The sequence below is a fragment of the Sturnus vulgaris genome, chromosome 10 (assembly GCF_052056855.1).
Source record: "Sturnus vulgaris isolate bStuVul1 chromosome 10, bStuVul1.hap1, whole genome shotgun sequence".
Taxonomy (NCBI): domain Eukaryota; kingdom Metazoa; phylum Chordata; class Aves; order Passeriformes; family Sturnidae; genus Sturnus; species Sturnus vulgaris.
This window is the reverse complement of record NC_142252.1, coordinates 22,617,850-22,689,938: the sequence shown is the minus strand read 5'-3', so window position 1 is coordinate 22,689,938 and position 72,089 is coordinate 22,617,850. Positions and strand designations below refer to the sequence as shown.

General features: G+C 39.3%; 1 long non-coding RNA gene across 1 annotated transcript; it reads right to left on the bottom strand.

Annotated features, from left to right (window-relative positions):
* Nucleotides 1-13,701: 13,701 nt before the first annotated feature.
* On the bottom strand, nucleotides 13,702-63,777 carry LOC148222707 (uncharacterized). The gene is made up of 7 exons (XR_015805789.1): nucleotides 63,509-63,777; nucleotides 56,500-56,593; nucleotides 56,037-56,225; nucleotides 51,720-51,839; nucleotides 47,288-47,368; nucleotides 45,009-45,085; nucleotides 13,702-15,814 (listed from the first exon to the last, which is right to left on the bottom strand). It is a non-coding gene; the product is annotated as an uncharacterized LOC148222707 (long non-coding RNA).
* Between the last annotated feature and the right edge of the window lie 8,312 nt (nucleotides 63,778-72,089).

The window sequence follows — 72,089 nt, the reverse complement described above, 5'->3', positions numbered from 1 at the left end:
TCCCATGTGTAACCCCAGCTCTGCTCCCCTGAAACCCTCACACTGCTGCACACCTGGCTGGAAGCCTCCCACCACAGCAAGACACAACCATGCTGATGTATTTCCAGAATTAAATCATGTTTGAGATGCTGACGGTGGCCAGAGCACTTGAACCTCTGACAATCACCCGCAGATAACAGGAGAGTTGTGCGATTTCATGGCAGTGATTTATTAAGTAGCAAAAAGACGAGCACTGGACTTCATCCTTTTTATGAAGCAGTCTGCAGCTGCTGGAGTTTGAACTGAAGGATGGTTCCCTGGTAATTTGTAATGGCTTGGGAGATAGGGCTGCCTGAGCTGGGCAGGGCTGCAGATGAATCAGCAGCAGCAGCAGCTTCCCCAGGTGAAAATAGCTGCGTGTCTTTTACATTTTTAATGGAGATTAACACTTTGTCACTGCAGTGCATCACTCAGTGCAGCGTGTGGAGAAATGCTCTGTGCTGGGGAAGGAGAGGAAACTCTGAACAGATACAATGACAAATCCCTGACATAAAGCCTGTCCTTGTTTGAACCAGCATTTGCCTTTCCAAAAGAAAGGCAGACACATTCCCATGACGGAGGACATGGGATGGCTTTCCATTTATTTGTTAGTGGATGTATAAATCCAAAGGAGAAAGTTAATTAGACTCCCTGTGTGCAAGGCAGTGGAGTACACTCTGATTGCTAATTATTTTAATATAGGTAAACAGCTATTGACAGTACAAGTAATTTTCCCCCATCTCCAGTTAAGAGGCTGCCAGGTATCAGTCTAACAGCTCCGAGCGAACCTGAGGCAATTTAAATTATGGGTTTTAATCAATATGTAAATTGTTATTGTAGAACCCATCCATGATAGTTTGCTGCAGCTGCCCCAGCACTGCTCAGAGCTGGCAGCTGCTGGCTCAGGCCAGGCTGTGATTGCTGTTCCTCACCCCCAGTTCCAGAGCTGACTCTCCTTTATCTACTCATCCTCTACTCAGAGGATCTCTTTCTCAATGCATTACTCAATGCAAGGCTCTCCCTCCTGCTCCTCAAGCTCAGCCCCCCTCGTTTCTGGGTTTGAGGAGGGGATTTTGGGGAGACCAATGCTCAAAAGTGTCCCATCACATTTTTTTTGCTTTTGGCATTGTCACCCAGAGGCAGTTCTGCCTCAGAGCTTTTGAAAAGTCTTTCAGCTCATCTCTCCCAGCAGCCAACTCACCTTGTGTTGACCTCTAACTTTCAATTTACTCATTACCTTAGCAATAATAACAAAAATTAATAACCCCCCAAACTTATTATCTTGTAATTTCCCATGCTACAGCCTTTAAGGCATAACCTAATTTAAAACTGTCCAGTTCTCTGTGTTTTGTACTTAATATTTGAGATGTAGCAAATGATGGCTCATTTGTTCTTGCAATTCTATCAAAAAAGCTGTGCAATATCTTCACTTTTAGTGAGCAAGCTTCTCTTCCAATTTAATTACCATGTTGTACATTTTCCTTTAGTGAAATTAGATTTAACGCTGATTTGGTGAAGGATTACTGAGATTCTTTTCTTTTTTATTTTGTTGTAAATGTTCCTTGGGAGCCATTTCTGATACCCTCTGATATCCTCAGAGGTGGAAAACAGAGAGGTTCTTCAGCATTGCTCCTTCCAGCTGGCCTCAAAAACATATTTCTCTAAACCACGACCAAAAATTTATGGTTTGGATCAACTTTGGATTAAGCAAGGCCAAAAAAAATATGGTTTGCTTGCAGCAATTAATATTTTCCCTCCTTCTAGAGACCTGCAGAGAGCAGCACAAAGTAATTGGTCATATTTTTCAGCCCCAGAGGTGTCCAAACTGCTCGGTAAACAAAACCACTTCAGAAGAGGGTAAGAGGCAGAGAAATTAGCAAAGAATTAGTCTGAGAAGAAATACAGAACAAGAACAGCCCAGTGGGCAGGGGATGAGCCTCTCCATCAGCCTGAAGGCCCCTGATTTATTGTGGAGAGCTGCCCTGGGGCAGCAGCAGGGAGAAATCTGGGTGAATTCATGTCTTGGCACCCACCACTGGCCCTGGGCACAGCCAAGTGGCCACTCAGGGACCTGCCCAAGAGGCCACCTTGACCCAACCTGGAAGATTCTGGAATCCCTCCATCAACCCCCACCCCACTTTTAGAACATCTGGTGAATGGCTGTGTTTTATTAGCCAGCCCTTGCCTGTCTCAGCCCATGGTTTGTGCTGGGCTCTGCTGGGTTTGCCAGCATGGCCAGCACTGGGGCCACCTCCCTGCAGGGCTGGGAGTCCCTCACCTCCCCTTCCACTTGAAGCAGGAGCTGGTTGTACTCCTGAGCATTCAGCACATCTTCTGGCCTTTTTTGGGGGGAAAAAAATTTACTTGAAACCACCAAAAAAATATCTCCTTAAAATGAATTTTCCATAACGCCATGCTCTAGTGGCCTCCTGTTCTTCTGCAACCTTGAAACTGCACTAAATTCATCACAAACAGAGAAATTGGCTCTTCTTTACCACTGAAACACCCAGAATGCTTTGGGCAGGAAAAAATAAGAATAACATTGTGAAAAGTTGCAGTTCTTTGGCTTAGTTTCGAGAGGCCGATTCCGGCGGGATCTGTGGACAGTTATTTTTGTGCATTCATTGCTCATTGACCAGGATAATCAAATAGAATATTCCATTTGCTTCCTGCTGGTTAAGTGCCTAATTCAGAGCTAATTGAAGTCAATGGGCAGATATTCACAGACTTTAATGGACCAGCCATAATCTTATGTCTACCCTTGTTGTGTAAGTTATTTTATTTATCCTAATTATTTTCATCTTCCCATGCATGCACGACCAATTATTTATTTTATGTGCATAATCATCATCTGTAAGTGGAAGTATTTTAAAGTAGTTATTAAAAGGTATTTCAAGGCCCATATTTGCACAGACCTGTGGCTATGATAATGGCACAGAGAGAGATTTTAACACAGTATTGCTTTGGTATCCACCATAACAGTTATTACTATAAAAATGTGTTTAAATTACAAGGTTTTTTTGTTACTGCAGCTCCATGGGTAGAACTTGAGGCACTAATGTGATTATACTAACAACCTATACATATTTATGCCCTAATGGCACTACTTTTCAGCTGCTGGGAGCAGAATATACCCTGAACAAGAGCCAAAGTTTGAGATCCCTGAAAAAACCCCAAAACGTTAGACTATCTCATTAGTGTTTCCCAGGAAAAACAAACAAAAAAACCCAAAAGAAAGCAACATAAGCAACCCACACACACACAAAAGCCCTAACCACACAATGACAAACAAATGAACAAAACAAAGCAAAACAAATACAAAAGAAAAAAACAAAACAAGCACAACAGAACAATCCTCCAAAAGCACAAAAGAAAATCCCATATGTCAAAATCTATGGTTGTTTTTGTGCATATTAAAGCATTTGCATTTTAAAATAAAATTTTAAAACCTCCACACATATTTTTCAGCGTTTCATGAATCTCAAGCTGAGATAAGGATTGAAATCAATACATTCTGTTAGTGCTGATGGCTCTGAAGTTGGAATAATTCTGGAAACACCATGTGAGCCAGGAAAACCAATGACATGCACTAATAATTCATATTCCCTTCTGTTTTCTCAGCTTTTGAGCATTCCTGAAGTCCTCAGAGTGCTGCAAACTCTCATGTCACTTGTTGTGAAGGTCTGGGTCTTGTGTGAGAAATTACAATCTGCCTTTCCACCTTCCTCACATGTTTCTTTTGTGGAGTTACCTTTTCAGGAACATCTGCATGTGCTGTAAAAATTCCTGTTATGATCCATGTTAACCAGGACAAAACAAAATCCTGCTCAGTTCTATTTTGTCATTGAGTCCCGCCAGGGTAAAGACAGGTCAGCCTCCAATGTTTGGGAAAATCTTCTTTTCTCTTGCCACATAATTAGTACAGAATCCAAGCACATAATTACAATTCCGTACACAAAATATTTGGATGCTTAATAGTGCATTTAGCAAGTTACATTGAATGTTTTGATATAATTTAATCTCACCGTGTGTCAATATTTAGCTCCTAATTAATAGCATATTTATTTCTCTGCCATACATTGGTGTGCCAATTATGAGCTCAAACACCCTTCCCCAGCTCAACACTTGCCATGGAAATGAAACACACTGAGCTGAACCTGTCTGTGGTGGAACTTCATCAAAAGCAAGGAATTTACTCCCAGAAAACCTTTGATCCAGGGCAGTGTTAATGCAGTCTGAAGGTGTTGTGTGGGTTATATTTTCCCTCTGTGATCAGTGTTGTACATTCCCAAGAAACACAGACCTGCATTGAGAGGACTTTAATTGTCACCTCTTGTTTCCTACACGTGGATTATTTCCAGGTCATCTCCCTCCCAGGTTTATTTGGGCAATAAATTTACAATTAACTCAAGCCCATCAAGTACTGCAAAATCTGAAATTGTGCCTGACACGCTATTTTTTTGTTCCAGAACTGATTAATTAAGAGGTTTAGGCAGTCATTTTTCATCCAACATTTGAGGAAGAATTTTGACAGACCTACATTCAATTAAAGTGTCTTCCATCTCTTTTCACCTTTCTCCATTTAGCCCTTGGTCTCTGCAGAATAACTCTGTTATGTAGTGTCTGTGAAGAATTTATAAATATTCCAGCCTATCTTTTTTACTGCAATCAGAATAGTGGAGCTTTACCCTACAGACATTTTCTTTTTTTTTGGGTTTTCAGTTTTGAAGAAATTCCTATGCATTTTTGTCATATCTGTATATATAAACATAGATATATGTGCAATAAGATTATACATTTATAACTGTAAAGTAGAAGATTTAGCAAAATACAAAACTTACATGTTTTTTATACAGAATCATCTATAATTATGTATTATTACATTTGCTTATATATTATTCTTATATTAAAAGACGATAAAGATGATTTTCTAGGAGTTTGGAGATTCTTCAGGCAATGAAATCCAATTCCATTGCTACCTGGGACAAACCATAATAGAAATTGGTTAAATGAGCTACAGAAGAGCTAAAAGAGGGTTGATGTAGGCAGAGGAATTAAGCATGCTGCTCTCACTCTGGTTTCTCAGACAGCCCCAGCTGATGGAAACCTTTCCCAAGCATTGTCTGTACATAGAGCAATGTCCAGCCAGGGAATGGAAGAGCTGGAGACAACAGCATCAAACCTTTTACAAGGCACCATTTATTTCACAGCATCTGATAAACCTAAGTTGTGATATCAGCAGAGAATTCAGCTGGGCACAGGTTGACCAGAATTCAACTAAATCCTAAGTGAAAGATAAAACTGAATTATTTTTGGCATAGAATTTTAAATGTTAGCACTGGATAATAAAATAGAATGTTAGGACTCTGAGAACTATTTCTGTTAGGACTGAGCAAAGCCTGACCACAGAAGCAGGTGCCAAGGGAGGTGATTTCAACACAACCACACTACCACAAGTAAACATTGTCAGAGCAGCACTTCACTTTTGCTATTCTAAAAGAATATTTGGGATAGCAGATGGGGGAAAAAAAAAATCTTCCTAACTCACAAAGTCCTGGATTTCTTTAATAAACTTTTCTCCTCTTGACACCACCTTCCAGCTCACCCCTGTGAGACCTGCCCAGAAGGAAGCACTCAGCAAAAGCTTTTCACCACAAATTAACACCCCTCAAACGCTAAATATCCAGGATCAGGCATGCAGTTAATTGCTGACAGTTAATCCACAAAGGAAAACAACTCACCATAGTTCAGCCTAATGGTGAGTACTTTCAGGGAAATTATAATCTACTGATGATGGTTCCAATTGAGGAACAGCCTCTGGGATCACCAAGTGAATTATCCACAGTGGATTTTTTTGCCACAAATTTCAGCCATAGATTTTTCCTGGCAGGCCACCGAAAGAAATGCAATTGCATTTCCCTGCAAATGCAAATGGCAATGCAAATCCAAATGCAAATGCAATTGTAGGAATGAGATTAGAATCAGCCATTGCTGTTATTAAAGTGCAATTGATCTTCAGCTTAAAAACAAAGTGCTTGTCTACAGAACATCAGGAAATGCACTGGGAGACTTCAGCCTGTGGCTAAATGTTCATCTTCAATGGAAAATATTGTCCCAGTGGTCAGAAAGTCAGCCCAAAACAGCAGCTCCTCACTGGCCTATTAATCACAGACAAATGGGATCAATGGTTTCCATTTCCCAGGCTCTCCCAGAAGGTTTCCCCATGTCCAAAAGGATGTACTACATTGCCTTCTCTTTCCTCTCAAACTCTCAGCAGCCATCCTGATATTAAATTCTGTACTATAAAACTACCTATCAATATTAAACCAAAGAGGAGTTCATATCCTTTTAGGAAACCCAGCTAACCCAACTCCAAAGAAAGTAGGCTTATTTAAAAAAAAAAAAAAAATAGACTCTATCCTTGGGATTCTAAGCTCAGAAAAAGAAATCCTTCTGAACCCGAACTTCTTGAAACTTGTAGTGTTTGCTGAATGTGTGAACAACCTAAAGGAAAATATTCAGGGAGGAAAACACAAAACAGGGAAGGAAGCAGCTCTGCTTCTCCAGCAGCTCCCACTGTTTTTCCAGGAGGTGGATGGGGGTTAAAGCATTGAAGGAGCTGTTTGAAAATCAGAATAATGCTCAGCCACCCCCACCAAGGCTCAAATAGTTCCTTTCCTTATTCCCACAGGAAAAGGAGGCTGATGTCCCTTGTCTGATGGAAACCATTTCCCCTCTGATTATCACAAACATGACTTGGGATCACAAGCCAGCCCAATTTAAAAACAAACCTAAAACCCCCTGAAACCACACATCAGTGGTTGAACTGCAAGGCTTCAAAATATATTCATGTGAAACATTTTCCAGTACCTCCCCTGGGGCTTTTTGTCATAACTTTGAACAAAAGCCAAGTTCTCATCCAATGTATATTTTTTTCCAGATTAATTTAATTTCCACCAGCTCCTTCATCAAGCACCCATAGCAGTGTCAATCCGTTTTTTCCTGGCTATATCTTAGAGAACTTTAGACACAAATATGTAAAATAATCTTAATTAAAGTAAACACATTTCAATATTTCTTTATCTTAAATATTTATTTTTTCTTAAATATTTCTTTCTATACCTGCGTGGGACTGTTCAGCAAAACAAACTTGGGGAAAGGGAATCTGGTGTTGAGCTTAGCCATAAATTAATTAAGATTTCGTGAAAAATGCAGAATGTTTTTTTAAGCATGTGTTGTGAGAGAATTTCCAGACCTCTGAGCTCAAGGTCTGGCCCATTTCTAGCTGGAAATATGGGATTTCTCTGGCCCACTTCTCCTGGCCTCTCACTAACTGCTTTTTAAATCAGTTTATTCGTGGAGCCACTCAGGGCCTTTTCTGTCCCACTTACTCAGAGGCAGCATTTATCTGCTCATGTGGAATGCTCCTGCTGGCTGGAATGGGCTGATTTGTCAGAAAAAGGGAGCAGAATTGGACCATCAGTGTTTCCCACCAGACTCACACAAAATTGTATCACTTAGAATGCAAAATAAATTTGATATTCACACTCTGGATTTTTTCAGGCTTTTAGAACTGCCTTCCCAGGCAATTTGGCTTTCCAGAACAGATTTTCTCTTCTTCCTAGAATTAATTAAAATGGTTCAAATCCAAGCTGGGCCAATCCATTCCTAGAAATAGAGTTTAAAAATCAGCCCTAAGAAGAAAAAAATGTCCTGTAAACTGTATTTTTCAGCCAACTGTCCATGTGAGTATCAGGAGATAAAAGGAAATAGATATTCCTTGAGCTTCAATGTGGTCTGTGGTATAAAAGCTCTCCCAAGCCTTTCCAAAATATGGAATATATAGAATATATTCCTGGGCAGGGGAACTATTCATGTAAATAGTTTATTTTCTTTCTATAGTTGTTTATTCTATAATTCTTTCTATAATAGTTTATTTTCATTCTATACTATGGGGCTTATATATATGTATTTATTTATATAAATATAGAAACATACATTTATATTTATATTTTCCAGTTTCACACTGTAATAAATATAATACAATATTGGACACATTATAAGATAATTTATAACGAGCATCTAATTTAAGGATAATAAATTATATTATGAAAGTATTAAATCAATTTACATATATGCATTACATGAAATTCTGGTTATATGTGAAATAACTGCCATACAAACCTTCCTCAGTATCTCTGGCACCTTTTAATGTAACACACTCTGTATTTAGACAGACATGAAGTATTTTAAGACAGCAGATGACAAAAATCCCCTGTTCAAAACTGTTAAATCTAAGACAAAAGTGCCTATGGGACTATGTGCAAGGAAGAATTTTAATTTCAAGAACAAATGTGCCTCTCCTGCTCTGAAAATTTTCCTCAGAATGTTCAAACTTACAGTTCCATGTTCAGTTTTTTCACCGCTTGCCTTGTTGGACATGATCAGCAAATGAAGCAGAAAACTAAGAAAAAGGGAATATTATTCTTTTGTGATGAAGCCATTAGATAGAGAGTGAGAGAAGCTACACAAGGCATCTCTGAAGGGAATACTCACGAGTCTGAAAAACATTAATTTTCTACTTGATTTTTGCCTGTTTAGTATTGAACTTTTGCCTCTTCTTTTTTTTTTTCCCCCCAGAACATCAGATTCACTCACCCTGTTTTCAGTTTGAATGGAGTTACATGTCATGACTGTTTGCAGGTTTTAATTAATTTTCCATTCTACTTAACAAAGCTATTTAAATGCCTAGAAACTTGAATTAATAAAGCTTTGTCTCTGTTAGTTACTCCCTACCCATCACCTCTCATTCACCTGGTTGACTCATTGTTTTACTGCTGTTGATATTTGCTTCACATACAAAGAGATCAGTAATTTTTTGCCATTTTTTTCACTATCAAATATAAATCTGATATTCACCCCTACAGTTTTTCAGACTCTCTCCCAAAACATTTATTTATATATATATATAAATTTAAATATATATAAATATATAAAAATTTATATCTTTATATATAAATTCATTTAAATATTTAATTGAGTCACACTCCTGGTATTTTACCCATTTAGGCTGGGATTTACTGACTCTGTTTGGAATCATGGGCAAATTTTGCTTTGAGGAAAGTAGAAGATCCTTGTTACTAAAAAGGGCAGTTGAAATGAAGGCTGGAAGATAGAAGAGAGCAGAAATGAGCTGGAGCTCTCTCCTCTCACTGCTCTGTCTGGTTGGTGTTATCCTTGCAGGATAAATAATGAACCAGGGCTAAACTGAGTCATAACCAGGCTGAGTTTAACAACCCACGTGTGATTAAAGGGTGACATGAAACTCTCAGGCTCATGCCATGACTCATAGTTATTATTAATCTGGTTAAAACAATTTGTTGCTCAGAGCTCAGGGGTGAAACTTGGACTTTTTCTGTTGCTCCATGCAGTGATTAATTTCTTCCTATATGCAACAAAATGATAAATAACCCAGAATGTTTATTTTACAATGCAGGCATTAAGGCTGTCAGTCATTGACCATTTTTATGTCAGAACTTGAAATCAAGTTCATTCTTATGTTTGTTGTCTAATGAGAAAATTGATCAAGGTGATAAACGGGGATAAAAATGATAAAAAGCAGATGTTTCCAAGCTGTACTTCACTAGTAACAAATGTTGTCTCTTAAAATTTTATATTGAATCTCCCAGAAACACAAGATAAATCATGCAACTTGCTCCTTAGTGCTTTGAAACAAATCAAGAATGAAATTAATTATAAAATACTCATCTCGAATTGATACAGCTGGTCCAGAGAGGCATTTTTTGAGGTTGGATATTTAGAAATAGTACTGAAAAATATTGCAGGAGTAAAGAGAGGATCTGCCCAAGTGTCTGCTGTGGGGGAATCTGACAACATTCTGAATTTACACAAAATTACATTCAAAACCAAGGAACTTCTGCACAGAACACAGATAACAACACCACTTTATTTAATATAGTTTCCATTAATATCATTAAAACCACTTATGCTAATCAGCTTGAAATTTCCATGAGAATACCAGCGTTCATTCTTCTACACGGAGTGCTATTCCAAATTTTGTTATTGAAGTTTGGCATCAATGGAACTTGAAAGACACACAGAATCTTATGAATCTTCTCTCAAGGTTTATTTGTCTGTAAATTCAGATGGTTCTCATGCAAACAAGATTAAATTACTTGGGAAGAAGGGAACTGATAAAATGCCTCGCTTTGTCTGCTGTAAAAGATATCCAAAGAGTGAGCTGAGTTGTGCAAACTGGACTTGAGCAGAGCTGGGTGAGAAGAGGCACCAGGTGCTTTTATAAAGCCAAGATCCCAGAATCCCGGGGTCATGGGATGGTTTGGGTTGGAAGAGAAGAGGCACCAGGTGTTTTTATAAAGCCAAGATCCCAGAATCCCGGGGTCATGGGATGGTTTGGGTTGGAAGGAACCTCAAAGTTCATCCCATCCCACCCCTGCCATGGGCAGGAACACCTTCCACTGTCCCAGGCTGCTCCAAACCCCATCCAGCCTGGCCCTGGGCACTTCCAGGGAGTTGTCTTTATATTCTGGCTTCTTTCTGCCTCTCTGGTTGTACAAAACAGCCACAGACTTAATTGATCAATTAAGGGAAAATAATGAGATGCTCTTTCGCCTGCTCGGGGCAGCAGCGCCAGGTGGGTCCAGGCAGCAGCACATCCCAAAATCTGAGAGGTGACACCCCCACAAAGAGTTTTATCATCTTCCTCATGTCCTAGAGATGTCTCATCTGCCTCCCACTGGAATGCAAGCAGGGTTATATTGTTGGAAAAAGCAAAGCTGGAATTCTGTAGAAATCAAGGAAGGGCTGAATCTTCTCCTCTGTCTCCCAAGCACAGGCACCACATTTGTTGGTGGTACAAAGGGAACAGCATTAAAACTTCTCCTTTTTCTTGTTGAAAAGACTTTTCAACACTTTATTTCAAACTTCTTTGCAGAACTTACTTTTATTTCAGCCAGGTACTGGATGCTTTGGGAAACCTGCTAATTCAAGGAAACACTCAGGAGTGCGAGTCCCATTATAAATCCTTATCGTAATAAAGATCAAATTGACAGCCTTTTCTGTCTCGTTGCTCTGTTTGAAAAACTGCAAAGGGCTCTTGAGCTGCTGCTGCTCGTGATTAAATTTGCTTTCTGTCACGCAATTACATTTTTAAAATTCTGTTCAGTAAAATATTTCTAACTCCATTACAATAAATTGAACCTGGTGTCACACGGACACACGAGTCACATTAACAACTGCTGCTGCTGCTGCTGCTGCTGCTGCTGCTGCCTGTTGATGAGGTTTTCAGCAGCAAACGGGCACTTGGATGGAGCTTTTTTCCTTCTCCTTCAGGGTTACCTCCATCCCCACACTGTGAAAATAAAACTGCTACAAAATAGTTTAACAAATTAAGCTGTTGCAGGTAATCTGCTAAGCCTTGGCTCATTGCTGGTGCCAGAGCACAGATTTGCTCTTTAGCTGTCACTGATACGTTGACATCTGTCACAAAGGACCCAGTGGCTCCTCAAAGATCTCTTGGGCTGCTCTTTTTTCCTTACAAGCTGCTCCTACCAGAAACATGCTTCTAACCGTGAGGAGAAGGTGAAAAACGAGGGGAAATACCCCAAATGTACACAATGAACCATCTGACAAAATCTACTGGTGGGTGTTAAAATCAAGAATATCAAAACAGAGCCCGAGCACCTGCTCTGTGTGGTTAAGTGACAAAGATCACACTCAACCCCTCCCTCATCTGCTTCAGCTGACATTTTTCTTTGGAAAAGCCAGATGCTCAATTAGAAAAATAAAGTCTTTTATTAATAATCAAGAAAATGTCTGCCTAATGGTTTGAATTAATTTTCATTCTTCCTTTATCTGGTTGAGCTCTTTAAACTGTTAATGTGCTGAACTTAACCAGCTTCTAATTTTTCTTCATTTACAGTAATTTGGCTTATCAGAGTCAATATAAAGATAGCAAATATAACATATAGGTAAAATATATAAGGCTAGCAGATGGAAAAAGGTTCAGGCCATGTATAAACCCAAGTGGTTCTTAGAAAAAACTCACCAGGAAATAATTTAGCACCAAGGTTTGCAGAAGTTCAGGCAATCATGAACTATTATAATTATATATATATTTTCCGACCACAGTTGTATTCTGCAAAGATCTTTACAAAAGTTATCAGCTTCTTATTCATCCCTTTCTGCATTTAGTGGGTCTCTTCCAGAAGATTCAACCTGAAATTTCTGTTCTTGCAGATTTTCATTCAGAATGAAAGTTTAAAATTTAGGCTGAAGTTTATAAATGAAATTTACGTCATTTTCTGACTACAGTTGTCAGAAGGGAAGTAAATTTAAAAAAAACAGTAATACTTGTCCTAAATTATACAAATTTACACCAGCAAATGGATTTTTTTCCATAGTATGACTGTTCAGATATTGTATTCCTTTATCATAATCAAAAGAAAGGTAGGCTTTTAATTTCTTCAGTGAGATAAACCTTTGCAGGGAAAAATGGGATAAAGCAACAGAGTTGAATTAAAAAGGAAAAAAAAAATCACTTTTCCTTCAAACCAAACCCATCTGGAAACACAATTTTTTTCTACTCTTTACATTGCTTTTCCTTGATAGCACAGAGAGTGGAATTTGTCCTGCAATAAAGGTGAATTTATGCCCCCTGGTCATGCAAAGGAAACAAGAAGTTCTTTCTGGAGCCTGATTGCCCTCAAGGGTCAGGATGTGACCTGCCAGCTGTTCCTGCCCACTGCCTGTGGATCACTTCTCTCTTAATGACCTTTCACAAGTGTAGAACATCTAAAGTTTCTTTATCCAATTATTACTTGCAATATTCAAGTCGTTTCTGTGTGAACAGTATTAAATCCTTCGAGCATCTGCCCTTTTGTGTTAAATGAATTTAATCAACCCTACTTCGACTAAAATGGATTTTTTGATTAGAGGCAAGATTGCTGAAAGCAGTTATTTATTTATTTTTATAGTCACAAATTATTTACTCTGCAATCCTAACATTTATTTTTTATGGGCCTGAATAATGAAAGATTAGAGGGGGTGTTTGAGGGGAGAGAGACAGCTCATGTCTGCAAATCAAGGCATGGTCTAAGATGTCAGAGATTGATCAAGTATAAATATTGAACAAATGGGAAACTTCTGAATAAAAAACCTGAAGTGAATAAGAGATATATACACAACATCAATGAGTTAACTCCAGGAGAAATTCCGTTTTTTCCTTTTTCAGTGGTCTGATGGATGATGACATGACTGGTACCTGAATCAGAAAAAGTGAGCAAATCATTGTTGTTGTCACAACCTAACTCTGAGTGTGATGTACAGAGATTTTAAAGGAAAGAGATTGCACACACAGATAATTGAAATTAGTCAAATGGAGGCAGCCTGGTTTTAAAAGCACAGATTTCCACAGAATTCCCCACAAGAACTTCATGACAAAACTGAAAACTTTATTAGCATGTCCTTGCTACCAACACGTAAATTTGAGAGGAAATTGTCTTTTCTTTTTTGTAACGTGAAAAATGCTGCAAATCTTTACCAGACCAGTGGTCAGACAGGTCAGAAGGGAACAAAGAGCTAAAAATAAATTCATACAAACCCATGAACATTTGGCCACTTCAAAAAAAAAAAAAAAAAAAAAAAAAAAAAAAAAAAAAAAAAGAAGAAAAGGAATTAAAATTCTTTAGCGATTCAAAATTAGCTTTCCATAGACAATTTCCTCAGTTATATAATTCATGACTGAACTCTCTTGAAAACTTTTCACTTCAAAAAATCTGAATAGTCTGTCTTCTGAACAATGCTTTTGAACTGCCAATATGGCAAATAATCCCAGTGTGTGTTCCGTGGGGGAGAGGGAATCGTGGGCTTTGTTCTCCCACTGAACCAGCAGAAGTTTTGCCCTGGACTTCAATGGAAGAGGAGATTTCGTGCCTTTAAAGAGGGAAGGGTATCAAAGTGGGCACCACACAATGCACAGATGCACGAGGAAGGGATTTTGTGTTGAAGAGCACAAAATCTAGGCCAGAGTTGGGGAGTGATTTCCAATTCCGTTTCATTTCTCAGCATCTCCCACTCTCTGCTCCTGCATAATGAGGGGAGGAAGCTGCAGTTGCCTCCATCCCTTCGTGAGCTGACATTCCTCCTAAGATGTATTATGTATACAAATGATGGTACTTAAGGAAACTTTTGTTCTGAGGAAATCTCATCAAAAGGAAGTGCTTTTCAAATGAAATAATTAGCCATGCTATTTGATATAAGAGAAAACACAACCCGGCTTTGGTGGAACCATTGCCATGTCTTTAATGCCTAAGGCCTTTTATACACTGGGGTTTGGAAAAATTTGGCTTGTAAAACTTTTGAAGTTCATTTTTGAAGGCTCTTCAACAAGTTAACAAGGCTTTTTTCCAGTGAAGTAATTGATGAATATGAGTCTGTCTTTCAGATATCAACTGGCAGAGACTTTGCAGAGTGAGGGGGCCTGAAATCCATCAGGAAAAAGAGGAATTTCTGTGGGAATTTCATGGACAAACCACCGAGCAGCCAAGTTTTTTGGATGAGGGTCTCATTTTTTCCTTACTACCACAAATTCCTCAAAGTTTTAGTGCATCCCTAAGAAATTATTAGAGTTTTACTCTGCACCGTGGGTCTGAATTTGAATCTCCAAACCCATGCCAGAGGTTTGTGTGCACCAAGGAACTGGAAACTGTGGGCAGAAGTGGAATCGTTTTTCTAGCTGGGATTCAGGTACACCAAGCCCACATGTGTAGAATGCTTGGGCAAAGGTGAACCAAACAATTTAAAAATGAACCATGTTTATTGGCTTAATTGGTTTAGCAGTTTCTAAAAGGATCATCCTAAAAGCTCTCATTGAGTTCTCAGTACTCCTGAAACCACTTCTTCACTTAAGCTGATAAAACTGTCACATTTTGGGTGTTTTATTCAGCTCCATTTCCAGAGGGGAAGTCAAACACTCAATCCCGACTGCCCTTGGAGCAGGGAATTTACACGCCCTGTTGCTTTGTGATGGCTGTGTTGTCAAAATAAATGACTCCAGCGTTGTGAGTGTATTTCAACACCAGAATGAATTCATTGTGTGTGGTTAATGTCACAGCAATCCAAAATCCTCACAGGAAACAGGGGGGAGAAGCTTTGAGAGGACAAGTAGGTTTTTCCAGGTTGGGTGAGATGTGGAATCATAGATCCCCAGGATGGTGTGGGTTAGAAGGGACATTAAAGATCATCTCATGGCAGGGACACCTCCCACTGTCCCAGGCTGCTCCAAGCCCTGTCCAGCCTGGCCTTGGGCACTGCCAGGGATCCAGGGGCAGCCACAGCAAATCTGGGCACCCTGAGATGTTACTGGTAAGGAAAAACATTTTATCATTTATTTTTTCCTGTTTAGCAGCCACAGATATCTAAACTCAGAATAGACACAGAGTTTATTATTTTCTCTTTTAAAGTATTTAGAGTAAAAACCCACGTGTAGAGGGGTCAGCAGGTGACTGACATCTCCCAAGAGAGGTTCCTCAACCACAGAAGAATCCAGCTGGTCCCAATCTCCATCTTCTGGTCCTGCAGCAGTTACTGCAGCACGTGGGAAGAGCAAGGAAATCAGAACTTCCCAAGGCCACGATTTGCTTCAGGTGTGTCTTGCAAATACACCTCAGCTCTTCTTTTGACTTTTTAGAAGTTCTTTGAACAGTCTTTCCTCTAAAGCCATCAGTTATTAAAAGGTCAAGAAAATGTAGCAGTCCTAGAGAAAGAGATCAATTAGGAATGCGTGCTGGTGAGCTGATTAAGTTTTAAAAGCTCTTCATGCTAAAATAATATCTTTGAGATAATGTATGCTATAGCACCCACCAACCTGCTTTCATTCTGTAGTGCTTCTGTGAACTTTGAAAAAGGTTCTTAAAGAAAAGAAAAGAGTTAAACGCTTTGAATTGCAATAAATTAAAACTCTAATGAAGAAATTAAACTGGAAGAAACAGAGTTTCTTTTGCCAGGCTCTCATCAGTATTTTCCATGCAGATGTTCAGCTAACACCAAGATATTGCTCTTTGGAACACTTTAATTTCTTCTCACATGCTCTCAGGAGTTCCTGCTATCATCTAAGACCTCAGTTTATCAAGGTGATTAAGCTTGTGATTAATTTGAATGATCTATCTCATAATAGATGTTCACATTTTTGAGAGTGGGGATCTAGGCTATTAGCCAAAAAACCCACACCAAACCCAAACCAAAGAAATTAAAATACCCAAAATGAAGTCTGGGTTTGTATTTCTCTCCTTGGATAAAGCCAAAGAAATAAGAGAAATAAAAATCCCACTCAAACCCAGAAGGAAGTCTGGGTCTATATTTCTCTCCTTGGATAAAGCCATGGGCTTTATTCATGGGCTGGATTTCAAACTTACTGAGAAAAGAATTCCCAGAAGTAAGAGCAGGGTTTTTATCTAGACCCTAATCCTTCTCTTAGATTACAGACACTGTGTCCAGGAGATATAAACACAGGACAGCAAAGAACTTGATGCAATAAAATCCATGTCTAATTTTTACTCTAGTTGTTCCATGACTCCATAATATTTTCTTGTTTCTCTCTAAAACCTTTTTGTGCTTTCCCAGCTGAGAGTAAAGATAGAGGAAATCAATGCAAAAGCAGAGTTTCTGCTGATATTTAATGGGGTAAACAATCTATTCTAAACTCTTCCTAACAGACAGCTCCTCTGAGATGCACTTGGCAGATGCTTCTCAATCCAGATAAAATAGATCCCATTATCTTCTTTTCATGTGGTAGTCACTTGGCTCCTCAAAGATTCATATCTCTTCCCGTTTGGAAATTCTTTATTCTACAGGGAAATGGCTTTTCTCAAAGAAGCAGGTACAGAAGAGCAGCTCTAACAAAAGGCTTAGAGAATGGCTCAAAGGGAATTAATACCTTGCAGACCTGAGGGAAGTTTTGTGTCAGCTTCACCAAGTCAGAAACTGAGGATCTCACCTGTAGATTTATTAAAATTCCACATTATTTTTAATTATTCTGTTTCTTTGTTAGGACCAAAGTTTTGCTGCGTGTCAGTGAGATTGGGCATCTGAGTCAACGGTGTGAGAAATGTTATGAGATGACTGAATTAAAGATTTTTTTAAAGAAGAATACAAATTGCAAGCTGTTCAATTGGGATCAAACTGAAATATTAGTGGAGAGTGGAGGTGAAGCTTGTTTCTAGTTTCTTGTTTCTGCTGAAAGAAATTTTTCTGCCTGCCAGTGTTTTTCCTGGCAGCATATTTCCTACTCATCTTTATTTTAGAACTCCAAACACTCCAAACATATTGGTGATAAAAATTATAATTTGTAACTAAAATAGCAGCTCACTGACCATTCTCAAGACTGAGATTTACCTAATCCACATCATCTGCTTCTAAATTTCCAAATCAGCTCTGACCCCAGGCAGTCCCTCAGCAATTCCCTCATTCTGTGGCTTTCAGAGGAACTTTTTCTCTGAGGTTAAGTTCGTGTTTATGTGACTTTTTGAGAACTCAGATGTTTTCCAGACCCATTTGCTGCAGTGTTTGGAATTAGGCATCAGCATCCAGTAACCAACTGGTGATAACTCCTGCAAATGTGCAAATGCAGCCCCAGCTGATGCCAAATGGATTATGGATGCCTATCTTGGATATCTAATCCTGAAAGCCTGTCCTTGGGGAGCTCAGACAAGCATAAAGTCATATTAATAACTTTCTATCATCTTTCAGAGATGAAAACTTGAAGAGGTAAAAAAAAAAAAAAAAGGACCTGAAGCATTCAAGAAACACTTTAAAAGCAAGATTAGGAATGACAGGTTATTCTCACAATTGTCTGTCAGCTCTCTGGAGGATATTCTGTCTTCTGCCTTTCATATCCATAAAAGTTAAAGGACTGTAAATGGAAGGCTGAGAACAAGGTTTCCATCCTTGGGCTGTGTAAACCAGGAGTAACTCCAGTTTATGAACCTCTTAAAAAAAACCAAAACAAACGAAAAACAACCAACCAAACAAAAAACCCAAACAAACAAAAAAGCCAGTCAACCAACCAACCAAAACCAAGAGTAAATCTACAGAAAAGGAAAAAAAACAAAACAAAAAACCAAAAAAACAACAAAAAAAACCCCAAAACAAAAAACCCCACCAAAATTAAAAAAAACAAAGAAACAAAAGAATAAAACAAAAACAAACAAAAAAAAGAATAAAAAATAAATGTTGTTGCTCAGTAGAACTCATATCTAATACAAATATCCCTACAAACCTTGGTTGCTCCTGGGATGCTCCATATATGAGGAGTTTAACTCCAAATCTTGGTGCATTATTTATTGCCAAAATATTAAACGCCATCCCCCAGTATTTGTTCAGGCTCCCAACCTCTGTGTCAGAGCAGCTGTGCCTCTTTAGAAGTTCATCAAGCTGTGCAAATTATGAAGATTTTCATATTTTAATATTAAGCCCCTCATTTCAGGAAATGGAACACAGTTATTTCCTCCGTGCAAAACTTCAGACACAATTACCTTTCAGGAGTGGACACTGCTGCAGATTGAGGCTGTCAGAATTGCCTGTGCAGCCTCTTGCTGTAATAGATGCGATATTCACACCCTAATTTCCATAAAAATAGGTTTTACAGAGTTACTGTTCTGGGATTTATTAGATTTTCCTGCAAAGCATTATAATTATCTCATACATCAACCATAACTAGTGCTTGTTATAAATGCCAGTTGCAATCATTCCCTGATTTTGTTGATGCTCGAAGAATATTGGAGTTATACTTCAGTTTATTGGGAGAAAAAAATTAGTTCATGTGATTACAAACTGCGCATCTACTTCATTGTATTGAAATTAATGACAAACTTCAAACTCTTCATCATTTGAAGTTTCATTGACGTAGAAAGCACCACACGTATTAAATGTATTAATTAAAAAGCTCAGGGCTTTTTTCACACCCATTATTTCAGAAGTGTTCAGGCAGTGCAATCTTGAGTTTGAGAAAAATATAAAGGAAAAATATTCAAATTTTCCCACTTATATACAGAATGATAAGAAAATGTGCAGACTAATTATTCTAAGCAAGAGTTTGGACTAAATATCCTCCTTGGGTCCATCTGAATGTGAATTATCCTGTGATCTGTTTAATGTTCAGCCTCTGAAGGATTAGACAAAAATTCAGCTTGAAGAGCTCAGTGCAGTAAATATCCCTGTGCTTTCAATACAGGTGATGCAGTTGTACAGCCCAGGAGGTCACAGCTGAATTTTTAAAACCCAAACAGGAGAAACAGCTGCTCTATAAAAATGGATGGATTGCTTCCTTCTTCGAATATCCTGAAATTTCAAATTATTTTTCTGTTTGGCAGAGAACTCAGAGATCTTAGCTTTGTTTCTGCCTTTGAAGATTATTTCTCTGAGTTTCTCATAACTGGTGCTCCTGGCTGGGTTTTCACAAGTGTGAGCAGCACCTCAAGACTGAAATGTTGAGTTTGACATTTAATCTGTTCTACTAAAGGCAACGCTTACAGAAAAGTTTATTTTTTTTTTAAATTATATATTTTAATTTTGGTCAAAATAGAAGCATTTCATAAAATACTCTGGGTTGGAAGGGACTTTAAAGATTAATTTCTAACCTCCTTGCCATTTGGGGTTGGAACATTTGCAAATATTCTCTCTCTGATGTAAAAGTGTCTAGAAGTATTAGAGAAAGAAGGAAAAAAAAAAAAGAACAGTTCAAGTACCTGGACCAAACCCAGCATCTTGTTTTTACTGAGGTCTTTGCTCTGCTGGTCTGTGCTGCCCAGCTGCAGAGAGATATTGAGCAGGTAGAGAGAGAGAGAAGGAAAAATCTCCTCACTGGGGCAGTGATCAAGAATTGGAATGGATTGGCAAAGAGAGCCTCGATGTCCCCATTGTAGGACTGAGGTTTGCCCTGCCTGAAGCAGGAAATTGAACTTCCAGAAATCCATTTCTGCTTTTTTCCCTTTTTTCCTCTCCTTTCTTTAACCTTGATTATCTACTATTGTATTTGAAATACCTCCAGGTTAATAAAGAGTGAAAAGAAATTTCAGCTTTAGTCAAGTAACCCTTTTTGCTGTGCATTTCACTGGGTCTGGGTGGCACCAAACCTTTGGGTGACTGGGTGTTCATCAGGTGCATTTCTCAGATTCCCTCCCCCAAATTCTCACAACTGAGATATTCCCATCTCAGGAGATAAATATGTTTTTTTCCAGGAGGAAACAGGGATGGTGATCTCAGACAGAAACGCTGTCAGCAGCTGAGATTCACAACATTAGCACTTCCATTAAGCACAGAGCAGAAGCAAAGCAAGGTGGAGAGGAGAAGAGGCCATAACCTGGTTTGTGCTTCCACAAAGCAATTTATAAATACTACATTTCTCAGAGAAAAGAGTGGAGAGTTTTCGAAAGTCTCAGAGGTAATTAGCCAGACAGGTTTTGGCACTTGATTGATTGCTTTTTGAAAAACATTAAAGCCCCCAGAGCTGCAACAAAGTTAAAAGCTTAGGTCTAGACATGAGGTCATCATTCTTCATTATCACTTTATGTGGAGAAATAAAAAAGCAATGCACTTGTGATTGAAACCGAAGCACTTATTGATAGAACTCTGCACCATAAACCTCCCTTTCCCCTCTCTCTGCCAGGTAACAAATTATCCCATTTACCAGACAGCTCTTCCAGGTGCTTCCTAACGGGTTCCTCCCTCCAGCCTGAAGCTGGCAAATTGAGCAAACACAGAATGGGAGTTTAATACACACTTGTGTGCCCAACCAGAGCTGATGGATTGTTACAAACTTCCACAGTGTCCAAACACTCGTGCCTTACGAGGGGGAGACACTGGGAGCCTGACATATGATTATTGATGTTCCCCAGCACTGAGATCCCACAAAAAGCACAATTTCTGCAAGGAAACCTTGCAAGGCTGCCAGACCCTTGGAGGAAGGAGCAGCAGTGATTCATGAGGTGAGCTCCCATCCCATGGCCCTGTTGGCATCAGTGGCTTCAGCCACATGAAAAGCTTCTGCTGCATTTCAGATGGATGAAAATACACCCATCAGTCATTTTCCACTCATGTATTGCAGGGCTGCAAAAAATGAGTGTAAATGCTCCTGGTGATGGGGAGTATTTATAGAAAATATATTTTGAAGTTTGTATTAGGAGTACTGCGACGTCACCTACATTTCTGGGTGTCTTGTACACCTCCAAAAAGTCAGCTCTGGTAAGAGCTTTGTGCAGCCAGGAGCAGCTGCTCTTTGTTGTACTCTGAGGGAGGTGCTGGATGAGTCTCTCCCCTGTAAAATGCACAGAGATCCCAGTGTAAATATTCAGGGACTGAGATTCAATAAACATTCCTCAGAAATATCTCAGGAGAGCTGATCTTGCCATGGGCCAAGAGGACAAATCACTGACTTCTTGCACTTCCTTTGTGCCCTGCATTTTGTCATCCAAATGAATAAAAGGATTGAAGTGTAGCTTCACAAAGTTTAATTTGTAAGGTAATAAACCCCAAACTATCTACAATGATGTCTGGCTTTGAAACCACTACGTGAAAACCTACATGGAAAACCCTTGCACTGCATCCACAGTTGAAATAAAATAGAAATTAAATCTACAACCTGAACTTGGTGACTGCTCTTCCAAACAAGAGATCATCCTTTCAAGGACTTGGGAAGGAGTTTCCACCCACTGCAGGTTTGGAAAATTGGAATATCTCAGAATGTCAGAGTTCATCTGGAGTGATGTGACATTGATGTGACATTGGTTTGACAATATTGATATTAAAACAATAGTTCTGTGAAATATTGGAGGGGTGCTGCTCTTTAATTGTTTTGTCTCAGGTGGTCTCAGTGCCAAACCCAGGGGGTTTTACTGCTGCTTTCTCTCACAGTCCCCAAAGTTATGGATATGCCAATGAGAGTCAGAGCTAATGATAAATTAACACCCTGATATCCCCCAGCAACACAAAATTCATCCTTTTCACTTTTAAAACATTGCAGCTCCTAAATCAAATCGTGCTGCTGAACAGAACCCCTGCACCACAGCACTGGGTCTCTGCAATGTGGTACAGACACAATTTCAGTTCTATCTCCTTGCTCTGAGAAATCTACAGTAGTGGGTTTGTAAATGATGTGACTATTAAAAATTGCACCATTTTATCCTCATAGAGAATTCATTATTTCCTAATAGTATCTGTTGTTTCTTCACTGAATTCCCTCCTAACCCCCCCTTCAAACCAACCACAATAAAAAAATTAAAAAAAAAAAAGAACAAAACCCCCCCAACTCTCACACAGCCAGACATGATAAACTGAGTAGAAGTTGTTATTAAATATGTATCTGCTGAAATTTTTCTTTCTACAAGAATCTTGGAATACTCACAAGTGGAAGAGCAGGACTGGCCCAGTTCCTCAGGAAGGCAGATATACAGCAGGTTTGATGGAAAGAGGAAGAAGTCTGCTTTTATTACATGAAAAGGAAAAAAAAAAAAAGCACCAAGGACTAAGGGAGAGAAAAATCCATAGCTGTATTTTCTGTGAAAAATTCGAATGACTGTTCCACTTTTAAATGTACTCACTACACCTATCAAAAGAAAATTAAGAATAAAAGTTACCTGGACATCTTGGGACTAGAAGTATTTAATTTCACAGCCGAGCCAGACTGATACTAATTCATATAAATCACAGCCCAGCTTAGCAGAGAAGCCATTTCCAGGGATTGCCAAGATATGTCTCTTTCAAACTTTTGAAAACACTATTTCACTCTTCACATAAAAGTGACTGGAGAACCTGAGTGAGAGTCCACAGGTTCCTTTGGCTGACTAAACCCCATTAATATATTGGGCCATTTACTTTGGTGAAAGCCACGTTCTGGGCTTTGGACAGGAGGCTGATGGCTCTGTGGCTCCTCATATTTCACTTTATCACCTATTTTGTGCAAGTGGCAACAGCTGAGTGCCTGAGATTTGTTTCTGGATAATACTCACCATGAACAATTTCAGCTGCTCCCTGGATTTTCTTTGCTGCAGCCATCACAATAAACTGTACTTGCAGTTCCCACAATTTCACCTTTTCATTTTTTTTGGCCACCTTTCCCTCCAATGGCATGCAGTACATTCAGCTCATCTTGCAGTATTAATAACACTTCTACCTTAATGTTAGCCTGCTTGTCAAATCACAGAAGAAAAATAACTACATGGGCTTTAGGTTGATTAAAGATAGTAAAAGTCCAAGTTACAAAGATGTGAGATCAATACTTTATGTGAAATCTGTGCTCTGTTAAATCCTGCTTCCAGCAAGGCTTTCAAAAGTCCATCTCAAGCCTGGCCCAGTGCAGGCTCTGCCCAGGTAGCTTTTGTCTCTAAATTTTAACACAAATTGGACAAGACATGTCCAATGCCTTGCACATATTTTAGTGTCTGCCTGGAGCCTGCATATGATTTATTACAGGGAAGACAAGGCTTTCCCTTATCCTGAAAAGGGTGAGAGTCTCTTAGCGAGACTCTCTCTAAGAGGAAATGTTCCTGATCTGTTCAGAGGCAGATGTAAATTTGTATTTATTAACAGGAGCCTCAGATCTGGGAAAAACAGGCAAGAAACATCAGCCAGACGAGTTGTTTCAGGAGGAAAGACAAAAAGCTGGAGAATGGTAACCCTTTGGCCATTTTCCTTTTTTTTTTTTAATACCTCTTTTCCTTGTAAAAGGATCCTTCCACTTCAATCTCTCCAGCTCAGTCCCAGCTTTGCTCCCAGAGATTTCTGCATGAGTTACACACGAATGGGGGGAGAGGAGGGAGCCCCTGCCAGCAGAGCAGCTTTTCCAGGTGCTTTTCCCACTGCAGCTGTTTGTGGCAGAGGAACATTAAAGAAATGAGGGATGACCTTCCTGAGAGGAGACACAACATCCCAGTGCACCACAGCTCCTCCTTTGGCTGAAACCCAAATCCTGCCTCTCACCCCATGAGCTGATTGTTCTCCTTCGGGGTAATTATGCAAAAACTTTCTTCTCTCCCCCTCCCCTTCCCCTCATTATGCAATTTTCCTCCTGAAGAGCTTTCCTGCAGGTGCCACCTGCTGTGGCAGGACCTGAGGAGGTCACACACCTCTGCCAGCCCGTGGGCTGAGTATTTATGTCACAGGAGAATTTCTGCCCTCTGGTTCCTGGGAGTCCCCAGGAGCCCTGGAGACGCAGAAGCACAGGATTGTTCTTAAGGTCACAGGGAGAGAATTTCAAAGGCCTTCAGCATCTCCCAGAGATGTTGATGCACAAGATTTTAAATTGATGAGACTGGCACCTCATTATATCAAAATGTGAGGGCTCTGAAGGGGGGGACAAGTCAGGGCTGACTGCAAGGGCTGTTCAGAGGTCACATCTCACTGCAAGAGGGATGGGCAGGCCTGTTAAAATTATAATTCAATTGTTGTCAAACACTTTCAAAACATCGACATTTGCCCTGTGTTGTTATGACACATTCCAAGACCTCCAGCAGGACTTCATTGGGATAAAGTTCAATGGAAATGTCCCTACAGTGAAAGGCAAAGGGGTTGCCAAATTAAATTATTTCTTTATTATTGTTATTGTTATTATTACTACTACTACTTTTATTAATTTTATTATTATTGTCTTTGTTGTCGTTGTTATTACTTTTATGATTTCTTCTTCTTCTTCTTCTTCTTCTTCTTCTTCTTCTTCTTCTTCTTCTTCTTCTTCATTAATCATGATAAATACCCTGAATTCAAATTGTGACTCAGCTTGGTTAGTCTACCCCAATTCAGGTTTATCAGCTCTAAAAGAAGCATAGAAGATAAAGTACTAAAAAAAAGGAGGAAAAAAAAAAATCTTAACTCTTTTGGCAAACTGGTAAAACTGAGCTTTGCCAGGGAGAGGGAGGAAAACAATAAAAATTGCATTTAATTGGTAATAAAAAAAGAATTAAAAGAAATCAACAAGTCGAAAAGTTTCTTGACATTTGGGGAAGAAATCAGAACACTTCTGTGGAAGGAATAAACATTTTTGTGGAAAGAAAAACAAATGATTTCCAGTAAAAGTTGTCTTGCCTTGACCTAGGTGGTGACAGTCTCTGGAGCTCGTAACAACCTGTAAAGTAAGGGAGTTTACAAAACCTTTAACTACAGGATTCATTCAATTTAATGTTCTTATCTCCTTCTCTTATTGCTTTGCTCCCAAGAGATGGCTGGGATAACAGTCAGCATGGTTTCACTGTACAAACACTATTTTTTAAAGATGCAGCATTTAATAAAACACTCTGGTTGCTTTGTGTGTCCTGGCTGTGGGAAAAAAGAAAAAGGGGAAAGAAATCCCAGTTTTTCTTCTTCTGTCACAGAATATCTTGGCTCAGATACACGAAATAATAGCAGTTCCCTGCTATTCACAAATGCATTTTCAAAGTTTAACAATCAGGCATTGAGGTTTTGTTTCTAAATTCGTTTTCTAATGTAATTGCATGATAATAATTTAGTTTCTTCTTTTCATTTAAGCGATTCTCACTTCATGTTACATAATTTTACTCTTATGTATTTGACATTATGCTGGGTCTCAGTCAGAATATTTTTGTCTTAAAAAGTACAAAAGAATCACAGGTAAAATACTCAGATAAAATTAATTCTTCTTATGTAAAAAACCCCCCTATTCTTAATGGGTAAAATTTGAGCTGAAAACCTGTTGAAGTCTGACTTGAAACAGTTGTCAGTTCGAAACATCTGAAACAATTAATTCAGAGCTTAATTTTATTTAACAATATTATGACCTAAAGCAGCTATTATTCCTAATTGTTTTATAATTTAACCATTCCACACTGCTCGTGCTCGGTTCTGTTAGCACCAAATCTGAAGCAAGATTGTAATTGATTGAATTTTAAATGTCAGCTGTCTTTATGGAGCAAACATCTCCTGCATAAGAACAAATATTAATGAGAAGTTCCTTCCAAAAGGGACAGCTGAGGGGTTATTATTTATTTTGATTTAAAAGTGAGTGTCTAAGAGGAGCTCCATTATTAGGGAGATGTTGAGTGAAGGATGTGGATGGAGCCAGTGGGGTGTAACCAAGCCCAGCCTGATCCTGACTCAACACACAAAGGGAAACAGCAAGGAGCTGATTTAATCCCTACCAAAGCCGATGGAAACCCTGGAGCAAAAGATAATAAAACACAGTGCAAAGACTGCCACAGTGCAGTGCAGAGATAATCGAGTCTGCCTGAAGCTGCCCAGGTGGTGGTGGCAGAAATCTGGAGTCTGGATCAGGCAGAGCTCTCCCCCTTTTGCAGGAGATGTTGCAGCTTTCACTGGAAATAGTTTTGGTTTTTTTTTTTTTCTTTCCACAACAAGCTCCCCTGTGTGGCTTTTCCTGTCCTCATCTTGTTCTCACAGCAGCTCTGTCGTGCATTTCAGGGGGTAACTCCCCCCCAGTTTCACATGTGGAGGGGGTAGGAATTCCAGAGGAGGAACAGCTGAAAATAACTCAGAGAATGCCAGGATGGGTTGGGTTGGAAGGGACATTAAAGCTCATCCAGTTCCAGCCCTGCCATGGGGACACCTTCCACTGTCCCAGGCTGCTCCAAGCCTCATCCAGCCTGGCCCTGGGCACCGAATAATTCAAGGAATTTATGGACTGAGTCTCCAAGGCCAGGTGGATGAACAGTGAAATCAGGCACTGGCCAGAAGAACAGCAAGGATTTGGAAGAGATTTCTTCCCTCTCCCACGTGCACCAAGTCACAGATGCACTAAATCTGCTTTAATGATTTATTATATCACTGCTCTTCAGACTGAAGAATAAACTAATTAACTGATCTAGTAAAAAGTATTGTCTCACATCCCAAAATAAATCACCAAGAATTGGACAGGGCTTGGAATAACCTGGTCCAGTGGAAGGTGTCCTAAACCAGGACACAGGGGTAGAATGAGATGGACTCTAAAGTCCCTTCAAAACCAAACCATTCTGTGATCATATGAATTAATATTTATTAAACAAACCAAACCAAAAAACCCTGAACAAAGCCACCAGTATGAGACAATAACATGATAACATTCCAGAGTGGCTCTGGTGAAAATCTGTAAACATTTAGACATTCCCTATCAAAGCTTCTTTGCCTGTAAGAAATACTTCAAAGGAAATTGAGGAGTTATATGCATAATGTGAATGTATTTATTTATTTCACAGTAATAAAAGTATGATTTGAGCGGAAAACAAATGTGAGAGAGGATTTTAGAAAGCATCTACAAGGTAATTTTAGAACTATTTTGCCTCAAGCATTAAGAATTAAGAAGGCAGAAAAAGCAGGAGATTGTTGGTTTCATCACCCTCTTCCCTTGCAAAGGGCTGTAAAAAATGAATGCTATTGAAGAATATTGAATTTCTAACAGAGAACAGAATCTATCATGCACCAGGATGTTATTGCATTTTCCAGCATAATTATAAACCTGAAACCAGGAATATATTGAGATATCTGAGCTAAGTGGAGTCACTACCTGATCCTATCAGTGGGATGTCTTTAAAAATTACAAGTCTTAATTAACAAAATTATTGTAGCTTGCCTAGAAGGTGACTTGCAATATGATTGTAATATTTAGGAACCTTTACCTTTCACTGATAGGAAGATTTTTTTCATTGGATTTTTTTTCTCCAACTCTTGCACCTTGAATTTTTGGAATGACGATGGGTGAAGAAATAAAGGGAAAAGAGGCTGCTCTCAAAAACCATGGAAAGTTAAAGAAGAAAATATAAAGAGTTTAAACATAAGTTTGATTTTAAATTAATATTTTAGAAGATTTGAGATTCCTTTTTCTAAGTGTCTGAGCACAGCAAGAAAGTTTCTAGCATATTTGCTACAGAATACAACAGCAAATAAGTAAACTTTTTAAAGAATAATTTGGTTTAAGCCAGGGACTTTATGTTACTTGTTAACCTGCACTAATTGGTCTCTGCATCAATTAATGCTGCTGACGTCCATTAACTAGTTATGAAATATTTTTGAAGTATTTGGGGTGAAAATATTAATAGAAAATAATCTGAAGTGCCAGAAATAGTGCAGGTTATTTGGAGCTGACAGACTGAATCATCTCTGATGCACACCAAGGACTTTTCAAAAGCCCTAAAATTATCTTCCACTTCCCTGACTTGAAATCTCCCAAAACAGGACAGAATTCACACCAAAAATGAAACCTTCCTTTTAGATTCCTGACTGACACAAAGCTGATTTCAGATCTTCCCTGGGTGCTGAGAACTGGTGGAGGAGGAGATTTGGGGCAGTGCAGAAAATCTCACCTATTTGAACTGATCTCCAACTCCTTCTTGGATTTCTGGGGATTCTTTTGAGCACATAATTCTTCTCCTGCAAGGAGAGTATTCCTCCTCAGCCCCTCGAGTTTAAGAGTGAATTGCTGCCACCACACCACAGAAAAGGTTTTGATCATTGTCCTGTGCAGGTGCCAAATGAATCTTCCCTTTCCAAACCCTCCCTGGCACCACAGCATCCTTTGAATTCCCTTCTGCAATCACAGCCACTGGAACACCCTGGTGACTTTCCCTGCTGGCAGTGGGAGGTGCAGGTGCCTCTTACCTGGCCACCTGCAGGCTCCCAGCACCATTAATTGCTGCTGGTTCTCCCCCAGTGAACACAAGAGCCAGGTTCCAGTCGCAGGCAGGCTTTGGGAATGGGCATTATCCCTTTTCTCTGCTCGTGAGGAATGCACTCCAAAATAGCTGAGCCATTTTCCCCTAATAGCCTCACATTTCACTTATGTTTAATTTGTTACCTGCTGTCTCTCTCAGAATCTTTTCTGCATTACTGCCCTCCCTTCTGCTCTCCTGTATTTCATTTCTGCTTGTTACTCCTTTTTTCCCTGCCCCTTGAGAGAAATGCCTTGCATTTATCCACTTTCAGACACAAACCCCTGGATTTAATCCAAGTTCTGAACTCTCCAGATTTTTCTGTGTACCCTCCCTCCTCCTGCCCTTTGCCAGCAATTTGCCTCATAGCTTTTCCAGGACAAAACTTGTTTGGTTTTCCTTTAGTTCAAGTTCTCAACCATTAATTTCACTGATTGGAAGGAAGGATGGGAAGGCAATGAATCTGAGTGAGAATCAGATAAACTTTCTATCGATTTTACTTTTTTTTTGGGAGAAGTCTTTGCTCTCTGGTCACCAAGGGCAGTGACAAAGAGGATGAGAAGCAGCAATTGGTGAAGGATTTCTGATGGCAGCAGTGCCAGGAGAACACAGATATCTTCCAGACCATTTTCATTCTCTAGCAACTCATGAAGGGAGAGGAAAAACCGAAATGTAAAAATGAGTTTATATGGAAATTTGCAAGTGGCTGATTCTATCTTCCCTCTTAAACAGTTGGAAAATAAACTCATTGTCCATCTATGGATTATATGGAAAAAGATTTTTGGGAGCACTCTGAAAGAGTTTCTAATACTGATAAGCAGAGAAGAAAGGTACTCACTTTATTACCCCCATTTTCATATCCATCCTCTCAAGGATAATCTCAACAAGACCCTTTCTATTTAGTTATTAAATCTCTTTCTAAAGAGATACAGTCAAACAAAACAACAAGCAAGGAATAAAGAGTCCATGGGGATTTTGGTAAAATTTGTAAACCCACAAAATTCGATTTTTTTACTGCATCTGTGAGACATTTCAATAGCAGATTAAGTAGAAATGAACACTTTTGGCAGTGCACAAATGTTCCTTCACAACCTCACTCAGTGGTTTCAATGCACTTTACATATTTTTAAGCTACTGCCTGGGGAACAAGAATTTATTTTATTTACTTATTTTCTTCTTAATTAAGTGGCATTGCCTTTCTTTCAATGACATATTTTCTAGTTTAGAAATGCTAGATAAGACTGTGGAAGAGCCATCTCTTATGGAAAAGTCTTCAACTCTCTGGAACTATTTGAGTCTTTGACTCCCTGTCTGCTTGGTTTTGTTGCAAAATGAGGGCTTTCCCCCCCATTTCTAAAGGAAACTTCAGTACTGTTTTTAGTTTCCACTCTGACTTTTCATTACTCAGGTATTTCCACCACCTTTGTTGCAAATCCTCCATCTGTCTCCATCGGGGCTCTCCTCCTGCCTCCATCCATCCTCCTCCCCTGGCAGCAGTGGGAGTTTCCCTTCATGCAGCACAAAGGAAATGAAAAATCCCCCCGTGGTGAAAACCTTTTCTGTCGGTGCTGCAGAGCTGTCCAGCCGGGGGAGGAGGTGTGTGAAGGAGCCTGGTGATGCTGCAGGAAGGGAATTTTCTGTCAGGGGAATCAGGTGAACCACTCAGCTTTGCTGGCAGCCCAAAGCAAGCAGCAGTAAAGGCTCAGTTCCCTGCTTTACAGGGTTTGTAGGATGCTTTGATACACTGATAGGCACTTCCTGATAATTCCCAATAGATGGGTGAAAACCTCTGCCAAGAATAAATTATTAGCACAGACACTTCCCTGAGTCTTTCTCGTGGAAAATGCTGCCATGTGTGGACATCACCTACGAAAGGTGATGCTTTTCAATCAAGGACCAAACACACAATAAAATATGAACATTATTCCAACAGTGAGTTGAGTCCTTCAAAGCAATGATAACTTCTGTTAAACAAAAAAAAAAAAAAACAAAAAAAAAAAAAAAACCCAAAAAAAAAAAAAACCAAAAAAAAAAAAAAAAACCAAAAACCTACAATCTATATAATTCCAAACCTATAAACCTAAAGTATAAACCTAAAATATATTTTCCCTAAGGAATTTCTACTGGACAGAGTGGGGCTGACTTATCAAAGTCAGAGAAAATTCACCCCCCTGTCTGCTTCTGCAGAGGTTTATATCTCTTCCTCTGCCTGGATTGTTTTCTTCTAAAGATTTTTCCTACAAAGGAAAAAAGGGAAAAAAAGAAAGATGTCTCCACAGATTGATTAATAATGTTGTTAAGCTCATCTGGCAGCACTTTATCCTCTGTAAAAGACAGGTGCCCTTTGCAGAGAAATATTCCATTCCTTCTGCCTTTCTCCCTTTTTTCTCTCTGTACAAGCTCTACCATCTCGGGAAAAGCGAGTGCTTTGTCTTAATGGCAGCGATTGTCTGCTCTGGGAAGCCCTGGGAAGACAGAAAACCGAAGATGGGAGATGGAGAGAAACACACAAAGAAGTTTTGCTACTTTTCAAGGCCTGGGAAAGGCTCCCTGCTCTGCTGGCAGCTCCTGCAGAGCTGTGTGAAAGTGTCAGTCCTGGGACACACACGGTACCACTGCAATTATGAGACTGGAACAGGGCAAAAATGGCAATTTTAGTGAAGCCTCCAGCAAACTGACAGGCCAGAGGGCTCAGCTCAGCTTCAGGCAGTGCTTAGCATCAATTTACCAGCTCTGGGATGAATATTGACCTTTATGAATATTCCCTTCACCTCCGAGAGAGTCTGCAGCAAAGCTCTCCTTCACAAAGTCAAATTAAAAATTCCCAATACCAGACTGGCTGGATGGTCCCAAGCAGATTTTTGAACAGCTAGAAGCCTTATAAATCGAAAATTAGAAATTGTCTACTTGGGATAATTAAACCCCACTCTCCCACAGCCCAAGCAGGGCTCTGAATGTGTCGATTTGCAGAGCTTTGTGTTGATCTGCTGAGAGAGCAGAGTTTTGCCTGTGCTGATTGAAGGCTCAAACACATTTCCTATGGAGCAGGAGGTGAAATTTTGTGTTAATCCTGGAGTGGGAGCTCTCAGCTTGCCCCAGCACATGGTGTGTCCTGTTCTGGAGCCCCTTGGATGCTGCAGGGACTGAGCTCTGGGGGAGCCCATTAAAACTGCTGGCACTGCTGTGGCAGCTGGATTCCAGGAGGAATCAAATCTGTGGCTGATTTGAATCTGTCAGGGCCCTTCTGAACTATCAGTGACACTGCTGAAGTTTCTTTTCAGGGAGTGATGGATTTAGCAAGCAGCTCAGGGGGAAAAAACAGCTTTGGTTTCCTCCCTTCCTTCACCTTTGTACATCGTGTTGTTTGTGCTGCAGTGAGGGAAGAGAAGATTAAAACACCTCTTATTAATCTCCCACCCTTCACAAGTGATTTAATGTTTTACAAGCCTGGGTAGTGATTGCTGATAAGGTGCTGGGGAACATGGCAGCAGCCTTTCCCATTTGAATTTAACACACAGCTCCTTCCATAACTCTCAGTAACGAAAATGAACTAAAGAGCACTGAGAGCTACCAGGAGTTTCCTTATTAGAGTGAATACCTGCTGTCATTGCTCGGGGCAATGACATTTTTGTAGCATGGAGCCTATGGAGAGACACTCCCTGACAGGACCAGGGAATGGTGGCTCCTGGCTGGAAAGGAAAAAGGGATTCTGGAGGTGATCTTGAAGGCTGATCTCGAGATCAAGAGAAAAAAAATCAAAAAATACAGTTCCAGATAACAATGGTGATCCAAAGAACAAAGAGAAGCAATTAAAAAACTACAATTGCAAGTCGAGGAGAAACAATAGAACACATAAACCATCCTTTCCCCCTTACATTCAGCAACTTCGCACTCCTTCTTTTCAATGCCTTGACAAGATCTACACTTCTTCCCTGGAGCTGAGAGGCTGAAATTGCCATCAAAACCATTTCCAACCAAACCTTTGGACGCTGTGGGACACGACAGGGACATAATGCACTGACTTTATCCAAGGCACTGGTATTTATGGTCTGGTCTTTTGAAGCAGACATGAATTCAGTGACTTTTTCAAAAGAGAGAGGTGTAGGAGTTGGTAATCTCGCTGCTGAACAATATGAAGTGGTTGGCACTGGAATCATTCCAGAACAAACAGCATTTTTCCTGCCTTTAGTGAAGGTTTTTTGAACAACAAACCACCTTACAATAGAACTGACAGCTGTCCCAGCCCTGCAGACTGCTCACACTGCAGTACCTCCACCAGCCCATGAATATTCAGAAAACGTTCTGGGGATCATTTTGATCTCTTTTTACCTAAGAGAATACTTCACATTGAAATTCAGGTCCTGAAATGCAATTTTATTTGTGTTTTACCAGTAAGCCCTACCCAAGATCTATCCCACTGAGCGCTGTGGTAGCTAACTAGGGAATATGGATGAGGTTATCCTTGATTGCCTTCAGTGGGAATCACGACACAGAGTGTGGCAGGAGGTCCTGCACTCAAATTTCCACCTCCCAACTCTTGCACACCAGTCACGGACTGAACTGCTTCCCTGAGCACAAAGTATGGGATTGCTCTAACACAAGCTGTTAGCTTGAATGGAATGTTTCAACAAGATTAGTCTCTTTACCTGACTCTCTAATGCCTTTTCTCTTTTCCATAAGGTGTCAGAGAAAAGTGATGTACAATTACTGCCTTGTGTGGTGAGTGTGCAGTGTTTCTCCAAAGAAATGATTAAAAGCACTTCTCCTTTCCCTCCTTCTGCTTCTGGCCAGGCTTCCAGCAGTAATGAAGCCTGTCATAAGCAGTGATTTGTCCAGAGAGCACTGAAGGTTAAAAATCACATCTGAGGCCCTTTCTGAAAGTCCATTTCAGTCATATTTGTCTGCTGCAAACACGAGGAGGCAGCAGGCTCGACATGCCCAGCACTCATCCTGTCACCATTTCACCCTCACAAGGGCTCTGAGCTGTACCTGTGACTTCTCCTCCCCTCCAGGTGCCAGCAGGGTCTGTAGGGTGCCTCCTGTATGGGAAAAAACCTGGGGTGGAAAAAACTTCTGCCAAGTTTTACCCTTTTCTGACCCAGATATGGGGCAACTGAGAGTTTAAAAAAACTTTTATTCTGTTTTCAGTCTCATATGAAGGGTGAGACAACACAGGTGTTATAATTCACACCATCAGAATCAGAAGCTGATTATTTCCTAATTACAATACATTGTAAGTGTTTCTTGGCCTATCAGCTTTTGTCACTCATGCAATAAAATGCCTTAAAGCAAATAATCTAAAATCACTCCTCATGGGTTCTATAACTATGCACCTTTCATAGTTCTATTTCTACAAAGTATCCAGTCTTATTTGCAGGGCCATCCTTTGAAACTTTTTTCCCAGCTCCATTTCTCTCTCAACAACATCTGTCCTATTCCATGGCATTTCTAAATCAGCATTTCTTATCTGCAGGTTTACATACAAATATATAATGTGTGAGCCTTCTGTCAGGCCCTAAAAACTCTCTACAAACACATTTCCCATAATCTTCTATCCATCATTGCTGCACATTTTACATTTTTACACTCAAATCCCTCAATGAGGATGGAATATTTGATAGCAGATCATTTCACCTGAAATTACATCTGAATTAAGACTCCATTTTGCTCCACTTTGCTATCTGGTGTTGGAATCATTGCCAATGACACTGCAACATTGTGCCTTCAGAGTTATGTCTCACTTTAGACCAGAAATATCATGCAGAACTCCTCAGAATAAGTTTTTCAGGAGAAAAAATAGGAAATATCTGGGCTAATTCCATGGCATGGCACAAACCACTTGAAAATGCAAAGGCCATGTTGACAGCATGTCCTTTTCAATACTCCAGATTCAGAGTCCCAAATTTTAAGAATAATCCTCATATAGGAGACTGATTTTCGATTTAACTTGATTTTTTTTTTTTTTTTTGCAATATTTATGGACATCTAGAACTGGATTAATTTTACAGGAAGGAAGGAAGGAAGGAAGGAAGGAAGGAAGGAAGGAAGGAAGGAAGGAAGGAAGGAAGGAAGGAAGGAAGGAAGGAAGGAAGGAAGGAAGGAAGGAAGGAAGGAAGGAAGGAAATTTTGATTAAGTAAAAGTGTGCAGATATGATAAATTGCATGTGATGAGAGTAGGAGATCTTTAAAGGATTCCATTAAATTTCTTCAGCCAATAATTATAATATACTTTATATAATTTCACATTCTTCAGCCTTAGAGCTATAGTGTACTCCATACACACCTAAGCACTTTCAGGAGACTGATTTTCCTAAAAGGTCACATTTTTTAGAGCAGTCCTAGTCCATCAATTAAACAGAAATTGAAATATAATTCAAAACTCCCAAACCCAATGCATCGACTTCTTCCTCAGAAGAACTCAACAGCCCAAACTTCTCACCAAGATTGGGACACTCCCATAAAGTCAAAGTTTTCCCAGCAGCTCCCTGGATGTGGCACCAGGTGACACAGGAATATTTGGAGTGCTCACACACCTTTGGTCAGAGGGAAGTTCTGTCACCCTGCACCTGGCAGTGCTCACGCTCTGCAATCTCATCAACTGAAATACAGTTTAAATTGAAACTGAAATACACTTTAAATACCTGAAACTCTGTGAGGGAGGGGGGTCAGTGCTGCTGAAGAGTTTCAGCCTGTCCCAGTCAGCCCTGGGAAGAGGCAGCAGAGGGAAGGAGGTTCCCTCACAGCCCCATCAGGGCAGAGCCATTTGTCACAATATCGACCTTACACCAAAACCATAAACTGAACACAATGCACGTGTCAATATTCTGGGTATAAAATTTAGCACCAGGGAGATGATTATGAGCATTGAATGAGTAGCTCTACATGGAAATTTGGTATGATGGAAATAATTCATTCAGCAGAATGAGTGAGGACAAGGAAGAATTAAACTCTGAGCATTTAGGACTTTTCAGCCCCAGCACAGCCTTCAAGGGCATTTGTGCTTCCTTTGGATGTGATTAAAAAAAAACAACAGGTTTAGGATAAATGGAGAGGAAAAAGTAGGAGATAATATGAAACTTTTGACCACAGGTCACCACACAGAATAATTTAGGGAGGGACCTTTGCAGGTCATCTGATCCACTCTGTCCCTTAGAGCAGGGCTGACTTTGGGGTTAAATCAGGTTACCTGTGGTTAAATTTTTAATATCTGCAAAGACAGGGTGTCATAGCCTCTGCAGGGCTGTGTTCCATCACCACCATCACCACCAAAAAGCAGATTTAGTGCCCTGTTCATCCCATTGAATTCCTGAGTTAAGAGTAGAGGAAAGTATTCAGGGAGATGTTGCAAACTTGGAACTCTTGGAGGTCAGACATTTTTCCAAATTCCAGTATCAGAGTGAACAGTTTAGACTAAAAAAAACCTCACAGGAGACAAAAAAAAAAAAACCTTGAATTTTTACATCTAGGAAAAAAATAAATTAAAAAAAAAAAAAAAGAAAAGGCAAATTTCAATCTTAACATGTTCAATGAAAAAATAAAATAATTGCTTGGACAATTTTTTTTTTCCCTAAAAGCATTACCAGTTTCCTGGAGTTGTGTAAGCACTTATTCAGAAGCAGATCTACTATAGCATGGCCAAAGGAAAGATTTCTTTTAAATCTTTAAAAGTAAAATCCTTTAAATATATATGGCTTGCAAAACAAGCAGCAAAATGCTATTTGATTAAATGGATTCCTTTTCAGTGGTTAAATTTTTAGAGCTCAGATGGTAGAAATAACTGATTTTCAATGACAGCATATATCTTTCTTGTGTCTGATTAGCTGTTGCCATTATTTATGGCTTTGTGCATGTGATAGAAACACAGAGAAGACAACATGAATCTTCCTGCCTCTGTTGACAGGCCAACTAATCCATTACTAAGTCTCCTCCATTCTTATTCCACTTACCTGTAAACCAATAGTGTCAGTGCTGAATTATATTTGATATTGAAACTATTGATGAATTGCAAAGGTTAAAATTAAAGTGTGATTTATGTTGTGATTGGTAGCACGGTGTTAGAGCACCAAGTGATCTGTGCAAAATTATAACCATAAATACACTTCAGGCTCTGCTTTAGAACCTCTGCCAAACAGCTCCACTCTTCTTCTGTTTCATTCTGTCCCCCCTTTTCCTCTCTCTGAGGCTGTAGCAAAAGAAATGCAAATAATTTTGCTGATAAAGATCATAAGCTGCCTGGTTTTGATGACTTTCTGAACAAAAGGAAGTTGCTCTATTTCCCTGGGGACTCATCTGAAATACTGCTGCAATCAATGGGGAAAATATTGAGTGGTACAACACGTACTCAGCTTCTCCTTTGACAACAGCTACAGTTTATAAAATTCCAGGTATAATTCACTGCAGTTCAGTAGTGCTGGACATCTTTACTATGGTAAAAAAGCACTTAGCAAATGAAAGAATTATTTCCTCAAAGCAGAATAAAAATTGTCTCTATCCATAAGCCTCTGCTCCCTTTGTATAGGCACCAGTTTTTCAGATGATATATTTAGCAGAATTGAATGGTCCATTTTCTATATACACAATCTGTACTTTGTAGGGAAACATTCCTAAAATATCTTTCTCAGAGGAAGGTTGAAAATCATTATCCTACCCATATCTCCCATTTCTGTATCCATTTTCTCCTCAGGTGCAGGACCAGCAAAGCAAGTGCCCAAATACCACTGCAAACAGGCTCACCCTGCAGGTCTGTGCCTCGAGGGGCAAAGATTAATCAATTCCCTTTCCTCAGCACATCTCCCACTCCATGCACAACAAAAGGGAATTTCAAGTGCACTTTTTTTGGGGTGTATCTTCAGCCAATTCCTCCATAGCACAACATTAGAGAGCTGTGAGTCCTCTGTGTGCAGATAGCAACTGATGGAAAAAAAGTCAGAAAAAGGCAAAACTATCAATTTCTGGGAACAGCAAATCCAAATCTGTTGTTTCTTTCCTTCTCAAATATAGAATTATAGAATCATAGAATAGTTTGGGTTGGAAGGGACTTCAAAGACCTCCTAATTCCATGTGCCCTGTTCCAAACAAAGACATTTCCCATTGTCCCAGGCTGCTCCAAGCCCCATCCAACCTGGCCTTGGGCACTTCCAGAGATGGAGCAGACACAAATTTTTCTGTTCTTGTGGCTCTCTTTCAGTTTGAAGCCATCCCCCCCTGCCCTGTCACTAATTCCCTTGTAAACATCTGCTAATTAAAACCTGAACAGAGAGCAAAGACTGAACATTGTGAGAAAACCACACAAACTCATCCCCTACCCTGGATGACAAAGGAGCATCAGAGAGTTTCATTGGGAAATCCTTGCAGATTTAGAATGACCCAAAATCCTGCTCTGAACTCCTGGATCTGCTGCTGAAGAATCCTTTTAATAATCTAATAATCTCTGTGATGCTGAAAGTCAGGATTTTCTGTGGTGAGAAGCACAGGATGTGACACTCATGGCACCAGACTTGGACAGGCTGGGACAGCAGAATTTCTGTAGTTCTAAATAAAATCCTAAAGAAATATCTCTCCTGATATTCCCATGCTTTCTTCTTGATGAAATTTATGCTTGACTTTCCTGAAGTAATTTACTTTTTTTTTTTTTTTTTTTTTTTTAATAAAGAAGCAACCTCTACTGGAGAGCAACCCAAAGGGAGAGATTTGTTAGCACAGCCCTGATTTAATTGGTTACACTGAGGTTTTGCACTTCTACAGGTGGTGGAGGAAAAGTAGAAGCAATGACAAATGAATAAATTCAAACTGCACAAGAAGTATTTATTTCTCTGTTTACAGTTTCCAGTCACAGAAGATGTTGTGTCTATTGATCCTGACATTCTGTGTGCCAAGGATGAGTTATTTCATCCACTGCTCCTCAAGCACTGCTCCACACCTTCCTGATAGAAAAAAATCGTTTTAAAGTGTTGCCTGGTCATCTTTTGAGGTTTAAAGGCCAGGTGATCTACTGCTCTGAGTTCTCATTAAAGGGACTGCATGGCTCTTTGGTAGACAACAGAAAAAGGAAATATATGGCAATATATCTGCCTGTCTTTGTATCTGCCTCAGTTCAACTGCACACAAAAAAAAATCCCCACACCCAGAAAATATGTCCAGCAGAAAGAAAGTGTCACAGGATAGAATTAATTCCCTCACAGTTAGGCACATCTCCCAAAATTTGTGTGATTTTCAGGTACTTGCAAGATTTTTTACCCCAAACAAGAATACATTTATATGTATAAAAAAAAAATTGAAGCTCTGACCTTCATAAACTTTACCAGGATCTTTGCCTGATTTTATCCTAAGAAGTAGATTCAGGTTTTGAATAAACTCATAAATCTAAACTCTATCTATAGGTTAGAGCAAGAACTACACACAGCTAAGAGAAACAAATTATATTTTGCACTAAGAAGGAACTGGGCAAAGTTTCCTTCCATTTGTTCTTAGAACAGTTCATTGAGGTTGTGAACCAGCACAACAGCACTGGGCCATCTTTTCAGAGCAAGCCCTTAGTGCTCCAAAAATGGTGGAAGTTTACAGTGAATATAAATGAATGAAATATTTCTCATTTGGCCCAACAAAAGCTGTTCCCTGAATTGCACAAATGTCCATGATGTAGCTGGAATATCACAAATATGGAGTTCCAAATATGGAACCCCAGGAAAGTGACACAGTAAATGACACACAATTTATAAAGTAAACAGTAGGGGTTTTTTTTCCCCCCTAAGTTGTTTCTTTAACCTCATTGATTAGCAATTCATCATCCTATTTAAAATTCAATAGTAACAAAATTGTAATGGATCAGCCTGACTCTGAAATCAATTCCATAGTCATAGCCATGGCCTGTTATGAAGTAATGGCAATGCTAATTTTATTCTGCCAAATGTAAATTGAGTGATTTATCACACCATTATACACTCACACCGCTCCTTCAATCGGCTTCAAAACAAAAGAAGCCAAAAAAAACCAAAGCTCGGGGTGACAACTCCCCAATTTTGAATTAGGTACCACTGAGTTTAACCAGTCAATCCATATAAAATGCAACAGAGGATTTTAAGAAAGGAGTCACAACCTGATCCTGGCCTCTCTGACTTCAGCCTCCCCAGTTTTCTCTGAGAATGGTTGAGTTTTATGTTGAGTGAGAACATTTCAGGAAGAGATTTAATAAATATAATGCAGGAGTGAGAAACAGAAAGGATTCTGCCCCTGATTCAAGGTAAACCTGGCTCAGGTTGTTGCTTTATGGGGAAGGAACATCCCATGAAGACTTTTCAGGAAGTTTTGGAGATTTAACCAAGAAAACCTGCAAAGCAGCCACAGTCCTGGGACTAAAGCAGGGCTGCTCACAGAGGTTGCCATCACCACACACACATTAACATTAATTAATTCTGCAGAACAAATGACCCTCTCAGCAGCCCAACAGCTGGAGCTGGGTTAGAAAACCCAAATGGAGGCTGATGGAACCAAGGAGGGGTTTGCCAAACTTGGGCCAGGAGAACACAAACCACCATGGCCAGAGCAGGCAGGGAATGGTGGTGTAGATCAGGCCCTGCCAGTCACAAATCCTGTACAAAACACAGATTCCCATTGCCTGGAGCTTCAGGAAAACTCCTCTGGCTGTGAGCTGGGACAGGCACTGCCACCACCCTGTGATTCCACCCACAGAACAACACCAGCAGTCTGAAATAAAGTGCTTGGCTTGAGGTAACTTCTAGAAAAAAAAAAAAAAAAAAACCAAACAACTAAATATCCTGTTTACAAAGCACAAAAATGCCCCAAGTTTCAGCCATCCCTAATTGCTCTTGTGAATAATCTTTTCCAGGCCTTTTTTGTATTCTCTCAATCTGTCTCTCACCCCTACTTATTGCATATCTAATTTACTGTGAACAGAAGAAGCAAATAATATTACAGCTGCTAAAGGAGCTGGGATGCCTGAAACAGTCCAGCCATTAATGCTTTGTATAACTGAGCTTTTAAGGGGTTTGACTGCTGGCATTATGCAAAGTACAGTCATTTTAGTCATTGCTTTGGTGGCTGCCACATTTTCACAGGGACGTGCTACAAGGCCTGGGGCATCTCTAAATAATGATAAAAAAGTCAAAATGAAAGTTATTTGGTTTATAATTATGTAAGAATCACTCTAAGCCAGCCTCAAATGATAACATATATTAAACTTAAATAAGAGCCTGGATTCTTGGCAGAAGCCTCAGGGATTGATGTGATGCTGTGACAAATAAGCAGAAGGGCAATTGTTAAAAAAGCGACATGAATGACTTATTTGGTTATAATCTTGGCCCTCTGTAACCTCGTGTTTGTTTCACTTTTTTTTCCCCTTAATTATTGCTGGTAGAAGGAAATGGCTGAACCTAGTCCAGGACGATTTCTGAACCTCTCAGAAAAAGCCCAATTTTGACATCTTTGAACCAAATCCAAGTGCATAGGATGGAAAAGAGTGAGTGGGTATTCCTGGAAAACTTCTGAAAGTGAATATATTCAACAAATTTGCAAGACTTTTGTTGAAGATTGGAACATTTTTTTCATTTTGGTAACCTGAAAGTAAAAGGGATAATAATGAAATACAGACTGCCCTTGAAAAATGCCAGAAAGGCCAGCAAGAAGGAACAAAGGATGAGTAGAATCCAAGCTGAGATAGTAATAAAAATAAAGGATAAGGAATATGGGGGAAAAAGGGAAAGGGAAGAAAGGAAAAGGAAAATGAAAATGAAAAGGAAAAGGAAAAGGAAAAGGAAAAGGAAAAGGAAAAGGAAAAGGAAAAGGAAAAGGAAAAGGAAAAGGAAAAGGAAAAGGAAAAGGAAAAGGAAAAGGAAAAGGAAAAAAAAAAACAAAAAAGGAAAAAAGGAAATAAAGGAAAAGGAAAAAGAAAAAGAGAAAGGAAAAGGAAAAAGGAAAATGGAAAAGGAAAAGGAAAAAAAGGAAAGGAAATGGAAAAGGAAGTGGAAAAGGAAAAAAAGGTGGAGGGGGAAAGGAAAAAAAGGGAGAAAAAGGAAAAGGAAAATAAAAGACTGGATTCTGTGTTCAACACAGCCCCCTAGCATCTGCATTTGTCCTTGAGATCTTCCAGAAAACTGCTTTCTAGAAAACCTATTTTTTTTAAAAATAGCCATGGATTTTCCTGGAATTCCTGTGCATTAGCAGCAAGTCAGAGAGAGCTGATGTGACCCATGGATGGGGACACGGGGCCATGGAATTTGGAACTTTATGTGCCATAAACACCCAAGGATCACAAACTGCAGCCAGGAATGCCAGCACTGCCTCATCTTAAATTAGAAAACAAAGAGAAAATAAAAGGAAAAGAGACTGAGTTGTGAAGCAGAGATGGTTCCCAACTATCCAGCACTGAGGGGATTCACAAAACAGGAGAAGAGACTCTGAGGTGTCTGACACAGCTCTGTGAGGGAGTTTTTCTCTCAAAGCTATAAAGGGGGCAGCTTTGGAAGAAGATATCCTAGATGAGCCCTGCAAGCTGTGATATCACCCCAAAAAGGGCACCACAAAGTTGTAGGCTGTTATTTCAAACCCAGTCTGGCAGAGCTGTGTGTGTGTGTGTGGAAGGGATGGCAGCAGCTCTGGGAGAGCTCAGACAGTACAAACACTGGGGTGGGGAGCAGAAATCTGAATAATGGCACAGGTTACCTGGGGGTGAGGGTGACAAGCCCAAAGAGAGTCACTGCCCTGCCAGCTGTCCCTAAACTGGGAGAGCTGATGATAACAACTCATGTCACAGTGAGCCCAGGAACAATTTCTGGGGAGGGGAAACACAAGCCACAGTCCTCTGGAGAAGAAGAAGTCCTAGAATTCAAGTGTCTGCAGGCTAAGCACGGTCTCTGGCACTCCTGAATGCAGCAGGATGTGAACACGGATTTTCCCTCCCATTGAAGGAGCCCAGGGACAGGTAGAGCTCAGTGAATCCATCCATGGAGACTGTCCTGCACTCCACGGGCACCTGGGAAATGCTGGATCTGTTGTCAGCACTCCTGCTTGGAGAAAGTTCCTTTCTTTTTGTCTTTTTTTTTTTTTTTTTTTTCCTACTCACAATATTTAGTAGAATTTTTTTTTTTTCCTCCCAGAGCAAAAATACTCTAAATATCATGCAGTGCACCTGTTTTCCTGCTCCAGCAAATATTCATCCATCCCCTACCATTCCAAATGCTGGCAATAAGGCATCACATTTATTTCCTACAAGGGATTAGCTCCTTATAAACCCACACTGCTGCTGCACTAACAGGGAACAACTGAAGGTACAAGTGCTGCATTAATACTTTACCATCAACTACCTTTGATCCTCCGTGGCTGCAGCTCACCAAAGCCAATTAATTCCTGCTGAATCCCTGCCTGTGGGCTAAAAACACCTAAGCACAAGTTTAATGTACTCTGACTGCTTCCCCTGGGAGGGTTCCTACAGACAGAAGCCAGTTTTGAACTAAAGCATCTCCTGAGAGCAGAGCAGGCTGGAGGCCCTGGTTTCCCTCTAGGCTGTTTAGCCAGAGATTTTTTTTTTTGGGCACCCAAATGGGTTTTCTGTCAGACATGATGCTCATGCTGACACTGTTGTGCCACGACAAACTTGCATTTTATTCAGGGCTGGTGGAATTATACACAGCTGCTTCTGGGCTGCAGTGCAGGCACACCAACCTGCTTATGAGCTTGGGAAAATTTGGCTGGATATTTGTCCCAACACACCTGAAAAAGCTTGGGAAAAGCTGTGAGAACACCACATGCAGTGCACATCTCTGCTCCTCAGTCTTGCACATATTTTGTAACCTTCCCAGAGTGCTGTGATTCACATTTAGCCATTAATTCCCTGGAACTGGGCTGGCAACACTCCATTTATATTTAATCCACCAACTCCTGAATGTTGATGTGTGCCAGCAAATCAAATGCAAATGCAGAGTAATATGTAATCTGTGAGAGCTGAGGAAAATGATCAAGTGAAATAACTAAATCAAACCTGATTCCTTCCAAATGAGCAGAGATGAGCACACTGCACTGAATTTAAAAGGTCCAGCAATCCAACAAAGGCTCTGCCAGTGAATCAGGAGCCTCATCCAAGGGGATGCTGAAACAACCCAGCTCAGCAGCACAGGGTTCCTTTTATTTGTTTCATTCATTACTTTGTTTACCAACACTAAAACCCTCTGCAAGGTGGCCATGAAGAAACCAGAGAGTGATTAATGGAGAAAATCAAGGGAAAGCAGTCCCTCTGATTAACTGGCAGATAAACAGGATTACTCTTTTTAACCAACTTCCTTGAGTTGAAATGAGACTCAAATCCTGACCAGCACTGCTCTTATATTAAACATCCCCATCTTGAATCTGGCATCTAATTCAGAGGCAGACTTCTTCAAAGATTATTCATGTGTTATTTTTACAGCTTTTTATTGGTGGTTGCAGCAACTTGCTGAAGAGTGAAGCTTAAAAAACCATAACCCAGGCACCCTAAAGGCTGTGAAAAGAGAATTAAGAAAAATGTAATAAGCACTTCAAAAAGGCCACAATCTCACACGTTTTGGGGTGGTTTGTGCAGGGATGGAGAGAGGGGTGCTGCAGGTCACAGGACATGGCAGGAGATGTGATTGTGCACATCCTCTACATCCCAGATTGCCTGAACTCAAATTATGAGTGATTTCTCCTTCATTAAAAAAAAATTAATTACAGTTCATGGCAATATCTGAGTTTCAAGATTCACTCAGAAATTAATTTCATAGGCTGTGAAAATGCTGCAGAAAACAGAGTTCTGTCTCTTTTTGGCTTTTCCAGCCAGCTGAAGGTGCAGAGATCAGGGCTCTTCTATCCTGATACAACTTGAGAATTGCATTTTGCACAAAGCCTTTAGCACTAGAAAATTAAATGTGAGATAAAGGCTTATAATACACCCATTGTCCTTTCACTGAGTGTTAGCAGTTGCAGCATGATCCTGTATGCTAAAACTTCTTCCCAAGTTTTTATTCTCTTTTTTTTCCAAATGGCATGACAACTGGAATCACTCCATAAATGCACAAGCCTCAAAATACTTTCTTAACCTCAGTTTAGGATTCCTGAAAATACTTAAAGGGGTATTTAGGTGGCCTGTGGCCATTATAACTCCAGAGCTGCACTGGGTTACATTTTCTGAAGACAGAGCCAGGAATTCCCAAACTGATCATTAATAAATTTATGGAAAAGTAGTGAAATTGTCACTAATGCACTTCGTGTACGTTTTAGAACCTGATTCCCCCAGAATTTGTGAGAGTTATGGACATTAGATTCAAATTCAAACATACTTACAATTCTGCAGTTATAAATCTCTTTCTCCATCTTTATCCTTTGTTATCTCCAGCTGAAACGAACTCTTGCTGATGGAACTGAAGCATAATAGGAAACAGAGTAATAAATAATTTATAAATCTGATTATAAGGCATTGATTTAGGAATTCTGAAAGAGTCTCTTAAAATGACTCTGTTGCTAAGTGGGATAACTCAGAGGCTGAGGGGGAACCTCAGCTGAAGAGCTGAAAATGCTCCACTGAAATCCACCTGTGGGAGGAAGACACGTTCAGTACAGATAAAATCAGACCCAAAAAAAGAATTGATGCTCTTCCCCACACTCCAGATGAACAATTTTACTTACAAGATGATTTTCCCACCAATTTGTGGAGCAAAACCTACAAACCTGCAGACTAAGAGCAGCAAGGATGTCCCTGAGGGGTAAAAGTTACATTCAGGTGTTTCTAAAACTTTCTGAAGTTTAAAACACAGGTGTTTTTGAATATGCCAGCTGGGAAAATCTATATGATTAGACTGTAATTTGAAGAATATTGCTCTGCCTGTCTGCTGTAATCAGGGGCTTCTCTGAGGAACTCATCTTCTCTGTCTCACCAAAGAGCTCCTTAATAATTACTGATTTATAAGATACCATATTTGTGCTCAATAATGTTAATTTTATGGATTCCTGAACAGCTTCCTGAGTAATGTCATTATTTAACGTCAAAGGAGTGGGGAGTTCTAATAAACCAGCTGCATGTTTTCTCTGTTTTGCATTCTGCCTCCAGAGGAGAAATCAAAAAAGCCCAAGAAATTTGGCATAACTCACATCAGGATGGATTTACCAATTACACAGAACTGAATTATGCCTCTTATTAACCAACAAACTCGATATTTAATATAAAGGCAACCTAAAGGAGATAATCACTTTTGCAATATCAGCAGAAGATTGTAGCATGCAAAGGTTCAAACTGTCAGAAAAACGATGTTTTGTAGAGAACCTTCCATGGATTGTCCTCTCTCTGGAGTAAATTGGACCTCTGTGATAAACTCTGACACATGAAGGGCTTGCAATGATTCAATTAATTCAAAAATTATTTTCATGGAAAACATTTGTGTTGCCCTGCCATTTAACTAATAATGAAGTCAGTGTGATGGAACATTTAAACCCTGGAAAACTTCTGGAAGGACCCAAACAGCACAGTAAGAGATTTTTTTTTTCAGATGGTACTTTCAGCACTTCACTTTACAGCCAGAACTTGCACAACTTTTTTGGCATTTGGGCAATAAAAATTCCAGTTGCACATCAAGCAGCCTGCTGGGTTTTAATGGCAGGTTATTTTACCCTGTGAAAATCAGTACAGAATAAACCACTTTTCCTTCTTTCTGTGAGTTTCTCTTTGTCCCCCTGAGCAGAATTCTCTCTCTCCAGGTGTGACCATGGCTCTGCTCCCTGCTTGCTGCCAAGGCTGAGTGAGTGCTCGTGTCATGTTCCAGCCCCTGTGGCTTTTTCTTCTCTGGATTCCCTCTTTTTTCTTCAAATCACATGGGATTCAATGTAATTGAGCAATGAGGGATTTTTAATTTCCCATATACCTCACATATTATATTTACCTGTTGTTATTTCTGATGCTGACACTGCAGACACTCCATCACTCCCAGAAGGCAAATCTTGAATGGATCTGCACTGAAGGTGTTGTCTAGCATGTTTTTTTTTCTCCTTTTTTTTTTTTTTTGTGGGAATCTAAAGTTCTGTCCACCTTTAATTACAAGTCTTGCCATTGTGAGAACAGAATTCTCTCCTGGCTAAATTACAAATGAGGTCAAGCCCTGCAATCTCTATTCAAAACCACTCTCAGTGACATTATCACCTTAGTGACTCCCTGATTTGACCCCACACCTCTTTACCTCAGATTTCACCTGAAATTCCACCTGGAAACATAACTTGGAGTGCAGTAGGAGCTCACAGCCATCTATTTGAGCAGAACAGGGATGAGATTTATCCCATGCTGTCGTTCCTGCAGAAAGTCCAGCAGTTAGCAGCTTGCAGGATTAAAACCCCTTCCAGCTTGCAAAGCTGCTGCCTTAGAACCACATTTTCAGCAGGAAATGTGCTCTGATCTCAGCTTAGCACATCAAAGCTGGTCTGGAATCAAACTCCCCCCTTGTTATTATTGCACATTTTCAGGTGTAAAGATGACAAAGCCTCCCCTGGCTACCTCAAACCTCCCCTTCTGCCCCTCTGATGCCCTGGGCTGATGTTAGAAAGAGTAAATGGATTGCAAGGAAGTGGGATGAACTCACACATTTGGTTTGTTGTTATCTCCAGGCCACCACAGCTCAGTGTAATTCACCCAATTCTGTAATTTCTGCCCAAGAAACTCCCTGCAATGAGATTACAGGAGAACTGGAGGTCACTTCTGAGCTGTGTCATCCGCAGGAAATTCAATGTATGCTTGCACTATATTTATCTCCAGTGAATGCTGTGCAGCAAAAAGGATAAAGCAGAGGTGTGCAGTGGGCAGAGAGATAAAATTGAGAGTGAAATGTTGGCTTGGGAGGGTTCATGGCAGAGAAAATCTCACCAGGCAGACCTGGGCAAAGTCATCTGAACTCTTCATTTTCTTTTTTAAGAGTCAGTTGTGTTTAAAGTAGTTTTTTCGGGTTATAAAATGAATTGTTGCACATAAACACACGCGGGACAAAAATTAGCAATGAAAAAGAGCTCCCAGCCCTACACAAAAGTTTCAGGGCACTGACTAGAGGTCATGATTTTTTAACTGAGGGCTCCATGTCAGCCCTCCAGGCAGGCAGAGAGTTTCATGTCTGTGGCAGGAAGCAGAGAATTCCAAATTCCTCAGCAAATGCCTGCTAAAATCAGGTTTTACCTGGAAACGTGCACTAAACATTAAACAGCAATGGATTTTCTATGTAATCAAATTGTTCTCCTATTAATACTTTTCATGAAACACATTTTACACCGAATCCCATTAGCTCTCCTTTTTGCAGTTAATTTTTTCACATAACTCTTCTCCTCCCCTTGCAGAAAAAGCAGGGAAATATCACTGAGTTATAAATTCCATTTTTGTTTCCATCAGCTCATTATATAAATTATTCAGAACTCTTTTATAAAGTGGGGATTTCAGCTTCCTTTACAGAAATAAGGAGAAAAGACAGTCCTAAAGCAAAACAAAAAGAGATAAAACCCCTCTCAAACACTTGATGCAATTTAATTATCCATCCCATTAAACTGCAGCTTGTTCACCAGTTTCTAATCTCAAAAAAATATCCTTTATGCAATAGATGTCACTCAGAATATTTTATACACTTACCATGATCACCATTCCAAACCCCCTGACTCTCCCTCCCCAGAAGAAAAGAGGAGAGGAACAACAAAGGAGCAATTCCCAAGGCACAATAATTTCTTGTGGGTTTAAACCCTTAATTTGCATATTCATCTCCAATAATCACCATCTTCTGCCACCTCCCCAGGTCCCTTTCACAGCAAAATTTCCTCTCCCTCTGCAAGCCAGAAGCCACCACCTTGCATGCTGCCAAAGGAGGGATTTTAATCAAAGAATTCCAACCTGTGGCACATTTCTTAATCAGAAAATATTTCCAGTTCCTAGTTTGAAAATAATCAAAGGAGATTTCTAGTATTTACATTGCACCAGGAGAAATTTGGGAGCAGTTTAACTTTTCTATCAAAATTCATCTGCTGTAGTGGAATTCAAATACTGTGTTAGCAGCCAGTGGCTGTTTGGCAATACAGGAAAAATTAATTCACTTTTTTTTTTTTTTTTTTTTTAATAGAGATCTGCACCATGACAATAAGAAGCACAAGTTTACTTTTTCTTGATTTATTTAAATCGAGTGTTTACCACCAACAGATAGAAAAAGGATGTTATGATTAATTAGAAATTCCTTTTGGATTACTCAGGATCAGACAGGTTTTGGAGTTTTCCTACTGGAATCACAACAAAGTTTAGCTGTTCACAGTCGCTGATATTGATTTTGGGGTCCTGCAGAGAACAAAACAGGGATGTTCATCTTCCTGCCTTGCCCTGGAGAAGGGGAAGCTGGAAACTTGTGGTAAAGTCACCATAAAGCAGCAAATTTGACAATTCTTAGACATTTAAGTAAGACAAGAAATAGCACAGCAAAATCAAGATGGGTTGTTCCAAGAAAGCAAATGTCAACAGGAAACCACCAGAAAAGATTCCACCAGAAAGAAAAATACTGGGAAAAGTGCCTGGAACAGGGAAAGATGAGACACATGGAGAAGAACAGATGAGGGATGATATTGGAAGGTAAAACAGACAAATGTACCTGAAGGTCTTTCCTAACTCCATTTCCTGGTGTTCAGTTAAATTCTGCTTTTCAGCTACAATTCAGCAACACAGAAAGTGTTGTCCACTATGAGCCCCAAACCCTGGAAATGAATCTCATTTCACTTGTGTGTAGTGGCTCACTCAAGGACCAGGTTTGTTGGGACAGATCTCCAGGTCAGTGCAAGTGTCTGCAGAGCCAAGCAGAGGCTGAAATTCTGGGGCAAAAAGGAGGCAGAGCAAGAGCTGGGAAAGGAGTGTGACAAGAAACAGCAAAACTCTGGAAATTAAAGAAAATCAGTGAACACCCAGCACACAGCAGCAGTGTCATCCACATCAGAAGAAAACATGTTTCCTTCTGAAGATGAGGAAGTCAAGAAGTCATAATTTTCATCTGGAACATCAAAAAATAAACTGATTTCCTTTGATAAAACCCTGTTAACATCTGGATTGTTAATTATGGAGCAGATGACAGTTGACAGCAGATGTCAATTGTGTATTTAGAGAGGATTCCACTGATTGAAAATGAAATGTTTTATCTCCCCAAAATAAAAGACACATAAAACAGATTCTAACAGTGTTGCAGGGGGATAAAACAAGTTTAAAACTCGGTATCTAGATGGGGGTTTTTATAAGCTACCATATTAAACTGCTCCTATACATCCAGCACTAAATTAATAATGGAAACATGCCTGAATCCTTTCAGTCAACATCACTCAGTGCTTCATGGGAATATGATAAAAGCTGTCAACAGAATTATATAAAGGAGTCAGGATTAGTGGTGTCTTTTTGGAAACTGATAGCAAAGTTTCTACTGAGCAAAGTTTTGCTCCTGATACTTTCTGTCCATTCTTGCTCAACTTTTCAGTAACATAACAACAGGTGAACATCCAAATCCATTATTTTCTCTTTGATCCTTCAATAAACATGTTACAGCTTGGCTGTTGTGGTTTTTGTTTTTTTGTTTTTTGGTTTTTTTAAATATCCTTTTACTTTGTTTTGCATTTATTGATTTGTTTTTAAGGGGATGGATTGTGCTGTTCGACACAGAGGCTGAGATATTTTATTTTAGTTGTTATTCATTACTCTGAATTTCAATAATCTGTGGCACCTCCTTGTCCTTTAAAACATTGGCAGCACTCTGTGGCTTTTATTAAAATATCTGTGATGCTTCTTTTTAATTTGTCAGATGAGGGATGGCACAGGTGGCAATGCAGAATAGGAGGATTCATCTGAAACAGAAATAACCCCCAAGGACATTACCCTGCTGTCTGTGTTTATTCAAATCCTACTGACTTTTGTGAGAATTCTGAGTGCCAGTCCAGGTTCTTTTCACCTTTCCAGCAGGTAAACAATAATTTTTCATCTGCTCTGATAAATTCTCATCATTTCATTCCCACCTTGCTCAGGAATATCTAGAAGAAGTAAAAATACCCACTCAGTTAAAATCTGACTTAATAAATCAGCACATCCCAAATAACCTTGGAAATTTAAACAGTGCTTATTCCTGTTACCACCACCAAGAACAACCACAGCTGAGCAGATACCTGCCAAAAACATGAATTTATCAGACAGGCCACAGCATTGTGACCTAAAACAATAATTACTTCTTTGGAAAGGCTGAAAACCCAACAGAAAAGCAGATTTTTCAGGTAAATAAACATGTCCAGATTGACCTGGAAGCATTTGGAGCTGGGACAGAGGAGTCATCATCAGAGTACAAATAAATGAGAGTTCTCAGAATTAATATAAAACCTCCCCTCTTCTTGCAGCCTGAGAAAAATTAATCAAATCAAATAATTTATTCAAGGAATAGCAACTGGAGGACAGCTGTCATTTCAATTAAATGGACTCCTATTGCCAGTCATGCCACATCACTCCTCTCTTGACCCCAATCCATCCATTTATGTAGTTATGAGTTAGACACACTCCTTAAAGGTAATTCTGTCTTCTAACCCCATCTCTGCCTTCTGGGAATTTAGTTTTGTCCCATCAAACTCTGTTTCTTGTCTAACCAGCTGATAAATTCAGTCAAACCTCGTAATCTTTATGGAGTCCTCAACAACTTGACCCTTTTTATACCTTCCTTTGACTTTTAAATTATTTTTTTTTCGCTTAAAAAATGAAAAGTAATTTCATAAACTTGCAAAATGAAAGGACAAAGATTTGTCATGGTAAAAAAAAAAAAATCCCATTTGATTACACAGCTCTTCTGAAATTATTCAGTCTTTTATTCACTTTGGTCCATGAATTTTTTAGTATCACAAAAATCATAGAATATCCTGAGTGGGAAGGAACCCACAAGGGTTATTCAAGTCCAAATTCCTTTGTTATCATCCAGAATGTGAACATCAGCATTATTCTGAGTGTGGTAAGATACACAATATTTGCAGTGTATTTAATCTTACCTGCTTTAGCTCTATGTGCTTAAATGAACATCTCACAATTTTTGCCAGAGAAAGTTGTGATATTCTTCCTTGCCAGACTATCTTCCAAGCATTTCCTCTGGGACCTGGCAATTGTGAAATCTGTTGAAAGGAATAAGGAAAATATGAGAAAAACTCATCGTTGGGATGATTTAAAACATTCCCTTCACGAGATGTGTCTGGAACAAGGAGATAATGAAGTCACACATCCTGATGAAACATCATGGAAGAATAAAATATTTTATTGAATGTGATGAAAGTAATGTGAGATATTAAAGTTTAAAACTCTCTCACATTGTAATTTGTAAATTTTTATGGCCAATATCCATGCAAGACATTGCTACAATAATCACTTAATTCCTGACTCCACACAAATTAACTCCACAATCCAATGGCAAAGAGCAGAATCATTTTAATATTCTAACAGTTAGAGGATGGAGTGTCTTATTTAAATACAGATGCACTTTGAACTCTCTGCTCTTTCACAATTTGGCTGGGAAATAATAATAATTATACTGCACATTATTATTTTTCAACAGTTGTATGTTATATCCTTATATAGAGATAGGGATGTGTTCCAGACAGGGAAAACAACATATCAGAAGTCCATAAAAAACAGGATCTCTTTCCAATTAGGCAGCTAATAAAAGTAGCTTAATAATCCTTTGGAAGAAAAAGCACACTGATATCTTCTAAAGTTCAAATTTAAGACTTCATTTATGTACAATATTCTAACCAGGAATAGAAAAGAAAGGGATGTATCCTAAATAAAAATAGAAAGGGGGAGACATAGCCATTGGTTTTTACCAGGTGTGGTATATCAAGACAGTATAGAAAGAAGAAAAAAAAATGTTTGTGGTTAAAATTTGATTATTATATGGTAAAAGAAACCATTGAATATTTCCAAAATCTGCTCAGCCCAGTCAGAAATGGCTCTTGCCTAACCTGAATCATGGTTCAGCCCACAGGAAAGCAGAGGCACCAAATTAAAACCACTCCTGGCTGTTTCCAATCCCTGTCCTGGAGTGAACGAGTCGTGCAGAAGATGCTCCCAGCCAGATTTGTGCTGTTGCTTGGGACCTGCACTAATATTTCAGCTGCTGCCTTCATCAGCCACCCACACATTCGACCTTTTGTGACCAAAATACTCCAGGTTTTAAGCACAGTAATTCAAGGGTGACATCGTGGCCAAGCCCGAGGTGTCCTTTGTTGTGAGGCTCTGTCCTTTGAAGCTTCGTGTGCAGAAATTAGGCTGCATCAGTTCTAGGCCTTCAATCAAAAAGCAATTTGTTTTCCCTGAGTTGAAATGGATGAGATTTGACTCATCAGGATTTTGGCTGATTTTGGTGCCATGTTATGGAATATGAGGGCTCAAGGAAGGGACCTCGATTTTCCAGCCTTGGTCATGACAATAAATTGTAAAGCAGAGCTGGTAAAGGAACCAGACTTTTATCTCAGGGGTGTTCTAAAAATACAGCAGATTCCTTAGACTGTGATTTTCCAAAAATCACAAAAACTATTTCTTTAGTGCAAAATCTACCAGAGCCCCAACTAAATTTGTAGAATTTCTGGTTTGGGCAATTTCTGGGAATTTCTTCTCAACATTTATTTAATAATTACAGTCACCTCCTCCTCCTGCTCTGTAGCATCCTATTTTTAGCACTTGCTTCCCAAGAGATTCTGTGCTAGATCCATATAGCTTCTTCTTTTTCTGTTTACCCTGTTACTTTTTTAAGCATTCCTTGATTTTAGGAATGTGATTCTTCCCTGTTATTGTTCAACAGCTCCAACATTTTCTGATGTTTCACAGCATTTGCCTCGTTCTGCTGCTCTGGGTTATTTTCCTGTAGCACAGCTGAAGACTCACACTTAAGGGAAAGAAAGTCTTACTTAAGGGGAAGAAAGTCCCTTTTGATTTCAGGCAGAATCATATAAAATATCTCTCATGCTGATCAGAGTCCCTAACTGATCAGTAGAGCAAAATAATTTGGGATAAAGGTTCTTCTCTCCAAATAAAAACACTCCAGAATTTCTTGTTTGCTTGCATCTCTTCAGTGGCTTTACTGAATTTGTTGCAGGTTGGCATTTTTTATTTTCACAAAAGGCCAACAGTTTCTGTACCAGCATTTGGAAGATCAGTAATTTTGGGTTCGAAATTTGGCTATTAAGGAAAATATGGAAAAACATGGCTTGAGGCAGCAAGGAAAAAATAGATAAAACATCTGATTATTCCAAAAATTCATTGTTCAGCTCTGTTTGCAATGCCTGAGTCAGGTGTTATCAGAACGCTGCATGTGCCATCTATTTCCAGTGTTCAATAGGAAGTTCAGGAGGGTGGGAGTGAGATTTGAGCTTTTAATATCAAAAGCCTCAGAAATTATTTAAAACTTGATAAATGAGGTTGTTACAAAGCAACTTTAATATCAAGCAAGGTTTTTCCCCCATTCTTTTTCTGTACACAGTAAGGTTTTTGGACAGATCTATGTTTTCTAACATCATATAGATTTGATGTGAAATGAATTGAGTTTAGAGACATTTTGTGTATTTTTCAACTCACTGTGAGTCCTTGAAAAGTACTTTTCTAAGGAAAAAAAAAAGGCTCCAAGAAGAAGCTATTTAGATGTTAAGCCATCTTCTAAAGTTTAAGGAAATAAAAGAAAATCATCTTACTGAATGTTTCCTTTGACTGAAATAACCTTCCTTGGCTGGAAAAGGTTAAACATTGACACCCAAGGTACTTTTCTGAAGCAAATTAAAAGAACAGGCAAATCACACTAACTGAATCTCAGGGGTAATTAGGATAGTGCAATTTTCTGGCTCTGTGCAGTGTAAAACACATCTTTTAATGTCTTAACTCCCTGCTCCATCCCAGTGGGAATTAGCATTTCATGCAGAGATTACAGCCAAATTAAGGGACCCTAAATCCCTACCTGCAGTTTCCAAACTGTTCTATGCCTCACAAAGTTTTGACTTCTGGAGGATTCTCTGGGTTTGATTTTCAACAGGTTTCCAGGCCACACTTTATTTTTGCTACAATGCAGAAAATCTGATGGTGTCTTGTTGGCTTGACTCAGGTGAAACCTCCCTGGCAAGGACAGGTGAGTAAGGAGCCCACAGTCCCCACCATCAACTCCCAGAGCAGGGAGAGGAAATGTCCTGGTCTAAATCACCCTCAGGGCTGAGAATGCAGCATTTGCATGGTTTGCTGTTTGCATTTGTGTGGTTAAAGTCCCCCGTGGGATGGGCAGGGAATTTTGTCAGGAGCTGCTTGATCTGCCAAAGTCATTACCCACTCTGAAATCTCTTGCTGTTTGTTCCACTGATAGAAACACCAGGGAATTCTGTTTCAAATTCCTAACTGAATCTGAACTGTTAGTTTAATAAAAAAAAAAATTAAATTGAACTTGTCTACTCTGGAAAAAAAACATGCCTTTGGTTTTGGAGGACATGCTCTCAACTGGTTGCAATATCAAATAATCCTGGCATGGCACATCTGCTTTGCAAAGGAAGCCATGAGTGACCAGATCCAAATTATCTGGAGGCATTATTTTGTGAACTGATTTGCCTGAGATTTTAAAACAGATTAACTTTTCCCGCAGTAGTGATGACTCCAAATTTAACACATACTAAGGATCTTACTTAATCAGCAGATTGGCAAAGACATCTTGGGCTTCTCTTGGATTCTACAAGAAACAGATTCAGACAAAATTAGGAGTAATAGAGCACAAACATCCTGTTTGCACTCAGGATTTGGAAACTTTGATACTTTGCCTTCTCCAGCATTTCAAATTATTCACTGGAATAGACTTTCTTGTTTATCAAACCACATGGGTCACTCCAGTTGTACTTTGGGGATTTGTAGAAGGCCAAGAGCTTTTATTAATCAAACATGTATTTATACATGACCTGGTACATTTATTTTACTTATGATAAGTGAATTCTTTTTCTTATTAATTCACCTTGCCCTTAAAATTTGGAAATATTTCTGGTTTTGCTAGGATGATAAAATGGTGTTATCATAGTTTCAATAAAATTACATTCTGCCAGGGTGAGGAGTGTAAAAAGGAACCAGAACTGCTGGTGATCAGGTAGATCTTTCTGACATCCAGGTGGGAGTGCACAAAGCATCCAATCCAGGTTTCCATTTAAAGATAACATTTTTCACCATGGCCAAGCATTGTCAAGTAAATTTTGCAAAATACCCAGGAAATAAAGTGGCACAAGTGGAAAGGCTACAAGGCTCTGTAAATCTGGGGGCAGGAGGTGGCTGTGAACTTGGAGAATATCACGGGTGCTTACCCTGTTTTGGGGTTTTTATTTATTTCCTTGGCACCAATTACTGGGATAAAATTATTAGGGATAAAATACTGGAGAACTCGTGCCTCTGCTGTGCCCCAGTCCACACAGCACACAAATAAATGTAATGTCCACACCAGGGTGAAGCTGAAGGCAGGAGGAGATGAAATTCTTCTCTTTTATGGTTTTTCACTGTGGAGAGAAGAAAAATGAAATGACCTTTATGAAGGAAATGAGGAAGAATCCTCACAGCACAGTAAAACCACAATGTCTGATTATCTTAGATAAATTGCAGCATTGGAAACTCCATCAAAACCCTGTGTTAGGAAATTTTTAAATATTGCAAATTGCTGCAAATTAATTTCTCCAGTGGCTGCCAAAATCATCCGAACCCATCTAACAGTGCTACAGTTGTAAGAAACTCTTTGGAAAAATGTTTTGCTGACTTTAGCCTGTTAACACTCACCAAGTATGATCTGTCAAATTCAAGCTGTTCCAAGTACTGGAACAAAGAGATGAGAGAAGAAAATTTTTGTATAATGGAGAAGAGAAACTCAAACCTGGAAAACAATCAAAGACAGAAAAGTGACTAAAACCATGACTTTCTAGATTTGTATTTTTCCTTTTCAATGATTAGAGATAAAGGATGAAAATTATGTGATTTATACCTCATAAAAAGAATTTTTCTTTCATTTATTTACACAATAAAACTAACAGAAAGCAGGAGAGCAAATTGATGTCACCAAATGTTTTTGTCTAGATAAAGTTGAAAAGGAAGGAGGAGGACTGGCAGAAAACTTTTTTCTTTGAGTTTCTGCTCTTTTTAACCAAAGTAGGCTTGCTGATCTTTGTGTTGTTATTTCTGGCGCTGTGAAGTCATTTAAATGTGATGGCATTTCTCATCTTTTCGGCTGGGGAGGATTCATTTGACAGGTTCAGATGGGTGTAGATGGATGGATAGGAACTAGATATATTTTCACCACAATCCAGAGTATCTGAAGGTCCAGTTCAGTAGCCCAGAATTAGTTTAGTGACATTTAAAATCCAATTAGCCTCTAATCCACTGCTCTCATACTGCTGATCAATCTCTACCTTTGTCTTGTCTTGAGCATATATTCCATCCTAGAAATCCAAGAGCTGATTGACTTTCTTTCATTTGAGTGGATATAACATACACATATTTATTTTGCTTCCTCTAGTGCATTATTTCTCCTTCAGTTTGATTCACAACATGAAAATGAGTATTTGCTATTTCTATTTACTGTTAACATTACCAGTACATAATAAATGTTGCTATAGTAAAAGTTGTGACTGCTTTCCACCCAGATCACCTTTTGAACTCAAAGTCTTTGATCTTTCAATGATATTTTAGAGTCTTCACTTGAGCTTTTCCAGGCAATGGCTCTCTGGTTTTCCAAAGAAAAAAATTAAATTCTAGATGAAAATCACTAACATTTAAAATTAATTGAGAATGCTGCTGTATTTTCAGTTCTGGACACTAGTGATGTCTTTTAAGCAACTGGAGCACTGAGATATTATGCAAGTCTCTAAGATATTTAATTCCTCCTTAATTATACTGTCAATGTTTCATAGCAACACGGTACTGGGAAACTTCAGATAGAAGATTAAACCTTCCTGGGATCCCAGAAATGCTCTCCCAGTGTTTCCTGTCCGTGTTCCATAGGAAGAGCAGCAAATTCCAACCTCGATCTTCCCAACCTTGTGCTGTGACTGGGTTATTTTGGAGATTTTTGTGCAGATCATTGGATGGGATGTTTGGGATGGAACTCTCACAGCACACAAGATTTGTTTGTAAACTCTCAGAGTCTGCTGATGCTGCACTCTGGGCTGGAGCATCTGTTCCACTGGGCTCATTCTTGGATTTTCCTGGGTGCTGGTGGCAGGATCTCAGCCCTGCACTTGAACATATCCCAACATCTCTGCCCATGCTCTCCCTGCAGCTGCTTCCTCCCCGTCTGCCTTTGGCACAGGAGGCTCTCACTGCCTCTCTGATGCTCAGCTGCTTGTTTGGATTCCTGGGAACTTGTAGCAAACACTGCCCTCCCCCACAATTCCGGATGCACTGGGTCTGTACGAGACTGTCTGTGGGATGGTATTTACATTGGAGGTGGTTATAAATAAAAAAGTCTGTATTTTCTCATTTTCACCATCCATAGATGTATCTAACAGTGTAAATTCTGTAGGATGGAAGGTATCTTCTAGCTGTTGCTGCTGGTTTGGGATTCGCCTTTTCTTTCTTTGAAGGGAATCAGACTATTTCACAGCAGCCACTCCACAGCCCTAACTCTTTTTATCCTTTTATTATTATGGGCATTGGGAATGTGTGAACTTCATTTCAAACTCTGATTTTACTTGAAAATATTGCAGCAGCACCCCCAGTCCCTCGAGGTGAGCGAGGAGAGAAGAGTTGGAATTTCCAGCAGCGATTTTTGATGCCAGCCAGGAAACTGAGGGCACTGCAGAGCTACCTGCAGTTCTGCCTTCGGGGAGAGGAGGGAGCACAGGAACTTTCAGCTCAGCAGCTTCTCATTCTCCAGCTCTGGAAGAGCCAAGCTGCCTCTGACAGATGAGCCCAAATGGAGCAGAAGGGGCTGTGCCCTCAGGAAAAGGTCAGGAAGTGGGGAAGTCAGCCAGCACTTACTGCAGGGTCCTGCTGCTCAGTGCTCTCTGCAGCACTGGAGAACAAAATTTCTGCTTCAGGCAGCTCAAAGTTCCTGCTGCACAAAACCTGAGACAAAGGGAAAACCAGAGAGGGGAAGGAGAGAAGAGAAGAGAAGAGAAGAGAAGAGAAGAGAAGAGAAGAGAAGAGAAGAGAAGAGAAGAGAAGAGAAGAGAAGAGAAGAGAAGAGAAGAGAAGAGAAGAGAAGAGAAGAGAAGAGAAGAGAAGAGAAGAGAAGAGAAGAGAAGAGAAGAGAAGAGAAGAGAAGAGAAGAGAGCTCCAAGCTCACCCTAACGTGGAACCCACAGCATCAACTCAAAGGCCTGACCAGGGAATGGGGATACACCCAAATCTCCATTTCTATTGCAGAGCAGAACTCAGTGAAAAAGCAGGAATTTTCACAGGGAGCAGCAGGTTGGAAAACAAACACTTGGCCTAGGTCTGGAAAAGTCTGGGTGGGGTTTAATGAGCTCCCCTGGCTGCCACAGCTGCACTTCCCCAAAGAGATTTTAAGGAAGAGTGGCTGTTCCCTCACTTTCTCCCAGTTAAAAAGAATCTGAACAGATTTATCCTATTTGACTGAACCTAACACAGCTTGAAAAGAAAACAGTTGGTTTATGAAAATGCTGATGGATCAGTAGAAAGAACAGAAGACTTTGGAAGTTTCTTGAATTAGCCTTTGAAAAGGCAGCCAATTTTCATCTTCATTTATCCAGGCACATATGGATGATTCCATAAGCATAAAAAAAAACCCTGAAAAAAACCCAACTTATCTTGGTCTGTTTATGGTATCAGATCCAAATGAGCTGAGATAGAGTCCTCTGAAATCTGGCTCATCACTTATGAAACCTTTGGAAAATATTTCATCTCAGGAGAGCTGATATATTCCAGGTGTGCTGCTAAAGGTAGGATGAAGAAGAAATTTTAATCCAACTATGATTCATTAAATAATAATCCTGGAGACTTGTTTTCTCTGCTTGTCATCAAAATTAGAGGCATGGCTGTGGGGGGTGTTTGCAGTATTGGTGAGTTTTCTGGTACAAAATCATGGAGTTCATTTCAATTAAATCAAAATTCCTTTTTCATCAGGTTAAAATTACCTGAAGCAAATTTTTTAAATTTTCCATTTTTTTTAACCTCAACATCACAAGGCAGGCTAGTTCTGGGGATTGAAATTCATGACAAATGAGGAAAATGTCACTTTAGAGTGTGCCTGAAGCTGATTATCCATATGATGATGTAGGGTCTGCTGTACAAGGACATATCCTCCTCACTGGGGAGTTCTGGGAAATTTTACAGCAGTTTGATTTCACAGGAACTTTCATCCCATGACTCCTGAATATCAAAATACATGTTGGGCTGTAAACAGATCTCAGTTTTGGATGTAAATATTCCAACCCCTTAAGGCTGAGTTAATAAGTTAGAGAAGCTTATTCAAGGGAGAAGAAAGAGCCTACTTAGGCTGTCAATACAATTCACAAAATGAATTTCTGTGCTCTGTCAAGGGAATGTTGGAGTCAGTATCTGCTGCACAGAAAATGTCAAACACTATAGGAGTACAGAGCTGTCTTTCTTGCACCACTGTTTTCAGAAAGGTGGAAACTCTTCTGCCTTTAAAATGACAGCAATTATAAAATATACAGTTTTTTAACTTGTGTATTGAAGGGCTAGGAAATTTAAGAATTTTTTTTTATTTTTTTCCCCAGAGCCTGGGCACATTGCCAAAAGAACAAGGGTTTGCTATGGAGTGATATGAACAAGGCTGAAGCACCAGAAGAAGAAATGAGCTGCAAATGCAGGATGAATTATCAGGGGTAGCAAAGGGCTGTGGGGTCACATTCCTGATTCCTGAGAACCTCAGGACTGGATTGGATTGGATTGGATTGGTGCATTGGAAGGACACCACTGATGCAGAATTCACACCTGCCTGCAGAGGTGCACGTCTGACTCCTGAACATTGCACTTGTCAGAGGTGAATGAGACCGGGAGAGGAATTTTAACTGGGAATAAAGAAACCCAGAGCTGAAACAGGCTCCTGTCCTTGTGGAGGCCTTAAGTTCATTATTTCCTGAGATGACAAAGAGGAGGTGACACAGATGAGCTGCCTGTGCTGAGCCAGGGCACTGAGATAGGAGCATCTTTGTCCAGGATTTTGGAGTCCACAGCCCACTCTAGGAGAAGCCTGGGACAGCCTGAGTGGGATTCACGCATGGCTTGGGGGTCATGAGTACCTTGGGAGATCTTTCCTTGCACTGCAGTGGCACAAAACTGCCCCAGCTTCAATGGACAGCGAGAAAAGAGGAGTTTTTCCTGCTCTGTTCTGAGATCTCCCCTTCAGCCCAGCAGCACCTGCAGCTCCAGTGCAGGTCCATGCCTGAGCACCAGGCACGACAGAGCTGTGCAAAGGTCTGGAAAGGGTCAAACACCCCTGTTATCACCATTTCTTTTTCAAACTTCATTCCTAGAGTCTAGAGTCTTCCCTGTTAGGACATCCTGGATTGGCAGACTGTGTAGGATTTGGGAGAAATCATTTTTACCTCAGAAAAATAGCCAGGTGCAAATTCCAAACACCTGTTATGGCTTTTGGGAAGGTCTGTGGCATTTCTTTCAGAGGTGGATATGGACACCTAATGACACTTTGTCCTGGGAATAATGGCAGGTTTGTAAATCTGGATATCTGGGATCATCTGTCACCTCCCTTTAAGGAATTCTTGTTTGTTTTTTATGGTACAAAGTACACAGTGCATGTTCAGCACTGTGCTCTTAATTCTGCCCAGTTCTTCCAAGTGCCACAAATTGTGAATACTAAAGGCAGCATTTAACATAACTGGAATTGGTCCACACTCACTCTGGGCTTCTTTCTCCATGCTTTCTAGGACTGTGCCATTAGAATTTTCTTTCCTGGAAATCTGGTTGTAAAGGTCTAAACTGTCTCTTGGACTCAGAGAGGATCTGAAAGCAAGGGCAAGACTCTTTTTTTTCTCAGAATGAGAGTAAATTTCTGACATTCCTCTCCTGACTAAGTCCTTCCAGCCCATCAGATGTGACAAACGTTCCTCACCTGCTTTTCTTCATATTTTCCTCTTCTCTTCCTCCCAAAAATCTGTAAGAGCCCATCCCACAGAGCAGTTATCTGTCTCACTAAATTACACTGATCAATTCATCCATTTGGTCCCTGGGTGTGCTCTCAGTTCTCAAGGAGAGTGAGGGAATTTGGTTTCATTTAAAGTCAAGCCTTCAGGTTGGGCTCATGGACTTCACCTTGTCTGGAGCAGGAATGTGCAGGTGAGAGCAGAGCAGCTGTGCTGGACCTGAGCTGAGCTTTAACTCAGAGGGGTTAAAGCTGCTCCTTGCTCAGAGTCCCCGGGATCACCTCATGCCCATCAACACCTGATGGCAACGATGCCACCAAATTTTGCACAACGCCAGGAACAGTCAGAGTTTTCTCTTCCCCCACTCAGCTCAAGGTTTTCGACAATGGCTCTTTGACCCCCTCAGCAAATTTTACCCGGTCCTTAAGGAAATGAACAGGACAAACAGAGGGGGAAGCCCATCCTCAGCTGGCCAGGGAACAAAAGCAGCTGCAGATTTTCCATTAGAAGAGAGAAGAGGGTGATTATTTTATAAACTGGGCTTTGTACACGCTTTTTAAACTGAATTTAAGATTTACAGCTTTTGCATCCAGGAGAACAAAACAGGAAGCAGTATTTTTCATCTTCACCTTTCTAGGGAGAAAACTGCAAGGATCTGTTAAATTACTGGAATTCTTAGCTCAGCTCAGGCTGGTTTGATGCCTATAACCACAGACAAAGCTCTTCATGGGCATCACCAGGAGCAAGGATTTCATCAGCCTGGGTGCATTTCATTTTCCTCAGGTGACTCTTGGCTGTCAGTCACTGCCTGAACCTGGAATTCTTTGATCTGGGCTAAATCCCAGCAAGTAAAACAACCTTTACAGAAGTTTTCTTCTGTGTGAACAGCAAAATCTTGTGGTTTGGGATTGAAAAATTCAGTGTGAGGTTTGATATTCATTGAATACAACAGATCCACACCTGGTGTGGATTTGATCAATGTTATGTTCACAGATAAGTGATTTTTGTTTATAATTTCTCTTTTGAGACAGGATTTCAAACTATGGCCCGTGGTACTTTTCTTATTATGTAATAGGAGATTTGATTTCAGCATTTTACATAAATAAATTGTAAAAGTGTTCCTTAAAGCAAGATGCCATATACTGAGATGAGTATATGAGGTCTGAAAGAAATGAAAACTCTCACTTTCAAAGCCATACTCTGGTGGGCTGACATTTAACTTTAATTTTCTGCAAGTCAGTCAAAAATATGGACTCCAGATCCCACAGAAGGGGCAGACAAGAACTTATGAGAGGGTCAAATAGCAATAGTTGCCAATAGTAAAATTTATATTAATATTTGCCCTCTCCAGCTCCTCCAGGCAAAGATCTCTCCAGTGAAGTCTATTTGAATTATATAGAAAAAGAACATGATTATTACAATCTGGAGAAGCAGATTAACATAAAATCATGAATAGCTGTACTTACCCAGGAGAGGGGATAATGGTCCTTTTCTTAAAAAAATTACCTAAAAAGTGTAACTTAGTTTTGAAATGTTACAATTACTTCATCTATTTGGGAGGGGGAAAAAAAAAAGAAAAAAATAAATGTTATAAAACTATTAAACTGTGAATTTGAAAGCAACAGGAAAAAGCAATGCATTATTTACTTGCAACTAGATAGACAAAAAAAAAATTAGGAAAAAAAACCTCAACGAATTCTTACCTTTTAAAATCAGACCTCTGCCTCTCCACATGAAGACATCCACAAGCTCCTCCTTTTCTGCTCCTTCTCTTCCCCATCCCCAGCATCTGACACCTGCCTCCTCCCACCCCATCCCCAGCTCCATCCTGCACCCTGCTGCTCCCCACAGCAGGACCACCTTCCCTCTGCAGTGCCTGCAAGGCTCCTTCTCTTATAATTAATTTAAGTGCTGGAGGAATCGCCTCGAGCAATTAAAATTAGGAAATCAAACAGAACAGTTCTCCAGATAACATTTACCAGTCTCCAGCCGAGTGAGAATGTCAATATGGCTTGATGGGGGTTCCTTTGGAGCAGAGGAAATGAGTTAAAAAATCACAGAAAGCCCCTGATTCTCCCACAGCCAAACAATCTCTGAATGCACCCAGCAGCAGCAAATAAATCATGAGACGTGGCCTTTTTAAAGGTCACAAAATAACAAGTGGTTCAAGATTAATTGGCATTGGCACATCTATTGTAAAGAGAGGGGGGAAGTGATCAATGATCAAATGACACAGAGAGTCCCAGAAAATGCATCCATCATAAAATGATGGCAAGGTCGAGGCAGTGACCTCTGGTGTGAGCAAAAGAATGTGAGAGTGGGGAGGAAAAGAGTGATTGGAAAGAGTGGTTTTAGGTTGGGAAATAGTGAATGGGCTTTATGGTGATAATGACACGTTAAAGGAACTCAGTTCAGTGCAGAGACAGAGTGTTAGTGAAAGGGGAAATTAAAGTTAAAACTTGCAAATCCTAGAAAACCTGAGGTGTGCAAAAAAACTCCTTTGGAATGCAGGGATGGAGAGAAAATACCAGCAAAGAATCATTACCCAATGGAGCCAGATTCTGGTAGATAAGTGGGATTGATTGTTCACATGAAAAAAAAAAATCAACAACGTGCATTTCCACGGGACTTTGAGAGGTTTCTTTTTCTGTTTGGCTTTTTTATTAGTTTTGCATTTAATGAAGACCCTTTACAGTCCCAGGGAGTGTGAGTCCCTGGGTGGGTTCTGGTGCACTTTTATGGCAGTGAGGTGACAGGTGAATGATAAAATCCCACTGATATCCCCTGGGATCCCACTTTTACTGCCACAGAGTCCCAGGATGGTTGAAGTTGGGATGGGCCAAGGAGATCTCCTTGCAAATAACACAGTGAAAACTTTTCCAGGTTAAATTCTGCTCCCAGGTATGCAAGCGAGTAAACCCAAAACCTCCACGAAACACATTTTGCTGTGCAGAGGGAAATCTGAACTTTTAGGAAATTTTCAAAGGGTGGTCTAAGTTTCTTTACTAAATTCCACCACCCCACAGCACTCACAAATAATCCTGAAGTCATCCCTGAAGGAACTTTTAGGAACTCCTTAGGGATCTTTAATCCCTTTGGCTGAGCAAAAGGTGGGGAGGGGCTGGGATGGAATTCCCAGAGCAGCTGTGGCTGCCCCTGGATCCCTGGCAGTGCCCAAGGCCAGGCTGGACATTGGGATTGGAGCTCCCTGGGACAGTGGGAGGTGTCCCTGCCATGGCAGGGGTGGCACTGGATGGGATTTAAGGTCCCTTCCAACCCAAACCATTCCAGAATTTTTTCATTTACAACAAACAATTGTGCAATGACTTTGGGTACCCAAGGTGGATCCCCAGCCTTTGTCTCCTGTGACTCAGCCACCCTGAAGTCACTCTGGTGGGCACCACAGCACTGGGATTTCTGGAAGGATTAAAGATTACTATCAAGAGAGGTCTGGAGGACCAAAGCTCCAAGATTAATTTTTTTCCAGATACCACAGCAATATGATTAAAATATTCTCCCTTCCTGCAAGACAAAAATAAATAGGAGGAGAAAAAGCAATACCGTGATTTTTTTTTTTTTTTTTTTTTAACCCATAGTAGTGGTGTACTGCCTCAAGAGAGTTTTGGTGAAGGCTTAAAAAAATACACTGAGTTAAAAAAGAAACATTTTCCAGTTTTTGTAAAGTGAAATTCCCACTCTCAGCTGGGCATCCAGTGGGAAAAAAAAAGTAGGGATGAGGACTTGATTCAGAACAATACCTTGAGGCACTTTTACAATAAATAATGTGTAAAGGACACAGAATTTGGTTAATCCCATTCCCCATGGGGGGCATGTGGAGAGGCACTATCAACAAAAACATGAGGAAATGGACTCAGGTCTTTTCCAACCATAACAATTCCATTTTCCTGTTGTTGGTGATGCAGTACCTGGTTTAGTGATTTTTCTTTATTTTAGCTTATTCAGTTTTAAATTCACTAAAACATTTCCCCCTTTAGTTTATGAGAATATTTAAGGGGAGTGCTAAATTCCATACCAGCTTTGTTCTCCATTTATTTTTTTTTAGGGTAACTTTCAGATTAAATTAGAGTTTACAGGATCCCTTTAATTATCTCCATACTAACAGGCTGTTACAGTATTAAAACACAAGCAGTAAAATCCCACTTGATGGAAGATAATTTTCTTATGCAAATGACTTTAGTTATGAGTAGATAATTTATAATCATAAATACTAAATTCAAACAAACAAAGCTTGAGCATTCCAGAGTGCAGCGGGGAATGGAGATTGCAAATCATTGTGTGTCAGGCTTACAGGAAAAGATTTATTTTATTTTAAATGTTTATTTTTATTTTATTTATTGCCTTTTCTTTCTGCTTCATCCAGACTAAAAGTAATTAAAGAGAATTCAGGGTGTCATAAAGGACATCCTACCATGCTCACACTTAACAGCTATTCTGGAACTGAAGTATTTGTGAACCACAATTTTATTTTGTTTTAATTTTAAGCTAGCACAGTCCTGAAATGAAAACTCCTCTCCTAGTGACAGTTCTAAAATAATTGGAATTGTCTGTAATGTATAATTGTGTATTGATGTGCTCTTTTTCCAGCTGCATCTCAAAAAATTGTTCTTGTTTTATTTTTTTATTTTTTTTTAATTTTGCTTCTTTGTTTTGTTGCATTTACAAAAGGTAGAATTTGTGGTAAAATCGATGAATTCTGAGAAATTCAAACTTCACCTTTCAGTGAATTTATTTAATTTGCTGCATTATCCATTGAAATTCAATAGATAATTATTCAGTAGGAACATTACCAGGAGCCACAAAAGGCTTTTTTTTACTGTAAATTATGCAGTTGGTGAGGGGATACAAACATTATTATTTCTCATTTGGAGCCTTCTGTGCTGTAATCCAGATTATACTCATTTCAAATGCATTTATCAGTCAAAGGGAAAGCAAGATAAAACCAAGTGTTTTAAATAAATAAATCTTACCTTGTAAGCCAAGCACTGTTTTGGCTTTTTCCATACACCAATAGACCATTCCAAGAAAAAGTTAAAGTGAAGTTTTCTCCTGCCTGAATTTCAGGAGCTGTCCAAGGTTCTGTAATGGATCCGAATTCACATCATTCAAATTCTAAACCAATCCAGGAGCACTGAAGACCCCAAGCACAGGCACTTGTGTTAAATATTCCTTTAAACACTTGATTTTAATGCACTCATCTCTAAAGATTGGCTTTAGTTCCAGACTAAACCATCTAAACTGAGCTTTGAAAGGTGATTTAGGAGGTGAATAATGGTTTTAAAAGGGCAGGTGTTGCCCTTGTGTTCAGCCTTCTGATTATTGACAGATCATTTCTTGCAGTTTCTCACACTCTGTTCTTGTAAACAATGAATGTTTTGCATTCCTCTTTAGAGGAAGAGAAAATTAATGAACTATTAATAGAATCTATGAGATCAAAAAGTATTATCCTCACTGTCCAATCCATGGTCACTGTTAAAATTCTATAAATAAACATAAAATCTAAATAAAGTAGTTCTTTTCCTGCTCAATTCCTCAGAGCCACTGAGTGTGTCTTTCCTTCTGTGTCATTTAGGAACAGGCAGGTGCAAAGTTTAATTAATTAATCAATTGGGGTGTTTTTTAATAGGTTATTTGTGCAGTCTGGTGCCTGCAGATGATTTTAAGGAATTAAAGCAATGCAAATTGTGTAAATCACACAATTTAAGGAATTACAGCAATAAATGTTTCCTGATTCTTACCTTTCAGTGGAAGTGCTTATTCATATTGTAGGCTGAGGAAAATTGCCACAAAATCAACAAGTTCCAGTTTGCCCCTCTTTGTTCACCAACCCAGAATAAATCAGAGAATCACCAAGGCAAGAAAAAAACTCCAAAATCAAGTCCAACCTTCAACCACCATGGCAACTAAACCCCATTTTGTCTTAAATCCACCCTTTATTAAAAGTTTTGAAATTCATGCCTTCTTAAACGGGAGTCCAGTGAAGAAAAAAATAGAGGTTAATTCAGTGATCAGCATTTCAAGAATATAAAACCAGATTTAATTTGTAAAACCTTATGAACATATGCCATTATCCCTTGGATTTCACACTTAATGTATTTTCAATGTGGTTAAATTAAGAAAAAGAAGTAAAGTCAACTGAATAACCTTAATAGCTGGTAGTTGGAGAGCTGAATTAGTATTTTTTGTTGCAAATTGAAATATTAAGTCCATCTGTTCTCTGAAGAAATTCCTGAAATTATGGGGTTTTTAAATCAATTTTTCTATGTAATTAAAAATTTAATGGAAACCTACACACTTCTGTCAACTTAAAATAGTAATTTTAATACCAAATAATCTTAATAGTAAATAATTTTAACGTTAGTAAAATTAGTAATTTCAAAAACCAAAACCAAACACCCACCAACAGGGAGGAGAACTGAACACTGATGATTGTTTCAGATATAATTGCAAAATTAATATAAATATAATATAAATTAATACCATTGAATTCCACCAAAGAAAGGACTGCACAGTTTGGAAATCCACTTTTTCCATGCAAGGCCTTTCACAATTTGCTCTTAATAAACTGCTGGACCTTCTTTTATATATATATATATAAGTCTATTAAAAATATATATATACATTAAAAAATATATAATATAATGTAAAGTGTGTGTATTTGGGAGTTGATATCTGAACCCCTGCCTGGAGAAGGAATAGATAATTTATCTCACAACACCCAAATATAGCAAATATCTGAGATTTTATGTTCCCTTCTACTTAATGCCTGAGTAAATGAGAACTTTGAGTCCCCACATCCCCAGAGTTCAATTAAAGCTGGAGTTTGAGACACACACACTGAAATCTGTGTGTTCATGCAACATTCCAGCCCATTTTCCAAATCAAGCAGAAGGCAATTTATCCCAGGCTCTGTGCTCTGCATAATGAACTTTTTCTCTTTGTTTCACAACCTTGTCTTGAAATCAGCTGGGTCTGGGCTGGATTTGCACCATGCCAGGGACAAGAGAAGCCAGAAAGTCACATTGTGTTGGTGCCCTGAGTAGACTTTAATCATTCAATAGATCTCCTGTCTTCAAAGCATGAGGATTTATTCTGATTTGTTTATTCATATATTTATTTATAGTATTATTTATTTATTTGTTGTTATTTGAAACTACTTTATTCCAAATCTATAACTTTCTATAAATCCCCATGCAGTGTAAAAAGTGGTTGTGCTTAAAACATTAAAACTGTAAATTCCTTCTCTAAATACAAATTCAATACCTTTGTTTTTTTTCTTCTTCCTTTCCACCCAATATCCTTGCTGCTGCTGCTGATGTAATGGATGTTCCAGAAGATTCCTGTGGGAATCCCTCTGCCACCTTCCTGGGAATTAATCAGCATCTCCCTGCTCTGAGAAATGTTCCCCAGCATCAGCAGGAGGGGATGATCAATAAATGATCAATAAATGATCAATAATCGATCAATAAATGATCAATTCTGTCCCCGTCTGGGGACACCTGGCAGGGTGGGAGGTGCTGCCTGGTGAGAACCCAGTGGAACCACTCAAATAACTTTATTTTTCATTTGTGCTAATAAACTTCATGTCTTGTATAAACACCAAAGGCTTGAAAAGCGTGGCTGATCAACCTCATCAAAATAAAACAAATTCAAATTTTCTCCAGGAGGACCTGCTGAAAGTTTCACCGTTTCTCAGGATGTCCATCTTAATCCAAAATTATTCATTTTTCCTTTCACTCATTTGGACAGCCAATGCTTTATCAATAATAAATATAATTTGCATTTTTATTTGCAGTATCATAATTCAAAATCATATTTAAAAAAACTCCTAGAAGAAGCAAAATTGTACTTTCCAAACCTACCACTCCAGCAGTGTGTTAAAAATCCAAAAGAGTTTTGATCCTTTCTCAGTGACTCTCTTGGGTCACTGCAGGGAAAGGTTTGGGAAATCAGAGCTCTGTGGTCCCCAAAATTTGTTGCAAGAATGCAGATGAATGTTTATGAAAATCTCACTGCCAGCCCAGGGATATCATCAGAGAAATAGAATTAATTGATACTGAAAAAAAAATCCCAGCTGAAAATATAAGACAATTTATTAAATCATGTTTAGACTTAGTAAGAATTTTTGCTCCTGTCCTAGAAGAATAAAAAGAAATACTAATTATAATTCAGTGTTTACACACATTAAAAAGAAAATTTCAACCATCGGGGTCACTGGCAATTTAATCCTAGTTTTAAGAAGAGGAAAATACATTTAAGCTTTAAAATACCATTGTGGTACAATTAATTCAATTAGACAAGGGTACAGGTACGATAATTTCTGAGAATATTAATAAGGGTAATCTACTTTAAAAAATCACTTTTATGATTAGAAATAGACTTTAAATAGGTGTAGATTTTAAAAGAAGATAAAGTTTACCTATTTAAAAAAAATCTGAATCAACTTCAGAGTAAACCAGGAGGAGTTCCTGAAGTTATTCCGTGTTTCTGCACAGCCATTGAAGAAAAAAGCTGGAAATAACTCAAAAAAAACCCATAAAGGAAATATTGCTGCTGCACTGGTGATAAAGACACGGATTAACCAGACAAAGCCTGCAGAATTTTTGCTCCACCTTTGCAAAAATCCTGACAGATAACTGAGAAAACTTAATTATCACCCTACTTATCAAAGGACTTTCATGTGCAGTGTCACTTTCACACGAAGGATGGCTTTTATCTGTTTATTACTGTGACAAATGTAGCAATATTTAATACCATTTCCTTGATATTTTGTCTCCTTTTAGAGTTTTGGGTTATTTTCTCTACTCAGAGTGGAGAGCTCTGCAAACAAGGTGGAAAAATCAAAGTTTCACTGACACATCCTCAGGTAGGAGAGTCCTGGACTCACCCCAGAAAAACCAAACCAGAGCAGCCCCTTGAAGGTTATCTGAATTATTGTCCTAAGCTATCTCCACCCCACTCTGGCTTTATTCCTATTGGACATGACCCTAAAGCCTCACTCCAAACTGATTATTTCAATCACATCAGATAAATGAGAATTTTCTCCTCTAAGTGCTCCTGCATAAATTGATCTACAGGTAAAGCTTGTGATTCTATCTGATTTATTTTAAATTATCAGCTGATACAGAAACAGAACCAAATATTTATGAGCTAGCAGTGACAAATGAGAGAGCTAATTAATTTAATTGAATTCATTTAATAAGTGCAGTGGGTATCAGATATTTGCTGGATTTCTGCAGCACAGCAGTGAAACATTCATTGGGACTGCAAATGTTGGTGGCACAGGGTAAAAACAGTGGCTCAAAGAGGTCCAAAGATAGACTGGAACAGAATGAACCTCAAAGTGGGGCTATCACACATCTGTTTCATTTTAATAAATCTGAATTTATGGTTTTAACTCCAAGCTGAAATTATTAAAAAAAAAAAATTAAAAAAACCAAACCAAACCAAACCAAAAACCAAACAAAAAAAAACCACCAAAAAACCAAAAAACAAACAAACAAGAACAAAAAAAACTCCAAAAAAAAAACCAACCAAACAAACAAAAAACCCCAAAACAAAAAAACCCAAACCAAGCCAAAAAAAAAAAAAACCACACCAAAAACCCCAACTAAGTTTCTACAAAGTTCTGAAGCATCACCTGTCTCAGGGAAAAAAAAATTATATTCAAGAAATTTACCTGAGCCTAGAAGGAATTGATAACTTGTAGCTGGAATTGAGAGATAAAAGATTTAAAAGACACAATGTTTGAGGAAAAAAATGGGCTGGAGAGTTTCTGTCTCAGTGGAGTCAAAGAAAATGTTCCACCAGAGAAACCACCCGCGGGAACTTTGTTTTAATGAGCGGATTTCCATTCCTTTCTCTCCAGTAAAAGGTTTAAATATAATCATTTTATGGCTTTATCACTTACAGATTCTATTAATAAAAGAATGAAACAGAACTTACAAACTTGCTGAATTATGAGTTGTGTTTGAAAAGGAAGAATTTCTGTTTAAACCTTGCTTTCCAATGGGATGATCTCATTACTAAAATGACCTCTTTTCAATATACATCCTTTATGTTAACTTTTCATTTAAATGTACAGAAAGATATCTGAAAAAAAATATAATTATCATATATATTAACTTCTTAATTAGTCACTCACAGAGCATGTAGACAAAGCAAACATTTCAATAGCATGGATGTTATTAGAGACAATATTTTATTGGCATCGATGAAGAAGTCACATGTTGAAATTCCTAAATAGCTTTTCATGCCTTGGTAGTA